This window comes from Xyrauchen texanus, chromosome 23 (genome assembly GCF_025860055.1).
Source record: "Xyrauchen texanus isolate HMW12.3.18 chromosome 23, RBS_HiC_50CHRs, whole genome shotgun sequence".
Taxonomy (NCBI): Eukaryota; Metazoa; Chordata; class Actinopteri; order Cypriniformes; family Catostomidae; genus Xyrauchen; species Xyrauchen texanus.
In genome coordinates, this window is record NC_068298.1 from 11,383,561 (window position 1) to 11,444,508 (window position 60,948).

Consider the following 60,948-nt stretch of genomic DNA (forward strand, 5'->3'; position numbering starts at 1 on the left):
CTGCAGAAATATTTCTGTACACTTCCCCAGATCTGTGCCTCAATACAATCCTGTCTCGGAGGCCTACAGACAATTCCTTGGACTTCATGGCTTGGTTTGTGCTCTGACATGCACATTTAACTGTGGGACCTTATATAGACAGGTGAGTGCCTTTCCAAATCATGTCCAATCAACTGAATTTACCACAGCTGGACTCCAATCAAGTTGTAGAAACATCTCAAGATGATCAGTGGAAACAGGATGCACCTGAGCTCAATTTTGAGTGTCATGGCAAAGGCTGTGAATACTTATGTACATGTGATTGTTTATTTTTTTATTTTTAATACATTTGCAAAGATTTCAAACAAACGTCTTTCACGTTGTCATTATGGGGTATTGTATGTAGAATTTTTTAGGAAAACAATGAATTTAATACATTTTGGAATAAGGCTTTAATATAACAAAATGTGGAAAAAGTGAAGTGCTGTGAATACTTTCTGGATGCACTGTATGTGTTACCTTTATCAGTAAAGGCAATCCAGCGATATTACTGCAAATTACCAGGTAGCATGTGTGAAAGGGGCTATTAATTAATCAGAAAGATCAATCATATTTTTTTCAAATTGTGGTACGTCACATAAATGTACCTGCCGGTGACATACAACTGAGCTAAGTTTACTTAAGGTGCACTTTATAAGATTAACCAATCATGACATGGTTGATTGGTTCTAACATAAACTCTCCAATCAAATGTCACAGATCAATCATTAGTTTTTAGAAAAGAGTTGTGAGTGGGGGAAGGTTCGGGGAGAATAAACCATACTGCTGCTTAACAAAAGGCCTGTAATTTGATTCAGCCCCCGTCAAGCCTCCTCTTCAAGGATCAATGCGGTAAGCAGAGTAAAAAGGGTGTCTGTTGTTTCCCTTCCTGTCCCTAAGGCAGGGTCAGAGACCCCCCCCCCCCACCCCACCCCCCCAGGCTTCATACGATCACACTCTCCCAGTCACATACACAATGGAGGCAGAGGAGGAGCTTTTCATATTGCATTGCCAGCTTGCACATGTCTAATTTATAGCCATAAAACACACACATAACCATATAGGCATTGTCAAATTCTTGACAGACATCCTCGACACAAAAGTAAAGGAATTAGGGTGTAATAATTTCTTCATGCAATCTCTATAATGATCTTTATTTAGTCATTTTTGTGAATCTGCAAAAGTTGATCATGTTACCAATGCAGCTGTCATGAACATTGTAAAAATTCCAATGACCTACAATACAGCATTTGTTCACCTTTGCATTCACTGTATTTTTGCAAAATGGGTGGAAAATTACAGTATTGCTTGACAGCTGTGTTCATTCCTATATGGATTCATATAATTCTCTCAGCCACGTGAATGTGAACCAAGCAGAAGCCCTGCTTGCAAAAGAGAAAGACTCTTCAGTCTTAGGCTACTCAACATGCTCTTTCCTGAGCATTGTCAGTTATTTCCCCATCCGGTGGCTACACATAATCAAATGTGGGTCATGAGGAACACAATCTTCTCTTGATTGACAAAGAGTAAATACAGCCTTTGAGGAAAAGGTTTTAATGATCCTCTGAGATCTCAGACCCAACACAATGTGCTATTCATCTCTAATGAGGAGTAAGTGTGTCACAGTGCATTGGCTTGTTGTCTTTGGCCCTCCACAGCGATAAATTTAGCATCCTTTGGGTGCACTGCTGGGATCAAATGAAAAACAGCATAATCCAGGAGAGGCTTCAATTGCCTCCCTGAAATGCAAATCTTTTCTTACATAACAAAAGCTTTCCCCTAATTCATTACAATGACCCGAATCGCTCCCTCTCGTTTGCCCTCCAGTTCTGCCAGTTCTGTGCTCGTTATGGGCGCCTATTGTGTCGCATCATTGTCCCACCTCCCACACCGAGAGTGTGTCCATTTGTAAAACACTGTAATGAGCTGGAGGGTTGGCTATAATGTGCCAACACTGCTGCAATATAAATCACAGCATAAAAAACACTCTATAATAGCACATTGTTCGAGGCCAGTAAAAGCTGGGGTTCAAGACACTATTTTCACACGTTTGGAATGAAAGTGCATTTTTGCCACATTGTGCTCGGCTTGTAAAAATGCTCTTTTCAAGAGTCAGGTGAGTTTACGCACCAGAGTATGCTTTCATGTTTCAAAGGCAGTGTTTCTCTTTCCAGCATAGTACAGGCAGTGCTATATGACTTGCTGATACCAACATGTTGATATGTTGTAAACACACATATATACGCACACATTTTTTCCTCCGCTGTCACTGTTCCTAGAATACGCCCTGATGTTCCAGGAGTCCTTTGCTTCAAGCACCCTTCTCTGCTTCCCTCTTGCTCCATCTCCATTTCACTTGAGATCACTCTGAGCCCCCTGGAATGTGGGATTAATGGCCCTGCACATAGTGCAAGCGCTTTTGGATATGCAAGCATACTCCCCAGCTCCATACAGCACACCCTTATCAATAACAGTCAATCAGGGGCACATTAAGAATTAAGATGATTGAAATCAATGAATACAAACTAATTTTGAAGAAGGACTAGAGAAAGCTTCAGTGGGGGATCCTGGCACATCGCAATGGGATTAGCAAGGCAAGCAAAACAGAAATTGATGCATTTCATCATGATGTGTAACATTTTTACTGGCACATCACTGTGCCAAGTAGGAATTAATAAGCACTCTAGGTGACAACCCTCGTGCAATCTGTGAGCAAGGCTGACATTTACCAACAGCACAGTGAAAGCAAGGCATAATTTGAACATGCTTGCATGATTAAAGAATCTGGTAACACTTTACAATAAGGTTGTATTCCTTAACATTATTTAACTACATTATTTAATATGAACTAACAGTGAACTATACTGTTACAGAATTTGTTAATCTAGGTTAATAATAATTTCAACATCTACTAATGCATTTTTAAAATCAAAGTTGTATACATTAACATTGGTTAATGCATTAACCATTAACAATCAATGAACAAGTGTATTTTCATAAATTAACCAATATTAACAAATGCTGTAATAACATATATTGCTTTGCAATAAACTAATGTTAACAAAAATAAACTTTAAAATGTAAAATGTTAAGAGATAAATGTATCAGAGATATTTGTGTAGGCCTATTTTATGCATGGTTTTGTGTATGATCCCGTTAAATCCTCATATGCATTTATATGATTGCCTTTGATAGCCTATGCAAGATGAGATTCATTTTATTTTAAATTATAATGATACTTCACGTTGAAACGACATGAAAATAAATAGGATATATTTTGTTCAGGAATAACACATTTTGGGCAGCGATACACGATTTTTGGGCATCTTAAATGTACAAAATATGTGGGTAAATCCTCACCAAGTATTTTCGGCGCGCTCCAGTCGTCTGTGTGTGTGGTGACACGCGTCATAAGATGTTGCGGTGCGTGAACGCGCGCTGATTGGTGGAGATTGAGGGTGTGCGCGTATGGGCTGTCTTTCCTATAGACACTGATTCAACAGTAGTGCAGTGCACGCAGTGGGGTAGGCTCAACTGCTAAAAAAAAAAAAAAAAAGAAGAAGAAAGGTAGACTTTGTTTCAACAGAGAACAAATTAATTCTCCTAATTCTCCTAATATGCCATATTTCGTAGTACAGTGATATTGATCTTATTCAGACTAGCGCATTTTAATTTTTGATAGGAATGAATGAAGCTGTGTGGGATGGTTGCAGTCTCGTCAATGGCATGCCCTTAATAATGACATTACACATAACTTGTGTTATATGGAGGGTTTTTTGTGTACATAAATTCTATTTACAATGTTTAATTAGCTGATCGATCAGTGATCCCTCACAGCCTTGTTTTCATTACCGTAAAATATAATAAGACACTACCCTGAATAAGGTCTATTGGCCGGGTGAGAGTGTTGGGCAATTTACCCAAACTACCAACTACTCAAACAGCAAAATTAGATAAATTAAGTTGAATGCTTTAGTGCACAGTGTAGTAAAGTATAGTTCAATACAAAAACTGTACAGTATACTGTACAGTATTGCAACAGTATGTTGCAATACTAAATTAATGTGCATGTTAAATTCATATTTATACATGCAACCTATACAAACCCATGTGTTCAATATGCAAAATCAATATTTGTACATGTTATTTTTCATATTTATACTAATACTTATACAAACCCATTAATTTCCATCATTTTCTTTTGCACATTACTCTATCACCTGTACATACATACTGTATACATACTTATTCTATTCATTACATTTTACATTTATGCATTTGCCAGATGCTTTTATCCAAAGCGACTTACAGAGCCCTTATTACAGGGACAATCCCCCCAGAGCAACCTGGAGTTAAGTGCCTTGCACAAGGACACAATGGTGGCTGTGGGGATCGAACCAGTGACATTCTGATTACCAGATTACCAGTTATGTGCTTTAGACCACTACACCACCACCACTCCATTCATCTGTTCAGTAATTCTGTGTCTACCTGTTGTATTTCTGTGTACTGAAAGCTTTTGTTCAGATGCCAAATTCCTTTTGTGTGTGAGCACACCTGGGCAATAACACGGCGATATCATATGGTAATACTCTGCTACTTTGATATACAACTACCATACATTCTGTATTTACATTAATTATCATAAAAAAATTACAGTTTTGATAATATCAAATATATGGTTCCCATACTATTGTATTTACATGGTGCCTTAAGGCAATTGAAAGAATGCCATGTACAACCATTGTACATCGACATGTGATTAACATATTCACATACAATTGGATTTAAATGGTGCTTCAAAATACCTCAAATCATTGTACTTTGATATATGGTTACCAATTTCATATACTATTGTATTCACATGGTGCTCCCAGGTAATGGTGCATGTCCTAAATACATGGTAATGCCATCATACTCTATTGATGTGTTTTGATGTAAGCTACTAAGAGATACAATTTTGGTTTGAAAATGTCTTTACCTGCAGTAGTCGTTCACAATCTGCAGACGTGTAAACTTAAAGCTGCACTAAGTAAGATTTTTTGGTTAAAAATTATTAAATTGCCATTATTGAGTACATAAACAATACGTGTTCAAAACAACGTTCTTGCTGATTCACCAAGGTAAGCCTGTTAAAATTATTTGTATTTTGAGCTGTCCGTTTCGAATTGGCGCGAAATTGCTGGCTTATGACATACATCCTTGCATCATTACCTAATGTCCGTGAACATAGGAAAGAAGAGCCGGATGTCTCATTCCCATGTAGATGGCGGTAATGCACTTTTAGTGTTTTAGTTTGCAAGTAGCCCTTAAAAAGAAGAAACTACAGTTCAGTTCAGTCACACTCTGGATGGATGTTTATCTGTTATCCATTTGGCAAAGTTATTTACCTGCTTTAATACCTGTATATGTTGTCTGATAGGGTTGTTGAAGCTAATATTGCTTGCCATGCTTGTATTAATCGAACAATACTCATGTGTTAACCGATTTTGATGTGTCTACTCTATCGGAGGGAGTTACTGTGACATGTTTACTAATATTTATGACTTCTGAAATTGCATGTTAGCTGTTTAATATTGCATTTTAAGCATATTATTTTCATGTTTAATAAAGTATAGTTTACTCCCAAAATTATTTAATCTTCATTTTATGTTTTTAGTTAACTGTGTTATTGTGTGCATTCATAGACATACTATTTTAGTATCACGGTTCACTTGCATTATCAACTGAGGCTGTACAATATAATATCAAAATAATAAAGCCTTCCATTGAACTCGTATCAGCCATATCACAAGTATCACCTCTTAAATTGATAAATGAAGAACATTGCAAAGGTTAATGGACACCAGCCAACAATGGTTACCTTTTGATTGCTGCCTGGTTCTGATTGGTTGCTGGATGGAGAGCTTGAAGATAAAGCTGAAGAGTGAACTCACTTGAAGGAGGCCTTTTGTGTCCAGGCTGCTGAGATGGTTTTCTCAAACTTTAATAGTAGCTAAAACACTTGAAAATTATATTAAAATATACTGGTAGTGATCGGAGTCCCCTGTTCTCTATGTAAAAGTGCTTTAAGTGCAGTGTCAGAAAAGTGCTATACGTGTGTGAATACGAGTGTTGTTTATTTTCATCAAAGCAAATAATATTTCAGTTTTAAATGTTTAATCACATAACATTATATCAACATGAAAATAGCATGTTATGATTCCGGCTCTGAATATCTCCAGTCATGATCACACACAGGCAAAGCTCATATCATGAGATTCATCCGCCAGCAGAGCAGTGCCAAAACACGAATCACGTTTAGTGTTTTTCTGCAAATTGCTTGCAATATTACATTTAAATCAGGCATTCTGTCTCCTAGAGATGAACATAGTTTGGTGTCAAATGTGCAAATCAATCCCAGAACAAGACCAAAGGACCTTGTGAAGATGCTGGATGAAACAGGTAGACAAGTATCTAAATACAGAGTAAAACAAGTTCTGGATCGACATAATCTGAAAGGCTGCAAGGAAGAAGCAACTGCTCCAAAACTGCCATAAAAAATGCCTGATTACAGTTTCCAAGTGCACATGGGGACAAAAATGTTGGTCCGATTAAATAATAACTGAACTGTTTGGCCATAATGACCATTGTTATGTTTGGAGGAAAAAGGTTGAGGCTTGCAAGCTGAAGAACACATCCCAACGTGAAGAATGAGGGTGGCAGCATCATGTTGTGGGGGTGCTTTCCTGCAGGAGGGACTGGTGCACTTCACAAAATAGATGGCATCATGAGGAAGGAAAGTAAATGGATATATTGAAGGAACATCTCAAGACATCCGCTTGGAAGTTAAGCTCTGTCACAAATGGACAATGGTAAATGGTCTGCACTTATATAGTGCCTTTTTAAGCCTTAACAGTATTCAAAGCACTTTACACTGCATCTCATTCACTCATTCACACACACAGCAGCAGAGCTGCTATGTAAGGTGCTAGCCTGCCATTGGGAGCAACTAGGGGTTCAGTGTCTTGCCCAAGGACACTTTGTGTGGGCCAGGATTCGAACCACCAACCCTGCGATTAGTGGCCAACCCGCTCTACCAGCTGAGTCACAGCTGCCCCAAGTATACTTCCAAAGTTGCGACAAAATGGCTTAAGGACAACAAAGTCAAGGTATTGGAGTGGCCATCACAAAGCCCTGACCTTAGACCTCATCATAGGCGGAAATCGCGGGGGGTCAGGATATACATCATTAAAATATGTGTATTGTAAATAATATAATGACATATTCTTAAAATAATTGTTTAAGAAATAAAATAATACAAATGCAAACGGGGCAACAACAAAAAAAAACCTTGGTGTCCACTTCAAAAATTGCTCTTGAGAATTGTTATGTTTATTGTCCCCCCCAACATTTTGATGAAATTTTCGCCCCTGGACCTCATAGAAAATTTGAGGGCAGAACTGAAAAAGTATGTACAAGCAAGGAGGCCTACAAACCTGATTCAGTTTCACCAGTTCTGTCTGGAGAAATGCGCCAAAATTCCAGCAACTTATTGTGAGAAGCTTGTGGAAGGCTACCCAAAACATTTGACCCAAGTTTAAAGACAATGCTCCCAAATACTCTTTTGTATGTAATCTTCTGACCCACTGGGAATATGACGAAAAAAAATAAAAGCTGATATAAATCTACTATTCTACTCTCTATTATTATTCTGACATTTCGCATTCTTAAAATAAAGTCGTGATCCTAACTGACCTAAGACAGGGAATGTTTTCTACGATTAAATGTCAGTAATTGTGAAAAGCTGAGTTTTGTATTTGGCTAAGGTGTATGTAAACTTCTGACTTCAACTGTAGCTTCCCTAGTTTTTAAATCAAGTAGCTTTTCGGTAGCTAAATGTCATTCAGGTAATAGATTACTATGTGTAGTGAAGTTAATGCCAGTTGAGTGCCTCTCGAAGCCTTGAAATAATTTTTCTGTTATATTACCTGGAAATCAAAGCTTAGAGAGCTAAATTACCAGATTGTTGTATTTATAGGCTTTCTGTTGTGAATAATTACAACAATAGCATTTGAAGTCCTTAAAGCCTCTAAAACCTTTGACAGTTTTATTCTCTCCTTAGCATGAGAACGTGTCATCAAATATTTGTCTACAACTTCAACATTGTTCATCTGGTTTTTTTTTTTTGCTTTGTTTTTTGCCTATGGGTGGCTGCCCAAGAAACCTTAAAACACTTAAAACCAACTCAGTTCACAGTTTCTCAGTAGTCTCAGATACTTGAGGATAATCTGCATCCCATTTGAGTTGTATATTTCTTTCATGCGATGGATTTGCACGACTTGAAGTGAATCCCAAGTCAGTAAATCACGCTGGATACGTTCTGTGTAATTCTCTTCAAATTTCATAATTAGAATGGGTGGTTAGTGAAATCTGACCACAGTTATGGGACACATTTGCTACATGGACTTCATTGGAGAATTTGCTGGAAACAGTATGAAATAAGACTCAGCAGAAAGTCTGAAACGGATTGCAAAGAGACCAGAGAGACACCAGACAAATCCAAACAGTTTCAAATGGATACCATCTTTAAACACACTATAAAAGTTAACTTCTACTGTAACTATATGTAAACTTTTTGGTGAAGGTCCCCATATTCTAGCCCCTGTGTCTGTATATTTGTGTGTCAAGAGTCAGATGTGCACACATGTATATGTCTCTATGCCTTTACTGCTGCTTTGTCTGAGTATGGCAGCTGCCTAGAGGGGGTGGTTTGAATGATGCAATCCTGCCATCCATTAGCAAATTTGTCCTGTTTTCAGCATGGACTTGGTACATTGTGACAGTGGAACTATATAATTAGTTCTGGTGACTGTTTTCAAATATGTAAAAATCACATTATCAGCAGGGCATTATCCATCAGTCTCCAATATTCAGGCAACAAGCATAATTTTTATTATGCATTCCATGCATTTTTATTTTTTAGAATGGGTTTGAGGGTCTTGATATAAGCTCACTGTATTTCCATAAAAAATTAATCAACAATATGTTGATGTTGTTATGAATTGTTATAAACATTTAATCAACAATATGTAGAGGTTGCAATCTAGTTAATGCTCATAGTGTTGTGCAGCATGGTAATAAATTATTCTTAGGGCTGAAAATTTCATAGAAAAAAAAATGCAGACAGCATTTTAACCAAATTATAAGGGGGGGGGATTACTATGAAATGCCCCTGTAGACAAAAGGGGACACGAGTCCTCTTTCTGACTCGAGTCCTAGAAATGCATGCATGCTAAACGCTCAGTATCATTTTTTTCTTGATTTGTACACAACATCCGAACATTCTCTCATCTATTTACTCATTTAGAGTGTGAATAGACATGCATACTGAATTATGACATGCTAAAGACTCTTATCTTCACTCACATGCTTTTGTTCTTAGAGCAGAGCCAGTCTGAAACCTCATACCACGCACTTATAGAGTAAATACCCACCCACACCAACACATTTTTCAAGCTTAGTTTATGGCAAGTAGGGACAACTTTCGCCAGACACACCCCTAAAATTGGACGTGGTGGTCTGCGTCTCTGATTGGTCGGGAAACACGACTAACAACACCTGCTTAACTCCTTCATCCAAATTGACACCCGGACTCTAGGAAATATATCCAGCATCCCTCCCGTTGCCATTCTCACTCTTTCAGAGAGAATCACCTCGATCAGAAACAACATCAGATCCCGGGCTGACAGATTACTATTTATTATTTATCGAGACAACTGACTGTTACATCAAGTCTAAAAATGTTGATCAAATTTGTACTAGCTTTGCTGCTTGTCTCGGTCATGGGGGAAGTGGTTGGAACGGAAAATGTTGACGTTCACGAGAGTCACCCCGAGAAACCGGCGAATCAAAAAGGACGTCTCTCCTTGCAGAATACAGGTAAGAAAATGGACGTGCAGAACGCGGTTTTCACACTGATTAGGGGCCGTTCAAATACAACGCGTTATTGCGCTTTTTGCGTTCTTGCCGGGCGCAGCGCAAGGAATCGATCAAAACGCAGGTGTCTCGAGGCGCGTTTTTAAAAGTTGAAGTTCTTTTCAATTAGAGGCTTAAAAAAGTAGCGAAACGTGGCACAGCGGTCAAAGACGTCTGTCCATCTCATGTAATAATTAAAAAACGCGTTTTGTGTGAACTGCCCCAATAAGACGCCTTGTGAAGCCCGAACTGAGTCTTGTGTGTATGTGTGTGGAGTGGCACGTGCTACGCATATCAGACCTGTCCGCGCGCTCCGCAAGCTATTTCAGTGCAAAACTTGCCAATTCACATCGTGTTATGCGCTCGCTACGTTTTTCGATTACGAAGAAAGACAATATCAGGTAAAAACGGAACACATGGAGAGAAATTCAATATCTTCGTAAACTATTAATAGCATGGCATAAGGTAGGCAAATATAGGTTATGTAGCCTTTACGGTGGCATTTCAGGTTCGTGTGTGCGTACGTGTGTGTACATCTTATTTGCGAGCGCAGAGTGAATTTCAGTTTAAATACGACGTCCTCCGCGAGTATACTACAGTTAAGTGGACATTTCTCCCCAGCAAAGTGTTTGCATGTTCAATATACAGAGCATCCATATGCATCTTTTGAGCGGAAACATTGTGACAAGCAAGTTAAGCATGTAATATAGATTTTTTTTGAGTGATGCAATGGCTCTACATGTTGCACTAGAGGTATCACGACACAAGAGCAAGGTTATTCACTTACATTACTTATAAGATCTCAATAATAATATGGCAGTGTATCCATCATTTTGATTTATGCTGTTAAGCTTTGTTATGTTACCCTTCACAATTGACGGGTGAGAGTGGGTTTGTATAGTTGCATGGCTCAGTGGGTCACACCACTGTGTAATTCCATACACGATCCAACAAATGCCAACACAAGCACTGCAGGCAGCAGCTCACTTTACCTTAGCGCCTCCACTGAGTTTCTTTATTAGAATCTTTAGGAATATTCTGAATTGGAATGTTTAGTAATATTATATGAAATTGTATTTTTAGAAATACAATTGGAGTTAGAATCCTTAAGAATACTTTATGAACTGGAATTTTTGTTTGAAATTAAAGTATTCTCATCAGTTTAGCATTGCCTTTTCCTGTTGGTGATGTGTTTCAAGCTGGGTTTCCATCCTCTTATTTTATGTGTAAACTTATGCGCTCACTTGAGGTGGATACAGTTTTTATTTGATAGGAACAAATGCGCATAAACTATGATGGAAACACATTTACAGAATAAACCCCTGATAAATGTATTAGGAATACAAGGTGCACATAAAAAAAAAGTTATTTGACTGAATAACTCGATTATAATTGGACTAACCAGTGGACCAATCATTGCATCTGAAATGTTGCACTGGTCATCCTGAAAAACAGTGTACAGAAAATCCACAGCCTTGAGTTTGTTGAGCAAATAAGTCGAATACAAACTTGAACTAACACTTCCGAAAAATATCTTAAAGATCTGCAAGGTAAGGACATAAGGAAGGAGGAGCGCACACACACAGTGCTCACAAAACTGTGTGACCCAGACATGAGACAAATTTCTTTAGAGTGTTTTGTCTGTGTGTTCTAAATCGTGAGTACTTTATTAATAAAAGAGTCACAGTGGCTAAAATTTCTCTGGAAATTATGATTTTGTTCTTTTGAACATAAAACGCAGCTTTATTCGCACATGGTTTGTGCATTATTATTGTTTTTCGCATTAAAGGTTTAGTTCACCCAAAAATGAAAATTCTCTCATGATTTACTTACATTTAAACCATCCAAGATGTGTATGACTTTCCTTCTTCAGCAGAACCTAAGTGAAGATTTTTATAAGCAGATTTCAGCTCAGTTTGTCCATACAATGCATGTAAATGGGTGCCATTAGGCTGCTGGCTGCTTTACGGTCCAAAAGCATATTTTTGCAGCATAAAATTAATCCACATGACTCCAGTCGATCAATCGATGTCTTTGTCGCAAATTGATCTTTGCTTCCACCCAGCACTGTATTTGTGCTTGAAATTAACTAACTCTCGCGTGACGTTCATTCCTCTGTTGTGTACAAAGCGCATGCTTCTGACTTCTCGCATGAACATGCTATTGCGCTTACGTCACTGATGCATCGACTGCTGCCAGGAAGCGATTTAAAGTTAATAAAGTTTTAATTATCAATTAATTTTTTTTACACAAACTTATTGATTTGCTTCAGAAAAACTGATCGACTGGAGCCATGTGGATTCATTTTATGCTGCCTAAATATGCCTTTTGGACCGTCAAACAGCCAGCAGCCTAACGGCACCCATTTACATACATTGTATGGACAAACTGAGCTGAAATCTGCTTATAAAATCTTCACTTCGGTTCTGCTGAAGGAGGAAAGTCATACACATCTGAAATGGCTTAAAGGTAAGTAAATCACGAGAGGATTTTCATTGTTGGGTGAACTAACCCTTTAACTAAATTCGCAACTTTTGGCACACAGAATGTCATGTAGAGATGGACCAACAAGTAGGTTGCATTTAAGTTTGATCAGCAAAGTCCTTATAATTCCACTGACTGATGTAAAACTGAAGTAGCCATCGCATGACCCTAGAAATAAGATATGTTTTAAAATGGTGTCATTTGTAATGCAATAGCTCAGAGAGCTGTTTAATTTTTCACTAGCCGTTTGCTGATATAATGGAGTTTAAATGTCACAGTACATTTTATTAACCATTCGCCACTCATTCGAATAAATGCCGGAAGATATTTTGGACCCACTTATATATTAGGTGTCTTTAAAGCTGAAGTATGTAACTTTTTCAGTTAAAATAATTTATTCTATACCAGCTTAATATGCAGAGACAAATATAAGTCTGTCATCCAGAGGTTCATTTTCTTGAAAACTGTAAGCGCTTTGTCTCTGTGGCACTTTAAAATTCCTGTGTTCCTTTAGAGCAACCCACTTATCTGATTTGAACAACAGTAGATGAGGGGCGAATTAATTTCATCTGTAGTTAGACTGTTAACCTTACCCCTAAACCTACCCCAATCCTTACCCTAAACCCTAACCCCTGCCTCCAACCTCAGTAGCAGTAAATGTGAATCTTGTGAATTTTTGCAGAACAGCATGTAGTGACACAATAAATACATTGTATTGTATGCATTTTAATGTTTGTACAAAGTAGTTAAAGACACCTAAAAATGGGACTTACTATTTCCACCACATTTGAGATGCTTTGGCCCTTTTAAAATAAATGTCCCTACACAAAATATTTTCATTTACTGGTTGCAACTCAAATGTTTTATTAATACAGTTAAAATCTGGACTGTCCTTGGACAAGCAGGCAACCTTTATCTCACCTTTGTCCTGGTATAGGACATGACTAAAAGATACATGTCAAACTCTTTTGTGATGAGTCCTGAAGTGGATATCATTAATTTATATAATGTATCTAATTTCAGTCATAGTTCTCATATGCACTCTCCTAACTAGTGAAACTAAATAGAGAAATGCTCCTCTGCAGTTTAGCAAATTAGTTTTCATTAATACTTGAAATGCCTTATGTATAAGTACAACTGATAAATATGGGTTGCAATTAAAAGATGATACACTTGAAAGTTGCATTCACATATCTCTTCATTTAAAATGAAAATGGCCTACAATGGAACCCTTTATACCTAGAAGCATAAAGTTACAGTTGAATTTGCAGATACATTTGTATTTGTGGGAGAATGACACTCACTCATACTCATGTTTTCAACTCTTTCAGCTCTATGGCACTTGTTATCCGTTAAAAACTCACTTCTAAGCAGCAAGGTAAAAGCAATTTCTTTCTGCCCTACATAAAGTACAGTTAACCTTGCTTTTTCTACATCTAAGGCAGTCACTCCAAGATACCTCCCAGTTTGATGGACTTTAATAGCATACCTTAATTACCACAGTGCTCTCTCTGCTAAATCTGTCCCCTAAATACAGTTCTTCAGGAGAAAAAAAAAGCTGAAAATAGGATTTGGCATTCACGTGTGCATGATGTAAAAGGTTGCATCAGTAGATTTCTAAACCAACTTAATTTCCTTTGCATGCTTCAACAGCAGGAATCATATGTGAGAATAGGCCTGCTGCAGAATTGGCCTATTCTGATTTGGAAAGGATATCCAAAACCAAGTTCTAAATGGGGTCTGTTTGCACTCCAAATGGGGTCTGTTTGGAACCATTGCACTCCAAAATGATGTGCATTCTCTTTCTTTCTCTATCTGTGGTTACAGTTGAGATCCAGCACTGTCTTGTGAGTGCGGGAGATGTGGGCTGTGGCGTGTTCGAGTGTTTTGAGAACAACTCCTGTGAAATCCGGGGCTTGCAGGAGATTTGCATGACCTTCCTGCACAATGCTGGCAAGTTCGACTCGCAGGTAAGCACTGCACCACACATGGTTGCCCCAGTCTCCCACGGGGTTCATGTCCCTTTGATGCAGCCTGAGGATGACCCTTCAGCCTGCTAAGCCAGCTGGCACTGCCTCCTATGCAGCTCCTGTTTCACGAGGTGCAGGTGGATTTGTAGAAGAGGGTTTAAAGCTTGTAATGCAGTCTCAAGATGTGGATCTCTGCAGAGTCAGAGAGGTTCCCTTAAGGGGTTAGTTCTGCCAAAAAATGAAAATTCTGTTATTTACGCATGTCATTCCAGACCTGTATGACTTTATTTCTTATGCAGAACACAAAAGGAAAACAATCATCTCACAGATTTTGTGTCATATAATGAAATTAGAATCATGTTACTATAACATCATTTTTGGTAAAAATAAAATCATTTTATGTGCCTCGTTCTATGTATCCCAGCCGTTTTCTTGTGAAATAAACACTAGAGGTGCAACAATGAGTTTTACTCACTTTCACTCAAATCCCAAGTGAAACTACAGATTAACACTTCATAAACACTTATTTTTTTGCTCTTTTCCCCACACAATACTATTACAGCCAAACACTTTTACTAATAAGCATGATTTCAAAGATGACACATTTAACGCTTGCAATACATAACCAACTACAGTACATTTACAAGCTGTTTAAAATGTAACTAAGTGGCATGGTGGCACAAATGATATAGTGTTGGACTTTAAATGTGGAAGAACTGGGTTCAACAACACTCGATGAGCCGAAAGTTTTACAGAAGCGGCATGAAATTACGTAGTTGCTTCAGCTATTGCGTTTTCATCTCACATTTACTGTCATGACACTATCAGTTTGTTTAGATGTAGGATATAGGGTAGGAAAGTCTTTTTTTTATTATTTAAAACTAGAAAACAATATGGTTAAAGAAGGTTAATGCTCTTTCGTCTTAAATTTGATTTGTATGACACTATCTGTAAGGTTAAGGCTAGGGAGGTAGGTTTTGTTCATAGTGCAATAACCTTAAAAACATGATCTTTTTTGGGAGAATATTTAACTTGCTTTTAGTTCCCCCTAAGTGGACATTTCACCTCGAACTGCAATGATACGTGTAATGAATCATGTAATTTCATTTTGTACAAATTTTGTCACAGTCGCATAGTTTTCATAAGATCGGGCTCAATGAAAGTGAATACTGACTTCGGCTGTCAAGCACCAAAAAGGGCAAAAGCACCACTAAACCACTGTGAAAAACATGTGCACTATATTCAAAGTCTTTTGAAGCCATAGGATTACTTTGAATAGACTAAAATTTGTACTCTCTCGTCGAATTATTGATAAACTCTCAATGGCAGCACATCATTGGTCATAAGAAATGGAGAAAACAATGACGTTTGATGACATTGACCTCCAACCTGCTCCATAATTGGCATATTTAATTTGGGCACTGCCAAAACAATTACTTTTAACTATTAAAAAAACACATACTGTATGACTTATGTTGCGTCAATGGTCTCTATGATCAACTTAAACTTGCGATGCTTGTGGGAAATGCAGCCCTTTGCTAGTTCATGTTATCTTGAAGGGATATTTCACCCAAAAATGAATATTTCCACCATTTACTCACCCTTATCCCATCCCAAATGTGTATGACTTTCTTTCTTCTGCAGAATACAAATTACAATTTTTAGAAGAATATCTCAGCTCTGTCAGGACTCAGAAGGTCCAAAAATTACATAAAGGAGACATAAAAGTAATCCATATTACTCTAGTGCTTAAATCCATTTTTTCTGAAGTAATGTGATAGGTGTGAGTGAGAAACAGATCAATATTTAAGTCCTTTTGTACTATCAATCTCGACCTTTGACCAGCCCCGACCATTAAGTGGCTAAATATGAAAGTCACTTTCACACCAGAATGTGGTAGTGAAAGTGTAGATTTACAGTAAAAAAGGACTCAAATATTGATCTTTTTTTCTCACCCACACCTATTATATTGCTTCAGAAGATATGGATTTAACCATTTAAGTTCTGGTCACCATTCACTTGCATTGTGAGGACCAAAAGAGCTGAAATATTCTTTTAAAAATCAAATAAATTTGGGTGAACTATCCCTTTAACAGTGCAGAAAAACTTTTTGCTAAGGGTTTATGGCTGCAGATCTAACAAGACTCTGTCTTAAATGCTTGCAGGGCAAGTCCTTCATCAAGGATGCACTCAGGTGCATGGCGCATGGTTTAAGGCACAAGTTCAGCTGCATCAGCCGAAAATGCCTGACCATAAAGGAGATGGTCTTCCAGCTTCAACGGGAATGCTACATGAAACACAACCTCTGCTCAGCTGCTAAAGACAACGTCAATGTCATGGTGGAGATGATACACTTCCAAGACTTATTTCCTAAAGGGTAGGCACATACTACTTTAAATGCTATATGTTTCCAGCTTGTGTACTTCAGCATTGTTAGATGTTTTGCAAGTCAGGGGACTAAATAAACAGAGTCTGAGTTGCTTTTTAAATACATGCAAATTGGTAACATCAAGTGGAAATTCAAGTGATCCCATTGTTTTTTTCCGGTTAGCTGCATTTTTTCCGAGCAGTTTATTTACTTTTCCATTCGAAAGTACATTTGGAGGTACGTAAATTTCCCGCAAACACACAATGTTAATGTTTGGTGGCATTTATTTATCCAGCCACAGGGATTAAATAAAGTTCAGGTGTGGACTGATGGCCGTTAAGGGCAGCTATTAAACATGTCTTTGTACAGTCTCATGAAAGGTTGGTGTGTCCACACCGCCACAGTAGAGTGACATAAGCTTTCATTGCATTTGCTTGCACCTCTCTTTTAATTTGGCACAGCACAGGCCTATGATGCAGCACATGTTAGCAATAGGTGCTTTTTGGCCAGTGAAACAGGACAACAGGGAACGAAATTAAAGACTGAAGAAAGTCAGAGCTTTTAAGTAGAGCAGCAGAGGTCCCTGCTTTAGCACACCACATACATAGGCCCTCATGAAATCTGTCTTTAATCAAATGGAAATATAACAGAACTTACAGTTGCTTTACTCATTTATAGAAACGCCTCTGCTCTGATTTAGCAAGTTTGAGTTTTTTTCACTAAAATGATTAGAGAATGTAGACCCGTTGCTATCATTCTCCCCCTGACACAAACATTACTCTCCATTCAAAAACGGTCATTGAGGGGCCCCGTGTAGCTCATCGAGTTTTGACGCTGACAACCACCTCTGGAGTAGCTAATCCGAATCCACGGTGTGCTTAATGACTCCAGCCAGGTATCCTAAGCAACCAAATTGGCCCGGTTGCTAGGGAGGGTAGTGTCACATGGGGTAACCTCCTCATGGTCGTGATTAGTGGTTCTCGCTCTTAATGGGGAGCTTGGTAAATTGTGATCACGGAGAGTAGCATGAGCCTCCATGCAGTGTCTCCGCGGTGTCATGCACAACAAGCCACGTGATAAGATGCGTGAAATGGCGGTCTCAGAAGTGGAGGCAACTGAGACTTGTCCTCTTCCACCCGGATTGAGGTGAGTAACCATGCCACCACAAGGACCTACTAAGTAGTGAGAATTGGGCATTCCATATTTGGTGAAAAGTGGTTGCACCACTTTTAAAACGGTCATTGAATATGACAAGCAGAGAACTGACATTTACAATAAATTATGACGCCTTTTTATTAATTCATCCATGTTTTCTGCATCGCCCAAATCATTGGGCTCTACGCACCAGTACTAGGGACAGGAATTGTGAAGAAATTAATGATTCCGGTTCCTCAACTCCGTTAATGATTTCCATCATTTGGAAATAAGAAATGCAGTTCTTATAAAATGTACTGCCCTCAAAAGACTGTCACCAAACGATCATTTCATATTTTTAACAGAACAGATTCATGAAATGTGTGTTTAACCACACATTGTCATATAGACAGATAACCATCATGTAATTACTCTAAAACCACAAGTCATTCATTTAATTTCTAAATGAATGACTTGTGGTTTTAGTAAGTTTTGGATTGACTAAAAAGAACTGGCTGATAAAAGTAATTTGTTTGGTAGGAAGTGTTAAATGTTTTGCCGTGTAGATTCAAATTAATGACTCATTAGATTTGTTCGTTTAGTAAGCAGACTACAGTGGTTGTGCTGTTTACGTTGTGCTGTAGATTCAGTAGCAGTGTAGTGCTGCCGCTGAGTGGTAGTATGTTAGCACAATGTTGCACATTCAAGAAACCTTTACAGAACCATAAGTCACGAAAAACATTCGGTTCTGGTATTTTTTAATTATTTAAAATGTAACCAGTTCTGAAAAATAATCTGTTCTCGGTTCCCAACATCTACCACAACTGACTGCTCTCATCCCATTTACTTAGGCCGTATGTAGAGCTGGTGAACATCCTGCTGAGCTGTGGAGAGGAGGTGAAGGAAGCCATCACTCGAAGCGTACGTTTGCAGTGTGAGCAGAACTGGGGTGCTCTGTGCGACAGTCTGAGTATCTGTTCATTGATAACCACGGCTCCAGCATCAGGGTCTGCAGGCGGACTTGAACGACGTCCTGCGGCTTCCTCTCATTCAGAGGGAGACCACCCCAAAGGCACTCGACAAGGAGACAAGGACAAACCTGGCAGGGGTGGGTTCAGTTCCCACACGAGAAGTCGGAGCCAAGGTCCCCAACTTGCCAGTTTAGATTCCAATGTTGGCGAGCAGGAAGACTCTAAGATCACTGACATTCGGAGGTGAAATAACAGGATCATCTTTCTTGACCATGTCACCATTACCCCGATCCCCAAATTAACAGACTGAGCATGATGAGAGCAGACCTCCAAGTTCAACCCATCCACTCCTCACATCTCTACACACCTTTAACAGTCATTCCAGCACTACAAGACTGTACATTTTGCAGGGTATATGTGGTGTATCTTTTTTTGATACACCAGATTATATGACAGATCATTACGTTTGTAGATTTAATAGTACACCAGTGCTTATTTTTAGTTTTAATACAGCATCTCTATTTCTCAAATCATATCCTCCTCAAGATTCAATCACTTCTGTTATTTATTTTATGCAATATGCAGTGTTTGAATATAAAACATGTACATATAAATCTGTGTTTATCTATATTTATATAAACATGTCTAAATATAGCCTCCATATTCAGTACTGATATACTATATGGAATATAGTTCCAAGAATGCTTGCTGTTGTATTAGTCACATTATTGCACCAATTATGCATCTCACTGTAGATATGTAAGATATGTTTGTTTGCTTACTCATTGGTTTCAAAGTCGGAAATGTGTGTGTGATTTTTATTTGAAATACTTTATTAGATACAAGCTGTTCAGGATTTAAGTCTAGGTCTAGCACATATGAAGGTTTGTGCTTATTAGAAGAGAAAAAGTAGTTATGTATAAAAAGAATGTCCAGTTACAAGCTTATTGTGCCTTGAGAATATAATGTAGAGGTTTTTCCCCACAATAGACTAAAGAACCGGAGCAGATAAACAAACCAGCTGCCACCAGGGAATCTATGTGTAGTTACATAAGGCATTGTATTCAGATCTGTGCTTAAATACATGTTGAAATATATCCATAAACTGTCATATGTCCCAGTATGATATAGTGCCCTGATAATATCACTTAAGTTTAATGTGTATGCTGCACATTGTTGGGCTTCACCCAAACAGATTAGTTTAACACAGGAACAACTTTAGCTCACAAGTCCACAGACAGCCACTGGTGCTTCCAAGCTAAAAAAAAAATAGCCGTTTTATCCCAGAGCCACTGAGAAGAGCTAGAATCTGGGGCCCTAGCCGACTGGCCTTAGATCCAGGAACCGGGGGTGAGTCTACACAAGAAGCTCAGGGTTTTACTGACAATAATATTGAAATGGTTATGTTTACTATAGCTAGGGATGATTTTTGGGGTGCTTGCCACATGATTGGTTAATTAATGCAATGGTTGGAGCTGACTGTTGGTTTGAGAAAAAGGCAATGACCTGTATAGTTCTGCTATTCATAAGCCGAAAGATCACAGTAGATTCATTGACCAATCATATCATTTTAAGTCACTCAGGTATTTCAGTATGTGGGCAAAATGTGATCAGCTTTGGGTTAAACCCTTGAAAATATATTTAGGAATTGTCACAATAATGGAAGGAAATGTGTGTAAAACTATTTTAATGGAGTAATGGATTCCATCTCCGTACAGATAGCATGTGTTCCAATTGTTTTAATAAATAAATACTAAAGTTAATTTCTTACTCGGATGTGTCATTTTGAATAATTTTTCCACTATGTCTTTGTTATGACAGGCTATTCATAAGAAATGTTAGAACCTAGATTTTATTTTCAGTAAATATGATTTTATTACCCAATTTATATGAAATGTATAAATGTAAGACAATAGAGCTGTTCAGTAGTGACATCAATTTGTAGGCAACCCCAAAAGGCTAATTCGCTATGGGTTCCCTCTGGAATTTCCTATGGGTATATAAAATGGGGTTTTTCAATTTATGAGTAATGAATAGGTCTGTGGTAATTATTACTTGTTGATACTTTGGATTAGAGTTAGGACGTTTTGTTCTACAACATAAATTACACCCTTTCGATGTTGCTAAAACATGGCAGCTTCAAAATGCACATTTGAGGTATCACTGTGTCATAGTTTTAGAACAAAATGTCCAAGTATCTTCAAGCAATGGTTACCACAGACATTATTTTACTCAAATGCAAAACTGCCATTATAAAACCCCATTGGAAAATCCTGAGGGAACCCATGGCTCGGAAATGCAAATTCTCTTCCAGGTTGGACTACAACCTGAACAGCTCTGTAATGGAGATCTTCCCAATTGCACCACTTTTTCAGTTATTGAGTGTTACTAAATACTATAAATTAATAATATTAGTCTTACAAAGTGGCTAAATGCATTTCACATTACATTCTAAAGTTGCTTTCAAATTTGTGTACTGTCACACAGTGCTGGGTAGATTACTTCAGAAATTGTTACTGATTACAATCTACACAAATCAAATTGTAATCTTGTGTAATCTTTTAGATTGCACGTTTTAGATAATCAAATCTGATTACTTTTGGATTACACACTACATAATTTGATGGAAATGTATTAAGTAACAATTAACACTACTTTCATTAAACATTAGTAAACATCAAATCAAAACTGAAACTTGTTATTTGTCAGTTGCTGAGTAAAAAAGGAGTTGGTACAATGTTTCTCAAAATAGAAAACGAGAACATGCTTGTATTTTTTATTTTCTTTTAAAACAAATGTTACTTAGGAAATTAGGAGCAGGGATTAAGAATAGGAACATTTTATTATCCATATTTGAAATTAGTTATGAGAGAATGTCTGTATATGATGCAGATATGTAAAGTTTGTAATAATTATTTAGGAGAAGGTGTGGCCTTACCGTAAAACATGCATGGGCCTATAATGTACATTTGCATGGTGCGAAAGCACAAAGTTGAATGTGACCAGTACATGCGTTTGAAGTACATTATTTTCAATGCAGGGTACAAATACAAACAGTTTGACATTTATTTGTGCATTAATTTAGAAACTAAATTTAAAACAGAAACCAAATGCTTTGTGTGTATATTGTATTAAGCACTTTAAATGCAGTCTTTCAATTCCCGTAGCTATACTGTAAACACACAGTAGATGTTAAATAATATTTTCAATATGCCTTTATAAAATGTAAATGTATAAATAGTACATTATGCACTATTGAATTTGGTTGATGTAATCAAGAAAGTAATCCATACAAATTTTACTATAATCTGTATATAAATATAATGTAATGTAATCCAATCACAAGTATTCAATGTTTGTAATCTGATTATGTAATCCAGATTACATTTAATCTGTTACTACCCAGCACTGCTTTCAGAGTATGTACTAAATGTACTGGCCATTAAAGAAGTATGTTCTTTAGGTATGCAGATGAGTATAAATTCCTGAAAATACGTCACATGGGAACGTGAGCAATGTCCCGTGACCTGAATATATGACATAGCAGCAATTGCGAAAATAATTGACTCTGGTTTTGTTAAAACAAGAACAGTTTAAATCACAAGGTACAACTTTTGTAGTATATATCCAACTCAGTTCTCTGCCTTTGTTCTCAGCTCCTGTGGGATAATAATGTGTCCTGTGGATGCACACTTCAGGATCTTGCCTGATGTAGTAGGTCATCCTGGTAGTGCTCATCTTCTCTTTTATGAATACCGAGGATTTGGACACCCTACTCCATTGGCATACTGTTTATGGCATACTACAGTATATAATATGGAATAATTCCCATTTGCAGCCATACTACATTTGGCATACTATATATAGGAAAGTATGCATATTCAGATGCAAAGTAAGTATTCATTTTTAAGTAACAAGAGTTGATTTATTAACATATAGCTTAATTCATATTGACCTGTAATCAACATAAGATCAGGTTCCTGTCACTCAGCTGGTAAATCATGATGCTAGCAATGCCAATTTCATGGGTTTTATTCCCAGGGAACATAAAAACTAATAAAATGTATACCTTGAATGCACTGTAATCACTTTGGATAAAAGTATCTGCCTAAATGTATAAATGCAAACAACCAAAAAACTGTCTAGACCTTGTCTTCGCAAATAAGGACTTCTGCCTCTTGATTTACACAGTGAAGGTGATGAGTCCACATAATGCTATACACAGATATTAATCACATAAAAACTCAATCCAAACAGCCCTGAATCTGGTTTCTCTATAAGAAAAAAAACAGCATTAATGTTGGTTAGGTCCACACTGGCTGAAGCCAGCTCTGATGATCTGAAGAGTGTTCCTCTTGACGAACTCATAAAGCTGTCAAGGCGTGTGGCATGGGGCTGGCGCCAGGCTGAGCTGCAGCTGCAGCGGGCACCTCCACCAGCCCCTGCAGAAGCACTCAGCTCATCACAGCAGTGGGAAAAACACTCTCTCCTTCTCGCTCGAGTGGAATGAGACCACCGCACCATAAACAAGCTCCCCTACACTCTGGCTTGGTCTCTCCGGTCATAGGGCTGAAAATCTATAAACAAGCTTTATGAGGCCCTGGTGGCTATGGTCGAGCAGCAGGCAAACTGGTTCTCAAGCTAGGGCACTACACCTAATATATGAAATAATCTGAGTGCTGATGGATTTACTGTGCTGAGGTGTGGGTGATCTGGTCAAGCAGTCACAGATGAGTAGTCAGGCTTCCAAAGATCTCCGGAGCCCAGTTTCATAATGAATAAGACATCAAGACTCTGAGCTGTTTCACCATGAAGATACTGCCAAGTTACCACTACTTTCCATTTAAAAATAAAATAGAGAAACATGCATATATATATATATATATATATATATATATATATATATATATATATATATATATATATATAAATTAACTATTTTGTTTTTTAAACAGGCTTTTTTTCTCTCCCTGAAAGTCTTTGGCTCATTTTTTGATGCATTGATGCATCATCATGAAGAAAAACCAACAGCTTGCAGACTCATTCATAGCAACAATGGTAGGAGAATTAAAATTTTTTAAAAAAAAACTATCTATAAGAAGAATATGTTCATCTCTAAATTCTAAATTTGGTTTAACGTGCTTGGATCAGTGTAAAAATCACTATCAGTCTTGGTTCTCGCACTCCCACTAACTATAATGTAAACTATTGCGTTACTGCCCTCTAGCGGAGGAAATATTTTACTGTTATATATACATAAATATAATGAACATATTAGAGGATGCAAAACAGATCTTTCAAATTTTGCATAGATATATTAGTGTGAATGTAAAAATAAACTTTTGAGCAATTTAAACATTTTCTTTATTTACAGTCAATACGGTGAAACAATTTTATTAAACATTTTCCTTGTTTATAGTCATACAGTGTAAATAAAAAAAATACTTTTAATCAACAGAAGAGATGTTTAATTGATTTTTATGAGTCATAAAACATATACAAATCTATGCAAAATAGCTTAAGGTTTAATAGACATTACTTTAGCTTTATGCAAATTACATTTCCGAAGAAGAGTTAATCATTTTAGAGTGTCATCAATTATGAGAGAGCCAGTGCACGGAGGAAATATTTTAGCCAACTAGTATATAATGTATACGCCATTCTGTTCTATGTTCTATTATTTGTATGTTTATTTATACTCTTACCTTGTTTTATATTCTGTGTTTCACTGTAATATTCTTGTTTCTACTATCACCAAAAAAAAATTATAATGATTGTGTACTTGAGAAAACGGCAATAAACTCATTCTGATTCTGATTTAGGCCCTAGCCCTATATATATATAGGCTATACAGTATATGTCTAGTTTAAGTGATGGGTAATTTTGGTTACCTCGCAGTCGACATATTAGTTATGTGTAGTTTATTGTATTGTTATTATAGTTGATTCGTTGATTTGACAAATCCTCGAGCCTTGTTTAGAAGTTACAGTGAGAACAAGTGAAAAATAACATTAAGAGCAAACACTGAGCTACACTATAAATGTATGGAAATAATTATATTAATAATATTTTTTGCACTTTGGTTTCACTCTTCAAACGAGTAATAAGGCATAACATAGGTTAGGCAGTTACATTTGCAGTGTTCAACTTCTCCCTTATTCTTAATTAAAGGCGCGGAGAAATGTTCTTACCTTGTCTACTCTGTTGTGACACAACAATCAGTACCGTTCAGTCAGCCACCAGAGGGCGCTAACCTCTTCAGGAAAAATTACAGATTAAGCAAATGACTCCCATGTGCTTTAGTCTGTGTAGAAATGTAGACAAAGTCTCATTTAACAGGTGAAATCAACTTATTGGTACTGCTAGGGAAGACCCTGGAAATTATCTATATGTATTAACAAAGCGCGAGGATACTCGGAATTAGGCGTATTTTTATATCATGCAGGAATTGTTTGATCCACTCAATTTACCACAAAAACATCTCAAGGTTATGTTATGGGAAAAAATGCATGTGGTCTCCATTTACCAACCATGGCCCTGACTTTCTGCACAGCCAGCGGCATTTCGAGAGCACAACTGCAGGATGGTCCTCTTTAATTATGGTTAATATAGCAACAAACGCTTTTTGAAATGTGAGCATATAACATCGTTTCAGTGTGAGCGAGTAGTCAAAACTATTCCGAGGCATCAACAACAGAACAGGTCATCTGGCTCCCATAGGGAGCAATCATGTTACTCTCTGCCCCCGACTAATCCACTGCCAAATCTCTGAACATGAGTTGACAAAGAAAATTGTTATTCCCTGAGAAATGGATGACAAATGATGTGATGACAAGAGGCACTGGTTTCAAATCACCGTAATGATTTTCACTTTCTCCCCTCGTGCAATGTTTTACAGATTATCTGATTCTGATCTGTAGTATAAACTCAAAATTGGCTACTTTGTAACTGATGTCATCGATAATGCAGACAGAAGTTAGTTTACTCTTGATTTTGGGTGAATTCAACGCCACGTAAATGTACAACAAGAAAAAATAGCTATTTGGTGGGTTTGAAGATGATTTCTTATTGAATTACATTTTTAATTAAACCTGACTTAGGTCTTATTTGAACGGCTAAATAGCCCATTACCACAAAATGAGCACGAGACTAAAATAAATGCAGAGACAACTCAGTAATGCACTCTTCTTTAAAAAAAAACAAATGCCTCTGAAAACACTTCCTTTACTTTTTAGCATAGGTGATTTTGTATAAAATCTCTAGCATCAACACACAATCTTTACCTAAAAGTAGCAAGCTAGAAATTTGCTGTAAATTTGAATATAAAAGCAATATTTTGAAGAAAAGCTAATCTTTTATATGGGCTCTTATGTTGTACAATTGCCATGAATGATATAGTCTATATATTTAGCTTACTGACCTTTTAAGGGATAGTCTATGGGAGGGAAAAATAAATAACTGGTGATCAACTAATGCCAATGTTGCTAAATATCAATTAATGGAAAGTTGGAAACAAATAGGAACGTGACCTTAGCTGTCTTAAAGTGTGATGATCACATGAAAACATTTAGATTTATTGCAACTGAAAATAAGTGTGAGGTGTATTGAATTGGAGGTGTTATGTCTTTTTAACTGGCGTATAAATTTGCTATCCCTGTGAACAATGTGTATATTTATGTTTTTGGACTGTCCCCATTCACTTATATTTTCAGTGACTTTACCAACTGTAGGAGTCTAATTATTATTATCATTATTTTGATGGTAATTAACATTATGCCACAAATGCTGTTGACTGATCTTAACGTTTTTCGCTCTTCTTTTGGGTAGGTATTTCTACTTGACCTAAACCTTTAAATTGTGTTTTGTTGACATAACCTAATGTAGTCAAATATATTCAGACATACACTGGCGGCCAAAGGTTTGGAATAATTTACAGATTTTGCTCTTATGGAAAGAAATTGGTACTTTCATTCACCAAAGTGGCATTCAACTTTTCACAATTAGAATTTTTTTCACTCTTACCTTTTCCTTTTCATCATTTTCTGTTTCAAAAGTGGCTTTTTCTTTGCAATTCTTCCCATAAGACCTGCACCTCTGAGTCTTCTCTTTATGAAACTGGTGTTGAGCAGGTAGAATTCAATGAAGCTGTCAGCTGAGGACATGTGAGGCATCTATTTCTCAAACTAGAGACTCTGATGTACTTATCATCTTGTTTAGTTGTACATCTGGCCTTCCACATCTCTTTCTGTCCATGTTAGAGCCAGTTGTCCTTTGTCTTTGATGACTGTAGTGTATACCTTTGTATGAAATCTTCAGTTTTTTTTTTGTTGTTGTTGTTTTTGTCAATTTCAAGTATTGTATAGCCTTCATTCCTCAAAACAATGATTGACTGATGAGTTTATAGAAAGCAGTTTCTTTTTTTTTTTGTTGCCATTTTTGACCTAATATTGACCTTAAGACATGCCAGTCTATCTATTGCATACTGTGGCAACTCAAAAACAAACACAAAGACAATGTTAAGCTTCATTTAACAAACCAAATAGCTTTCAACTGTGTTTGATATAATGGCAAGTGATTTTCTAGTACCAAATTAGCAATTTAGCATGATTACTCAAGGATAAGGTGTTGGAGTGATGGCTGCTGGAAATGGGGCCTGTATTTGATCAAAAACAACTTTTTTTAAATAGTGATGGTGCTGTTTTTTTTTTTACATCAGTTATGTTCTGACTATACTTTGTGATCAGTTGAATGCCACTTTGGTGAATTCAAGTACCAATTTCCATCAGAAACAGCAAAATCTGTTTTCTTGCCATAACACTTGAATTATCGTTATGTTAACTAATTATAAAACGAATTTTAGTAGGCTACACTTGAAAATTAAACATATAGAGGACGGTGATAAAGAGAAGGAAAATTATAGGCCAATACAGTACATAGATATTGCCTCTTATTGAATGCAGTGAACCAAATAAATCACAACTGCCTCCGTGTTCAAACCGTGTTAAATTGTGAATATTATAAATCCTCAGATCCCCTGGCATGAGCTGAATTCCATCAGGGAGGTGTTAAACTTGGAAGTGATTGACAGGGATGAAAAGTGGCGGAAAGATCCAGGTCCTGTTTTCAGAATGTGTGTGTGTGCTCTCATCACTGAAGCAGGAACGAAGGCAGACTCATTTAGATAACACTCATCTCACCCCTTTGCCCCATCATTTCCTAAACAGGTCGGCCTACAGGAAGTTTTCAAGAACGCTTATCCAATTCTTTATCTGCTCCAGATGCGCTGTTGAAAGACAAAACTTCAGATGCAGATGCTTTGCGATAGATTTGTGACTTTGCCTCTTCTTCTCTAGACCGTGTAGCCTGCCATAATATTTATTTCAGAAATGCATCAAACAAGACGCATTATTTTAAACGGGTTCACGTAACAGGAAACATGGATGCGTGTATTAAAGGTTTTCAGTTCTATCTGGCTGGAAGATTGTGTCACTAACTGCAGTGGCGCTAAGGGAAAGAGATGGCTAATAAATCATCTTGATAAAAAGCAGTTTCCATAAGCTGTGCGGTCAGTTTACATATTTCACAATTATTGAAGCGATGGACAAGGGAGTGTTGATTCGCTCGTAGAGAAAAGTGCTTGCGTCCATTTATCAGAAACGCCAATCCCGAGACGCAGGCACCCAGATTTTGTCCAAAACTATAAACATGAAGCTCCAGAGCAGACATGGACTCCATTTACTATACAACATTAACTGTTCGAGATAAAACAAACGATAATGTCTGTCTCCTCTGCAAAAGCACAACTAATGACTAATAGGCTAAGCTCTTGTCTCCATTCAGAGAAGGGTAGACTACAAGTCCTATCCTTATTTACCCCCTTTTGTTGCCAATTAATTAAAAAAAGAAATTAGGAAAGAAAGAAAGCAGGATGACACTTAACATTAGTGTTCACGAATGGCCACTTTAGCCTCTAACTACACACTGAAAAAGTAAAATTATTTAACTAACAAATTAATCAGAATAATACATTTATTTTGGTGATAGGAGAAACAAGTAAGTGCATACAGAACATTACAGTGAGACACAGAATATAAAACAAGAGTATAAATAGATATACAAAAAATATGACATATGTATACATTATTACACTGAAGGCAGTTTAATTGTTCATGTATTAAATGGCCTGAGGGTAAAAACTGTTCTTGTGTCTGGTTGTCCTGTCACTGAGTGCTCTGTAGCGCCGGCCAGAGGACAACAGTTCAAAGAGGGAGTGATTCTACCTGCACATGCCCTCACTCAGTCTGGAGACATACAGGACTTGGAGGGTGGGTGGGGGGGATATGCCTATATAAGGCACTTACAATGGAAGTGAATTGGGACCACCCATAAACATGAAAATACACGCAGCTTCTAAAGTATATTCACCAGACACATTACGTGTTTCCATGATTTTAGTGTGATTCAATCAGTGATTTTCCAGCGTTATGCGGTTACCAGGTTTAGCGGTGTTGTGCCGAAATCTGACTGCTAGATTTTGATTCGCTGCTACCTCATTGGCCCTTATCTCTAAAGGCCATCCCAACCCCTAACCTCATTGGTCCGTACCCCTAAGCCCACCCCTAAACCTACCACTAAATAATAAGGAGTCAAAATTCGGCACTGCACCAGCGTTGGAGTTACTTCATCATTGCAACGACGTTGTAAAATTGCATATAACTTTACACAGAAAATGTTAGTAAGTGATTTTAACACATTAAAACAATGTTAACACACATATTGTTTACATCTTGGCTACAGGCTTATTTTGAAACTTAAGTGCCTCACTACTCTTTATATGCTATTACCTTTTTTATATAGCCTAGTCCTTTTTTTTTTTTTTTTTTTTTTTAAGAAAAGGGGCAAGTCTAAATAAATGTTTGTGGTAATAAGTATTATGCCACAAATGCTGTGGACTGAGCTTAATTAGCTAACCTGGAATTTTTTTTACATTCATTGAATATACTGTATATATTGTGAAGTCTTGTAATGGAGAGAAAACAAACAAAAAGGACAACACAGCAACACATACGTCACTGGACGTAACACCCTTACCCGTAAATGTCAACCTTATTCCTTTTTGTAGCCTACATATTTGTGTAAATATTGTAAATAATTCACCTAATTCAGAGCCATTCAGGCCCGGTTCCAGATCACAAATATTGAGGGTGCTTCTGAAAATTCTGGGGGTGCTCTGTATAAAGTGGAGATGCATCGTAATTACTAAATTTATTACTTTACTTTAACTACTTCAATTTAAATGCATTTAAATTAAATGCTACTAAAACAACGTAAAGAAAAAGTTTTTATTTTTTTGTTACAAATAAACCTGCAGATTAGGACATACTGATTTGCAAAATCATACACGTTTATAAGTTTTAATGCAGGGATTTTGTGTTTGCTGGAATTCAAGAAATCTGCTTGCCAGTTATTATACTTGCATATTCAACTGAGCAGTGGTGTGCAATTATTTTGGTACAGGGGCCACATCAGCTTTTAATCTATCACGTGTTAGTAAAATGGACCAAAGGCTGAGTGAGTATCATTATTAATTGTTTATTTGAACATACTTCACTGCAATGGTAATTTAGTATTCAATCATGAGACTGGTTCAATAGTAAAATAAACAATTTAGAAATTATAGATTCTAAAAGCTTATTTTAATGTTTGTCCCAAAGTGAATAAATATGTTTTATTCTGTAAAACAATTCTAACAGACTGTAAAAATGCTACAGAAGTAAAACAATAATTGATTAACGAATATTAACTGTAAAATATACAGTAATTTTTTTATATTCTAAAAGACAACACAGTTGTTTTTACAATAATTTTTGTAAAAATAAAAAATTGTAGATGTTAAATTATGATTTTTACTGTATATGTTTATTTGTCATTGTTTCAGGAAGAGCCATTGGTGCACTTAATGTCATTATGTGCTCCTCTGTAATTGTTACGGTGATTAAAATATCTTATAAAGTAAAAAGCAGATTTGTACAGTTTCAGAAGGTTAATATCAAGTTTGACTTATTTAGCCTACTGTAAATTGAACAGATTATTACTTATTTTTTTACAGTGCCATTAGGTCATGCAAGTGACCACAGTTTTAGACTGTAAAATGTACAAGTTGTTCTGTAAAGTTGTTTACATTTTTACTCTATTTTGTACATAATTATTCTGGCAACCACAGCTGCCAGTTTATGTTTTATGTATTTATTTATTTATTTATTTTTTTTTACAGCGCATTATCAACCAAACGCTAATAATGTGGATCTTGTCAATGTTTTTTTTTTGTTGTTGTTGTTGTTGTTTTTACGGCATTCAACTGAATAAAAAACATGTTACAAATAACACAAAGAACAAACATATTCCTATCTCGCCCTCCGTGTGCGAATGATGCGAAGATCTATTGGGAAGGTTTGCTCTCAGACTTGGCACTAAACATCACACGCAGCCTCACGAATGGACACGGAGTGCATCACACTTTTCTTTGAGGGTAATATTGCACTATTGAGCGCTAAGGGGTTTTTCTTTCTCGAAGAGGACAGAGAGCGCGCGCACTCGCATGCATGATTGTCAGACTGCATAAATTAAGTATGACATAAGGCGAAATAATTCCAATTTGTGTAAGTATAAATCTCTGATTGGGGTGTTGCATCTATTATCTGGCAACCCCGGGCATATTAAAAGCTTCAGGATACGCTACAGCCAGATAAATGATGATCAAATAAAAAACGGTCATGATAACTCGACCTGCGAGAAGCTCTGGTCTGCAATTGAGGGAAGGGTGACCAGACGTCCCGAAAAATTCGGGACAGTCCCGAAATCCAAGCAGTTGTCCCGAATCCCGAATCCTGCCCTAATTGTCCCGAAAATTAGAACAAAGTCTCAAGAGCAGACTCTCGAGTAGTTATATAGTGTGATAGAATATTAAAAATTGCTCATTGCCGTCCTGCAGCCAGCTGCTGTCGGCTGCTCATTGCAACCATAGACAGTAAAAGAACGTAGAGAGCTGCAGTAGGCTACGTAGACTACGTAGGCGGCAAGGCGCGAATTTCATGCTCAAAAAAAGTCACAAGGAGTGATTTGATTGGATGTTGCTGATGTTAAAGCGCAGTGTTTGTTTTATTTGTTTCATGATGACACTTGAGTTCAATGGTTTTTTTATTATTTGTATCTCCGTGTTTACATGACAGACAGTCATTTCATTCAGAATTCTCAATAAATAATTTTGCCCCCCCCCCAATTGGTACTTTACTTTTATTCACCAAATTGGCATTCAACTGTTCACAATCAGGACATTAATACCGTGAAGAATTACTATTACAATTTGATAGATTTTTTCAGAACTTTTTAAACTACTTAAAAGTGTTCTCATCAAAAACTCCTCCAGGTGCAGCAATGACAACTTTGCAGATCCTTGTTATTCTAGCTGTCAGTTTGTCCAGATACTCAGGTGACATTTCACCCCACACTTCCTGTAGCACTTGACATAGATGTGGCTGTCTTGTCGGGCACTTCTCATGCACCTTACAGTCTAGCTGATCCCACAAAAGCTCAATGGGGTGACGATCCATAACACTCTTTTCCAGTTATCTGTTGTACAATGTCTGTGTTTCTTTGCCCACTCTAACTTTTTATTTTTCTGTTTCAAAAGTGGCATTTTCTTTGCAATTCTTCCCATAAGGCCTGCACTCCTGAGTCTTCTCTTTACTGTTGTACATGATACTGGTGTTGAGCGGGTAGAATTCAATGAAGCTGTCAGCTGAGGGCATGTGAGACACTATTTCTCAAACTAGAGTCTCTGATGTACTTATTCTCTTGTTTAGTTGTACATCTGGCCTTCCACATCTCTTTATGTCCTTGTTAGAGCCAGTTGTCCTTTGTCTTTGATGACTGTAGTGTACACCTTTTTATGAAACCTTTTTTGGCAATTTCAAGCATTGGATAGCCTTCATTCCTCAAAACAACAATTGGCTGATGGGTTTCTAGAGAAAGCATGCTTCTTTCTTTTTTGTTTTCAACTGTGTTTGACATGCAATTTCTTTCCATACGAGCAAAATCTGTACATTATTCTAAACTTTTGTCCGCCAGTGTATATATAAGAGAAAAAACATTTTTATGGTTATCAACATTATTCCACAAATTCTGTCAATTTAATTTAATTTGAATAAAACCCGGAATATTCCTTACCTGGAAGGTAAAAGTTGCACACACTTTTTACACTGGCTGTCACTAAAGTAAAAATATTAAGGCTAATTTAATATGCACGTGTTATTTTAGCCACACTGCAACTTTAGAAGATGTCTATATTTTAGATGAATTTCCATGTGTTCCTCTTCTGGTGCGGCTGTTCTGCGTGGGTGTTTCTGGTTTGTTGTCATCTGTTATCACGTCTTGATAACAAACCCAGTGGCACCAGAATCTTTCAGTGGTTGACAGTTGGGTTTGTCGTTGCAAGTTTCGGGTTCCAGCATTGGCACTGTCCGGTCCCTTGGAGTAAACTCTTCTTTGGCCTGTAGCTTCCCCTTGGATTAAGCAATTAAGAGGAAATCAAACAAACTGAGTGCACAAATTTGTGCTCCGTTGTATAGCCAAAAGGGCCATTTACAGCCTCTTATAATGAAGAGTGGTGATTCAAATTAAACTTAAGAGCTGACAGAGGGAGAAAGCCTCAAATTGGATCGCTAATGCAAGCATGAAAACGAATGCAACATAAACACTAATTAGAAATATTGCTTTGCTTTTGTATTATATATCAGTGTATTAGGACATTTAAAAATATTTTGACGCGTTTCTGATATCAACAAAGTTATTTATATGTGTTCATAAAGTTGCTATAATTGGTGGATGTTTTTATGCATCTACTTGTAAGGAGGTCTTAAGAGTAATTTGTCATTGGAACATGTCTGGCCAATGAAAAGCTCTGAAACGTTTAAGCGGAGCTAACCCCGCCTTTCTTCCTCACGGTAGCATGCCGTCACTCCGACCTAGACCCCGAAAGTACGTATCGAGGGGTCTATTAGAAAGATGAAAGTGGTTATATATCTCCAAACACTACAGATTATCCCCATTCATTAAACGACTAGACACCCTGATGAATGCCAACTGGATTGTTAGAGAGTGAGAAACTAAAGAGGATTCTCATTAGTCCATGCAATGTTTTCCAGTCAGATGACTTCCACTCCTTTCTCAGTGAGGGACATATTGAACCTGGAGCAGAATCAAGAGGACATGGTCTCTCTGGACATGTCTCAGCGGCTGGACAGTGCCCTAATTCCGACCTCATCCTGCATGCTGTCCACTTTCAAACAAGAGCAGTTCATGGACATGCCATCCGGATCCTCTCTATTCGGCGAAGACCTTCAGGATGACAAAGCCAACAAAATCAGCCCAATGAACTTCGGTACTGCTGCCTTTTATGGTAAACATTTCTTAGAAATGGACTATGTTAAAGACACAAAGACGGATGACACGTTTGAGGAAAAGGAGAAAAAAGGTGATATAACGAGTCTTCGCAAATATAGCTACACTAAAAATAATTTGATTTTTTTTTTCTCCCCCAGGTGACCTAAAATGTGCTTCCAGTGGTAATATCTACATATACTGGGTTTTATTCAAGTCAAAATTTGTATTTAATCTAACTTAAATGAGGTTACACCAACTGAAGTCATTTTTATGGATATAATAGAAAAGTAGAAATAGACCCTTTGAGTTAGCAACCGCATATTACACTTTTTTCAGTGTTGTTGGAAATGTATCAAACTAGACGTCAGTACGTGTTACAAGTACAAATTAGAATTCTTACAACTTTAATTCAGAGTACAAATTTGTTTTAAAAGAACGACTAAACTTTTGCGTCTTTTCAATAGAATTCTCCGCAATTTCTAACCGAAGAGACTTCTTATTTAGGCCTATGTTATCAAATGTTATGCAAATTGTAAATGCGTCATTTTAGACATGAAACAAGAGAGAATAAAATAAAGACAAGTAAGTAAAAAAAAAATTATTGTCTTTGTTCTAAGGAAAACTAGCTAAAATATATTTTAACAAAAGTTTATGAGTTCTCAGTTGATCAAGATATGACAAGTAGCCTATTATATAGGCCTATAGACTGTTTTCGACATAAAAATATCTATTTTTTATTAGCACAAAGTAGGGCCTACCCTATGCCTTACACTGAAACACTGTTTATGTGCTTCACGTCTAAATGAACTGGTTTTAATCAAGTGAAAATTAGTATTTAACCACTGAATCAACCTGAATGCATTAGCAACTAAATTAACATTTTAAGGGCTATCGGGTACATGGTACCACATTTAACAGTGGAGCCAATCTATTTAGTCCCACTAAGTATTCTAATTTAACCTGTTTTTCATTTAGACATCAACTGTTCTCAAGAAGAGCCGAGGGGAGATCTAAAGCTGGATGATCCTGATCGCCCCAAACAGAGAAAGAGGAGGAAGCCTCGCGTTCTTTTCTCTCAAGCACAGGTGTACGAGCTGGAGCGACGCTTCAAACAGCAGAAATACCTTTCTGCACCAGAGAGAGATCATCTAGCCAGCGTTCTTAAACTCACCTCCACGCAGGTGAAAATCTGGTTCCAGAACAGACGCTATAAGTGCAAGAGGCAGCGTCAGGATCAGACCCTGGAGATGGTGGGCATCGCGCCTCCGAAACGCATCTCGGTGCCGGTTTTGGTTCGTGATGGGAAACCCTGTCTGGGAGACACATCAACTTATAACACCTCTTACAATGTGGGGATCAGTCATTTCACCTATAACACTTACCCTGCCTTTAGTAATTTCCCAAGTCCGGGCAACACGAACTACTCATGCAACTACCCATCGAGCATGTCTGCCATCCAGTCCTCACAGTCAAACAATAATTACATGAACTTTGGAGTTGGGGACGTAAATAATGTCCAGGCATCATTTCAGTCCAGCAGTGGGGTATCCTCGTTACATGGTATTAGAGCTTGGTGAAAAAGACACTAAAAGACGAACTCTATACAGCATGAATGGTTTCAACTGACATTTTTTTAATCGATGACTGTGATTTGCTGAAAATCACAGATTCAAGGCTGGGTTTAGATTTGTTTGAGAAATGGTAGCCTAGATCAGATATAAACTAGTTCATTTTCACGCTTCTTTAGTAACTTTTATATGCACTGTTTTTATTAAAAACTGCCTGAATAATTTGCTTGCACTCGAGTTAAATTATGAGAGATTAACAGCACGTGAAATATGCAACATGCAGTTTATTTATGATTTTTCACTAGATGTGTTTTCAGCCCTTTATATAGCCTAAAACTCGGGAAAAGCTAGCAAGCTTTTCTTTCTTTCTTTTCTTTTTTTTTTTTCTTTCTTTCTTTCTTTCAAGATCAATATTTTCTTTCAATTCAAGATCAATCTAATTGTTTAACCCATCTGACAAGGCAATAGTCTGAAATTAAATGTAGCAAGGAAAAATATGTTAAACATTACTGCCATGAAAGCAATTGTTTTATTTGTGTAAATAACCAGATTGTTTGTAGATAGCGCACAAATAATACAGCAAAATATTTTGTTATTCAGTTGCCTTTGTAGGTTTGATATGTAAACTTTTCGAAAAAAAAAATAAAAATAAAGGCTTTGCGGAACTGTTTGCAAACATTATTTGTTTTGCAGCATCAGTGAAAAAATCTAATATAATAATACAAATAAAAAAAATGTGCATTCGTAAAAACTAGTTTTGTAATAATAATAATAACTATCATTAATGTATTAATATTATTCACTACAGCCAAATAAATCTAATGCTTTAAATTGCCCAAAATAGAGACAAAATATTTTAAACAAACAACAAATATTTTGAGAAAACAAAAAACTTTAATTGGAGGATTTTAAACAACAACAATACGAGTTTTTTTTCTAGTCGTGGTTTATAAACGGTGCCTACGCATGCTTTACCAAAGGTTAAATTGAGTTTATTTGTTTTGCTTATCAAAGACTTATCCACTAAAATCAATATGATGTATTTATACAATATCTATAATATTTCTGAATTAACAATATTTAATAACCGATAACTTCCGTGATGTTTTTATGTGGAGGATTACTTAGAAAGGCAAATATTTGCGCTGCAATCGTCAATAATTAAATATTTTAACTAATAACATTTTAAAGTTGAAAATATTTCAGGTAAAGTGATCTGTCACCTTGTTGTTGTATCATGTGAATTGATTTGACGGGTTTTCAGAGTAAAACACTCTGACCTTTAAATTAACTTGTTTTGGGTGGGACGTTTGTCATCATTGTGATGACTGATTATACAATTACGTGCAGTTTATCGTCAGCTGAAGATAAAGGCCTAAATTAAAATGTTACTCCACATCCACTTATCCTGTTTTTTGTTTATAATACATCCTCATAAGCACTTTATAGATTAAATTACTTTTGTATGTTTTTATTTTTCCACAAGTGTTTGTTTCACCCTTGATTGACAACACCAAAGTGCTGTGCTTAGTATGTAGAATGGCACCATTTGCTTGACAGAGAGGTAAGGGTGCATGGTTGTGCATGAAAAGACATTTATGGAGGAGGGAAGGAGATCTATATTTGCTACCACTTAAAAAGAGTAATAGTTTGTCCTTGGGCATCTCTCTGGCCTCTCCACACATATCAGTAAACACAATTCCCCCTCTCAATAACAAAATCTACCACTGAGCTAACATCTGCTTATAGATAAAATATATAAACTGCATTAACACAGTAGTTAGTTACAGTGAAGATGACTATAAATTCACATCAAATGTGAGGACCCTGAGAGGTAGAGAGAAAGGTCACACAGTTGCAATAGTGGTCCACTCTTCAGAGGCGTTGAAAAGAACAAGTCAGATAACAAGGACGCACATCTCTAAAAATAACAGACCTTGTCCTCCAGCCACAATGGAAGGAGAATGACAGAGAGATGGAGAGAGCGAGGGAGAGAAAGAGACCAGGGATGGAATAATCAGCCTATCCTGGTCTTATCGGAGGAAAGACAGGGTTGCATGCCTTTTTATCAGTAGTGCTCTGATTATGCCCATAGCTTTTCTGAGCTTTTTCCTCTGTGATACTCCAGTTCTGTCCTGCCCAGTAAAACAGCTGCTAGTTCATCACCGCACAGGATGTGAGTTTAACTAACCTAAATTGCCTGTCATAGGTGTCCATGTGACAGCATCCAGTGTCTAGCCTGGGATCAGCTAGAGGCAAGAAACTGAGAAACTGACAGACTACTTTAGCACCAACACCATGGGGTTATATTTTCAGACCTTAATTCAACTTCTTTTTTCTTTTTCTTTTTTTGGCTAAATAAATCTTCCATTGTGTTACCTCTAGATGATTTTTTAAAATGATTATTATTATTAAAAATTAAGACTTAAAATTAAGTCTTCATTTAATGTCTATTTCTTAACTTTTAAATGTAAATAATTTATTTTACTTTCACTACTTATTTACAAAAACATCTACTAACAACAGCATTTTGATATAGAAGACCGATGTTTTATCATTGGAAACTATAATTGGATCCTCCCTATATTACACATTTAAAATGTAAAACTTAAAATGGTGGTCAAACAGAGACTATTTTCAGGCTTTAGAGGAGCAATAAACATATATTTACGCTTAGGAATGTTTAAAAATGTAGAGATTTTATTGGTAGTATACTACTACAGTATTTGTTAAACTCTTCTGCTGGAATAAAATAGACTTGCATTTTGATTATTCACAATTTTAACTCATTTTAGTTATGCACTAAATTTATCATAAATATTAGAAATGTTAAAATATAAAATAAATATTTAAGTAATGACACAATGACAGCACACATAAGTTACAGCTTCTCTTCTGCAACAGTATCTCAAAACAGAAACTTGTCATATGCTTTTTCATTCTTTGTAGAAGAATTAACAATCTCACAAAAAGGAGAAATGTTTTAAGGTGCAATTCTCTTCTATTTTCAACAATGTTAACATTTACCCATCATTAATGGCATACAACATTTTTTCAAAATTATAGTCAATGCTCAAAAGAAAGGGAAGAGTCTTTTCTTCAGAATATACAAGACTGTAGCCAAGAAGAGAGCAAGAGCAAGAAAAATAAGAAGCTTATCAGTAAGTTCCCGTCGATTATATTTAACGATGAGTTTTCTACCCAGCTGTATGGTGCCTGACATGGCTTTAAACTCTTCATGGGTTTCCAGCACTGTCCTTGAAGATGTTGCTACAGGGAAACAAATAATAATACCTTGCTTTTACAACACTTATTTCCAGTACTCAAATTGTATAGATAAAGCAGCATTCCAAGAGTGATGATATTTAGTATAAGTGCATTTGTATCACTCTGCTTGTCTGCGTGTTTACGCATTTCAAAATAGTTTTCATCAATTCACTGTTCATTATGTTTTCGTTCACTGAACATTTCTGCAGATTACATCTTTATGCCAGGAGGTGGCAGCAAATTAGTGTTTTAAATTTATGAGTGAGTCATTGAATCATTGACTTAGTTAAACAACACCAGTTGTTCACGACCAAAACAATGGAAGTGAAGAAGAACTATTAGTTCACTTAAAAGATTTGTCCAAAAGCATTGAATTGTTTACAAATTAAACTGACTTTAAATAACTAAAATATAAGATCCATGTGTTATTTCATAGTTTTGACTATTTTATCATTATTCTAAAATATAAAAAATAGTTATTACAAAGAGTCGGTTTTTCTAAACATTGACTGGTAGTATACAGTGTCATGCTTTAATGTAAATAACAAAAGTAAATTGACCAAGTGTACTGGCGCACAGCGGTCTCTCTGCACTCTGTCTTTAGATAAGATCTGAACTCACCAAGTGAGTTCATTGTCTCTTCACTCTGCTGAACCTGCTGAGACACCATCCGGCTGATGCTCATTAGACTCTCTGTTATGTCACTGGAGGTCTGAACCCGGCTCTCTTTCGTCATGTTTCTAATAAAATAGACAGGGAATTCAGTAATTTACCAGTAGCAATAGAAAATAATCTTAATTTAGCATCAGTGAAGAAATGTTGCACACAAACTCACCTGTGCCTTACAGACATGTTCTCTGAATTTAATAAATCTTCCTTCTCCAACTTATCAATGGAGAGTTTGCATGCAAGATTTGCCTTCCTCCATGCTGTTTGATCACTGCAAAAGGAACATTTTTCATTTGAGATGCAATGCACGCTTTCCCAGGCATGTATATAGAAGATTAGCATGCATACTGAAGAGAACAATTTAAGTGCATTACTTTAGGTTTGTAAATAGCGGCATTACCTAAGCATCTGTTTCCGATGCCCTTCAACTTTATTGAGAAGGGTCAACTTGTCTGACTCTTTGTCCTGTTCTTTTCCCATTTGTTCCAGATCCTGTTTGGAAAAATCCATCTCAAGATGGTCATAGAGATGATTACAAGCCATAGAATAGATTTACTATTAACTCATAATTTCTCACCTGGATTCGTTGTCTAAGATTGTTGAATTTCTCTTTCACTTTACAATTTAAATCTGTGAGTTTGCTTTGTGGTCCAGTGCAGTCATTCACATCCTGCAATGTTTTAAAACATATACATGTATGGATCAATTTGTAAAAGAACCCTAAATATTGTTAAACAAAAATAAGAAATAAAAAAAAGTGGAAAAATATTATATTGTTTTTTCTTTTCTTTTTTTATTTATTTTTTTTACATAACATATGGTCTACTTGGAAAATTCAATTTGTAGTCACATACCACAACAATAATATGCTAATATGCTAACAATAACACATAAATCTTATTCATTTATTTGCATTTTATGGCCACAAGCATCCATTGTGAATCATTCATTTTACCAGCTTAATTTACATTTTATCAAAAATATATATTCTCCTAAACCAGCAATACTGACAACTGGTATAATGTTTAGGTTCGCAAACAGGAACGCAGAGGCATTTTTTGAATCATTCATACCTGAATGAGAGCTTTTATTTCTAAATCATACTTGATTATTTCTTGTTCACATATTCGTAAGTGGACATCTACAGAGGCTGCCATCTCTGCATAGAATACCGACGACTTCCGGGTGCAATCTGAGTGCAAAATTCCAAAATAAAAGTCCAACAGACAGAGTACAACAGAAGAGCTGATGTTGGACCATTGTATATCCTCAACGACATACAAAGCATGTTTATTTGCTAGCTTGTTTTCTTAGTTATTTATCTTCAGAGGACTGTTTATGGATGGTTAAAAAGAAAAGTCCGGGGTCTATTTTACACACAGATAGTAGGTCCTACTGAGCTAATACAGGAGAATAAATAAACCAGCTTTACAATTCTTTTTGAAAACCAAAAGGTCATCTTTGACAAACAATTCTGACGAAGTCAGTTTTTGTCGCTAAAAGAATAATCAAGAATCAATTAACTAAACTGGAATTGTAAACCAAAATGAACGGAATTTAATAAACGACTTGCCTTGTTGTTTAGTGACCCCTGCTGTTGAGCGTTTTATTTAGATCAATCATGTAGAGATGTTTAAAGGAATAGTTCACCCAAATTCACTCATAATTTACTCACCCTCAGGCCATCCCAGATGTGTGACTTTCTTTCTTCTGCAGAACGCAAACAAAGATTTTAAGAAGAATGTCTCAGCTCTATTGGTCCACGCAAGTGAATGGTGACCAAAACTTTGAAGCTCTAAAAAGTGTCTAAAGTCAGCATAAAACTAGTACAAATCCAGTGGTTAAATCCATGTCCTCATAAGCAATATAGTAGGTCTGGATGAGAAACAGATCAATATTTAAGTCCTTTTTTTCATCATTCACTCAGCGTCATGTTGTTCAAAACCTGTAGGCCAATGACTTTCATCTGTGCAACATGTCAGGATGTTAGAAGTATGATCATTATAATTTATATTGAATACATCCTATTTCTATACAATGAAAGTGAATGGTGACTGAGACTATGCTACAACATTCTACCTAACATCTCCTTTTGTGTTCCATGGAAAAAAGTGAGCCATAAAAGTTTGGAATGACATGAGAGTGAGTAAATGATGACTGAATTACAATTTTTGTGTGAACTATCTCTCTAGTGTTCACACTTAATTTCTCAGGTGTTAATGGTTTGAAGGGAGGTGCATGCTGCCATATTTTACTTAAATGCTTAAGTGCAGTTTCAAAATGCTTGAACTTCTTAAAATATTAATGAGAACATGTATGCCTGGGAAGGTAAAAAATTGGATATATTCTATGGAAGGGATCGGGCATTTTGTATTGAAAGTGAGGAGTGGCAGCAGTTGTCCAGCTTCAGAGTTAATCTTTGTACTGTTCAGATCATTGAATATTTCCTGCACTACAGGTGTGGTGGGCAGTTTAGAAACACTACCGAGTAGAAAGAGTAGTACAGAGATGATTAAACATCTCTATACAAAAGGTACGTTTTCATTTTTTTTAACAGTTTTATGGAGCAATGCATTACAATAACATATTATTTTCAACCCCTGAAATTTAGAAATGACTTGCTAAATATTATTTTATTTTTTTAAATCGATCAAATTAGGATTGATTGGCAAAACCAGTTTTTACATAAAGGGAGCTGTTAATAAAAGACAAGATTGTGTACAAGAGATTTTGAGGCACTTGAAATAACATGCATTTAACTTTGAAAATTTTACATTTATTTGTTTTAATTGTTTTAATGGTTAATCTAATATTTGTGTACAATATAATTATTGGTTTTTGACTGCAGTTCACCATCTTTTAATGTGATTTTAAAAGAAAAGGTTCATCCTGACCCTTATTCTTTGCTACCCTAAATATATCTGTGAATATTCAGTGTAATATTGTTTTCAATTGCTGATTGGATGGCAGTGACCAACTATTTTGTTCTTGAGACAATCTTGACGCCATGTATTTCATATTTCTGTTTAAATACCTATTGGTGCACTTATTCATATTCATATTTACCCTTGGACTGGACTGAAGGACTAAGACAAAAACACCACACACTCAACATGAGAAATAATCACAGTAATTAATGTAGATCAATTGTTGCAATAATTTACCTGTTCAGTGAGTGGCGTTTTATTTATCTTCTAATGCATAACCATGCTTGAATTTCCTTTAAGTTTCCTTGAATGACTGGTGGCTTTCTTGCCACGTTTACAGATTGTTTTCCCCTCAAGATTTTGGGAAGTAATTGGCAACATTTAGGAAGTTGTTATTCATTTTAGCAGTAATAAATAATAATTGTGTTTTGGCAAACAGTGTAGGTACAGGATGCGCCACTTTGACCCAGTTTCACCACTTTAGCACTACTTGTTTTGTTGATCTATACATACTTCTTTGCTGAGGGTGGAGTCAAAATTTTCTTTGATGGATGATTTTTCATATTGAGGAACCTGTCTAAGGGGATTAGCAACAGCATTCGGAAGAAGGATCTGCATCCGTGGACCAGAAAATGCTGTTTGTCACGTACTTCAAATATGACTTTTTGTACGGATAGTAGTAACTATATTATAGTGTAACCCCAGAATGTATATTCTTAATGCCAGTGTCTTTGAGATTAATTTACCTTATTGCCAACATTGCTCTTTCAAACAGATACTCAAGTGGAGATTAATTCTTGTTGCTTTTATCCAAACCGACATACACTGCACAGTGTTTGCCATACATTGCTATACGTTGTGCCTTCAGTTGCTACAGCAAAAGTAAATTAAATACACATAAAATGTTGATTTAAGGATGAGTATATTGACTTTGCAGTTCAGGCCCGTCATTTATAAATCGAGCTAACATGATCAAATTCACCCTTACGTTTGTAACTAATGCAAGCACTGTTCAGAGTTTTTTGCATTATTTTTGAACAGTTATAGTTGCAATTGTAATGAACAACCAAACTCTGTTGAACATTTTTAACAAATAATGCACAGTTTCAGCAAGGTCTAAATTGCCTGTTCAAAAATGCATTAATAACCTTGTGGCAATTTTTTGTTAGTCTATACTTTCTTCCAAATGTCCACAAAATGTACATAGCATCACATGGGCAACCTATTTGGGACCTCTTTAAAGGAGCACTCTTAACTTTTGTGTTTGTATCACATTAGCCTTACAGTGACACCTAGTGCTGTGGATGCAGCATCATTAAAAATCAACAGTTTTCAGTTACAGATGCCATTGCAGAAATTCACAATCAACCATGATTAATTTAATCCAAGAGTGAAAGTGTCCAATAACCAGACGGTTACTGAGATTAAGCCAGTAGTATTCAACTGGCCATGTGATTCTATAATGGCAGCCCCAATGAGGGCACCCCTGCCCCATGTAGAATAAAACAGCTTTTATAAGGTTACTGATATGACTACAGTCCTCAGCTGATGTGAGTGGTCATGATTTTGTACATATGTTTCAAAATTACAGTTCATTTCTTTAGGAGTAACATTTTTTTTAATGAAGAAAAAAATTACTGAGTGCATCTTTAATGCACAATGAGCAATACAAAACCATGCATAAATAAAGACCCCTTAAAAATGTCATAATACGTCATTTAACAAATTAAATGATTAAGTAATCCAATATTGATAAGGGCTTTGAATATGTAAAACAGTAATGACAAGTTATAGGCTTACTTATTTTTCACATTATCTCTGCGTTTATGTACACTTTGAGCGCATTCTTTCTTTTTATCATACTATGCGGTCGGGTTTGAGGAGTAACTGAATACATGTAACGGGATTTCATTTTTAAAATACAAAATATATGTAACTGTATTCCACTACAGTTATAATTTACATAATTGGTATTTAGAATACAGTTACATTAAGAGATTACTTAACATTTTATTGTCATTTGTTTCATTTAATATTTTGTCCTTTCAGATGGAACACATTTATACATAGAAATTATGTGATGCAAAGTGCATTTGAAAAGCGGTGAAACTCTTTCTTATGAAGTGTTACATTCATACGAGCAGACAGAGAAGTAAGTTTGAAGCAGAAGAAATAGAAATAAACCTTGTGTAAATTGTCAGCTTTATGCTAAGTTAAAATGCTTTTTCTAGCCATTTAAATGCACGTTACCAGGCACGATCATATTTCACGTTGGATCATAATAGTTTTTTTCTAGTAAGACCTTTGAAATTAGGGCAAAAATTGTATTCTTGATAATAAGTTTTGTATTGTTTTCCTGTAAAAATATACAAATAAGTTCTTAAAACAAGATTAGATTAATCTTATTTTAGAAACAACACTGCATAAGATATTTAGGTTTTTCAGAGAATGTATTTTATGTGTATTTTGTCTTACTGTACTGGCAGAGATTTTATAGTCAAAACAAGTGAACAAAATCTTCCAGTGCTGAAGATGTAATCCAAAGTATTTAGAATATGTTACTGACCTTGAGTAATCCGTTACCAATTTAATTTTACAGCATGTATTCTGTAATCTGTAGTGGAATACATTTCAAAAGTAACCCTCCCAACCCTGTATGCAGTATCCCTGCACACAATCTTGAGTTTCAACTATACAAAGTAACTCAAAGGCACGTATTAACCAAAATGTCTTATTTGTCTACAGAGATGAAGCAAACATCAGGAATACTAAAAAATGTCATTGCAAATCATATGTCTGGCTTTTAAAGACTTTTCTGCAATCTTCAGTTCATGATGAGCATCACCGCATTCACTCTGAACCTCTCTGTCTCAACTAATGGGACAGATGCACCTGGTCCTATCACCTGGAAAGTGGCCTTGATTACTCTTGTAACAGTCCCACTCTCCCTCATCACAATCATAAGCAACATCCTTGTCATCATCTCTTTCCAGGTCAACCCACTCCTCAGGACAGTAAGTAACTACTTCCTCTTGAGCTTGGCCGTGGCTGATGTCATTCTGGGCGCCATCTCAATGAACCTCTACACTACTTACATCCTAATGGGCAGATGGACTTTAGGTAACCTAGCCTGTGACATCTGGTTGGCTGTGGACTATGTGGCCAGCAATGCCTCTGTTATGAACCTGCTGGCCATTAGTATTGACCGCTACCTCTCTGTCATGCGACCTCTGACCTATCGGGCCACTAGAACCCCCAGAAGAGCAGCAGTGCTGATTGGCCTAGCATGGGGCGTCTCGTTTGTTCTTTGGGCGCCGGCAATTTTGTTCTGGCAGTATATAGTAGGCGAAAGAACTGTTCCAGAAGGCCAGTGCTCGATACAGTTCTTATCTGAGCCTGTGATCACATTCGGAACAGCCATCGCTGCATTTTACCTGCCAGTGAGTGTGATGGTTGTGTTGTACTGCCGGGTCTATGGTGAGACCAAGAGACGCTCTCAGCAGCTTGCTGGAATGATGGCATCACAGGGCAGAGACACTGGAAACACGCATCAGGTGGGGTTTTAATGAACACTTTTAAGTCATGTGCCATTTGTGCCAAAAACAAACAAGCAATATTTAGGTTTCTAATATGATTTCTGTCTCCCAGAGTTCTTGTCGTAGCAATTCCAGCAGTGTTGATGATGTCCAACCACAGACAGAGCAGAACTCACAGAGGCAGAAGAAACTGAGGACAGTCTGTCCCACCATCACCCACCAAAAAGCAGCATGGTGGAAGAAACGAAGGGAGAGAGACAAGACACCCAACTCACAAACTATATACAGCCCTCCAGAGATGGAGACAGACCACATTTCTCAAAGAACAGGTGAGGGTGACAAGTACATTCCACTTGTTCGAATGGACCTTCATGTTCACCCTGATGGCACCAAGAGGAACTCTCAATTAGGCAGCCAACCTTCACTTAACCCGTCGATCAGTCCTTTAACCACACAACCCCCTCCACGGAAAGCCCGAACCGTGTGTCTGATCAGGGAGAAGAAAGCGGCCAGGACCCTCAGTGCCATTCTCCTGGCTTTCATTGTAACATGGACACCCTATAACATCATGGTCCTGGTGTCCACTTTCTGTGAGCACTGTGTTCCTGAGGGGCTGTGGCAGCTGGGATATTGGCTCTGTTATGTGAACAGCACAGTCAACCCTGTATGCTATGCACTCTGCAACAAGCACTTCAGGGTTACCTTCAGGGCACTGCTGCTCTGTAGGTGGAAAGAGCAAAAGAAGGGGATCAGATGGACCCCAACAGGAAGTGGCTTAGTACAGTAAGTGGCTGAACTAGGGAATGTTTATTAAAACAGTTGGATTCTCTTATCATGAATTATGCTGGCCAATCATGAGTTCAGGACGAATTACTCATATTTTTTAAAGATGCCAAAGAACATGTGGAGTCTTCGAAATCCAATGTGGCTCCTTGTCAAATCAGGTACCGGCAGGGCATGTAGCAATTTAGAATTTTGAAGTTTGAATTGCTCAGCATATCCTTACTTTGCACGTCAAAGTATTTTTGAGTAACAGTAAGACTGTTTTACTACTATATAGAATAATCTGTATTAGTGTAGTTGACATGTAATTTCAAGCATGAAAGCAATTTCAAGTGATAGCAGTGTGACATGCTTACTTAATCTAAACATTTTTCTAATTCTTTTATAATTCCACATGCTATTTTATGACCTTGTATTAACTGAGAGACTACATAGAATAATTGTATGTTCAAAAATGTATTTATCACACCTCAGGAGTAATTTAAGTGGACTGCAAAAAGCTAAAAGCACATTATAATAGTGAAAAGTTCATATCACCTAAAATATACATTTTAAAGGAATATTCTGGGTTCAATAAAAGTTAAGCTCAATCAACAGCATTTGTGGCATAATGTTGATTACCACAAAAATGTATTTAGACTCCCCTCCTTTTCTTTAAAAAATTCAAAAATCAGCCCCCTAGAGCAACATTGATGTTTCACAGGATGTGTAAAAATGTTGGTCTTACATCTGTTTTGGAGACTTTTGAACCCATCTGATAGGGACTGTACATTTATTTTTATCAGTCCATAAGATTGTTTGTAGCATAGATTTTGTTTTTATATTTAAGTCCCTCATTTCATCTGTTACATTTAAGGCCAACACATCTAAAACACATCTTAGTCTCAGATCACACCCTGGTTTGTGTTGCCACATATGGATTAAAGGAAATCATGTAGTTGCCACATTAATGTATCCCTTTACCCAACAAATGTTAAAGGCTGAAATCAATGTTTATATGGAGGCCAACTGGTCCTCAGTATCGTCTGTGGGCATGGCTTGGGAGGTACTTAAGGCGGTTCTTAGGGGTTGGATCATACAGTATGCCACATTCACCAAAAAAGTCAAAGAACGAGAACTCGTGGAGTTGGAAAGGAAAATTAAAAGTGCAGAGGCAGAGCTGATGTGCCGAATGTCAGAGAAATGACCCAATTGATATACAGATAAAATACTATTTTGTTGCAGAAGGTGGTGTTTTGGCTATTCAGGGCAAGACCTTGAGTCGGGGGACAAGGCAGGAAAACTTCTGGCTAAATATATAAAACAGAGAGAGCCTTTTTCTACCATTCCCTCAGTGAAATCTGCTGGTGATGAAACAGTTACCTCGGCCATTGATATTAATAATGCTTTTAAAGAATTTTATCTCTATAGTTCCACGTTTTCATCTTCTGATGAAGATATTAGAAAATTGCAAAACCATTAGAACTTCCTAAACTGATGGCTGAGGAAAAATATTATCTTGATTCTGAGATAACCTTGGAGGAGCTTGGCAAAGAAATTAAGGCCTTGCCGACAGGCAAGGCTCCAGGGTCAGATGGTTTTGCCGCTGAATTTTTTAGATCTTATTCTACAGAATTGGCTCCACTTTTGCTAGAAGTATATACAGAATCATTACAGTAAAGAATGGAAAGCTTACACCAACCATGACACAAGCCCGGATCAGTCTGATTCTTAATAAGAACAGAGTTACCGTTCAATCTCCCTGATCCAGCTAGATGTTCAAATATTGTCAAAATTTTGGCTGACCGATTAAGTAAGGTTATGACATCTCTTATACATATAGATCAGGTGGGGTTTATTCTGGGCTGCAGCTCTTCTGATAAAATTAGGCGTTTCATCAATATCATGTGGTCAGTGGGGAATGATTAGTCTCCGGTTGCTGCCATCTCACTTGATGCCAAAAAGGCATTTGATATGGTAGAATGGGATTATCTTTTTAAGATTTTGGAAATGTATGAGTTTGGGAATTCTTTTATTGGTTAGATTAAGGTACTTTATAGACACCCGGTAGCAAATGGATTAATTTCAGATTATTTTACTCTGGATTAGGGCACCTGCCAGGGTTGCCCTCTTTCCCCATTATTGTTCTATCTTGCCCTGAAACCATTAACAGCCGCGATAAGAAAGGAGGAGGATTTTCCAGGGGTGATGGCAGGAGGTGTGGTGCATAAGCTTTTGCTTTACGCAGATTATATTTTATTATTCGTCTCCAACCCCATTAGATATGTGCCTTGCCTCCACAGGATTATTAATGCCTTCTCTAAGTTCTCAGGATACAGATTCAATTGGTCTAAATCCGAAGCTTTGACTCTGACAGCGTACTGCCCAGTAACAGCTTTTTAGCAAAGTGCCTTCCAGTGGCCCAAACAGGGCATTAAGTGTTTGGGTATTTTATTCCCAGAAAATTTGGGTGATATATATATAGATAATTTTGACCCTTTAATAAAAAGGCTTCATTACATTTATCTATGATTGGGAAGGTTAATGTTATTAAAATGATTTGTATTCCAAAATTCAACTACGTTACAGTCTCTCCCTGTAGATGACCGCTTTCTTATTTCAAGCAATTTAATAGTAAAGCAAAGTCCTTCTTTTGGAATGGTAAACGTCCCAGATTACATTTCAGTAAGCTGCATAGGCTGATTGACAAAGGTGGGCTAGACCTACCCAACATTTTGTTTTATTATTATGCGTTAGGTCTCAGATATTTGGCTCATTGGTCGCTTCCACCTGAGAGAGGCCCTCCCTGGTTTTGTATTGAACAGTAATTCCTTGCCCCTATTTCGCTATTGCAAAGCCTTTCTATCAAACTAATCGGATAAGTTAAGTTGCACCCAGTTATCTCGCATTTACATGCGGTATGGACAAAAGTGTCCAGTGTTTAATTCTGACATTTATTTAATTGTTGACTCGAGCATATGGTGGAAGCCAAAGTTATGTATTAATAGGTCCCTTTTCTGCTGGTCAAGAGTGGATTGTGAGGGGGGTCACTACACTCTGTGATCTATATGAGAGTGGAGTATTGAGATCCTTTGAAAATATGGTTCAACATATTGGGATTCCCAGATCTCAGTTCTTTAGGTACAACTGCGCCACTAGGAAGAGTTTTAAGTTCATCTAATTTGATTCCGTATTTTCTGTCATGTTTATTTAATCTGTGACTGGAATCAATAAAAACTGTTAATAACACAAAAAGCCAAAATCAAGGTTACAGTGAGACACAATGGAATAGGGCTGATTTTTGGAGGGTTTAATGGCAGAATTTTGAAGCTTTTAACTTTATAAAAGCACTTAGCCTACATCAATTCTTCTGTTAAAACTAAGATACAAAAAATTATTATTTGAGCTGTAAAGTTGTTTAAATGGTAATTTTACAGTTTCTTGACCACGAAGTTGTAAAATTGGATAAAGCTTAACACAAAAAAGGTTAAAAAATGATTTTATCACACTAAAGTCATGTTTACACAAATATAGTTTATGTCATGTGGCTATACTTTTGAAAAAGTGAGTATTTTAATGTTCAAAAATTTGCCCCCATTCAGTTCCATTGTAAGTGCCTCACTTTAATGCAGATTTTTGATTTTTAAAGAAAAGGAGGGGCAAATCAAAATGTAATTTTGTTGTATTAAATATTATGCCACAAATGCTGTCAATTAAGCTTAACTTGTATTAAACCCGAAATATTCCTTTAACCTGAATTTTGATTGTATTGTATTTATTTACTCATTATCACAATGCAGTGCAAGCATACTCTAATATTTGGATGTGTTACTAGGACTTTGTGGATCTCAGAGCTATAATACTGTATATAAACAGGAATCTATATTTTATTTACTGGGCTGGGCAGCTGTAACAACAACAACAAATAATTATACACAAAATTAACATTTATCTGTTGCATGTATGTTTATTATGGAAAGGCCAATATGAAAAATGTAAATAAAATAAAAAAGACTGCAAAATACATCATTTACATTCAATACCAAATACGAACCAATATGAAATACCAAAACCGATACAGTACTCACAATAATTAAATGTGGTTAGTGAACAATAATAGATATTGAATATATCATATACAAAATTGTTCTACAAAATATAACTCGCCTTGTGAGAGTGTTTTTTGTATGATTAAAACAAATGAGCGAATCCAGAAAATGTAGCAAAAACAGAATAAGAAAAATACAGCACCATCTTCTGGTTTTTTAATCTGGACCTTGGCACAATTACTTCCTGAAAGAACATCTCACAAGTAATAATTATATACGACAAAGATAAACAGAGATACACTTCTTATACAAATTCATATTTACTGTAAATCCATAACATCCTTGGATTAAGCCATATGTAAACAAATGTGTCTTAAGTGAGCAAAAACAATAATATATATATATATATATATATATATATATATATATATATACAGTGAGGAAAATAAGTATTTGAACACCCTGCTATTTTGCAAGTTCTCCCACTTAGAAATCATGGAGGGGTCTGAAATTGTCATCGTGAGGTGCATGTCCACTGTGAGAGACATAATCTAAAAAAAAATTCAGAAATCACAATGTATGATTTTTTTAACTATTTATTTGTATGATACAGCTGCAAATAAGTATTTGAACACCTGAGAAAATCAATGTTAATATTTGGTACAGTAGCCTTTGTTTGCAATTAAACGCTTCCTGTAGTTTTTCACCAGGTTTGCACACACTGCAGGAGGGATTTTGGCCCACTCCTCCACACAGATCTTCTCTAGATCAGTAAGGTTTCTGGGCTGTCGCTGAGAAACACGGAGTTTGAGCTCCCTCCAAAGATTCTCTATTGGGTTTAGGTCTGGAGACTGGCTAGGCCACGTCAGAACCTTGATATGCTTCTTACAGAGCCACTCCTTGGTTATCCTGGCTGTGTGCTTCGGGTCATTGTCATGTTGGAAGCCCCAGCCTCGACCCATCTTCAATCCTCTAACTGAGGGAAGGAGGTTGTTCCCCAAAATCTCGCAATACATGGCCCCGGTCATCCTCTCCTTAATACAGTGCAGTCGCCCTGTCCCATGTGCAGAAAAACACCCCCAAAGCATGATGCTACCACCCCCATGCTTCACAGTAAGGATGGTGTTCTTGGGATGGTACTCATCATTCTTCTTTCTCCAAACACGGTTAGTGGAATTATGACCAAAAGGTCTCATCTGACCACATGACTTTCTCCCATGACTCCTCTGGATCATCCAAATGGTCATTGGCAAACTTAAGACGGGCCTTGACATGTGCTGGTTTAAGCAGGGGAACCTTCCGTGCCATGCATGATTTCAAACCGTGACGTCTTAGTGTATTACCAACAGTAAACTTGGAAACGGTGGTCCCAGCTCTTTTCAGGTCATTGACCAGCTCCTCCCGTGTAGTTCTGGGCTGATTTTTCACCTTTCTTAGGATCATTGAGACCCCACGAGGTGAGATCTTGCACGGAGCCCCAGTCCGAGGGAGATTGACAGTCATGTTTAGCTTCTTCCATTTTCTAATGATTGCTCCAACAGTGGACATTTTTTCACCAAGCTGCTTGGCGATTTCCCTGTAGCCCTTTCCAGCCTTGTGGAGGTGTACAATTTTGTCTCTAGTGTCTTTGGACAGCTCTTTGGTCTTGGCCATGTTAGTAGTTGGATTCTTACTGATTGTATGGGGTGGACAGGTGTCTTTATGCAGCTAACGACCTCAAACAGGTGCATCTAATTTAGGATAATAAATGGAGTGGAGGTGGACATTTTAAAGGCAGACTAACAGGTCTTTGAGGGTCAGAATTCTAGCTGATAGACAGGTGTTCAAATACTTATTTGCAGCTGTATCATACAAATAAATAGTTAAAGAATCATACATTGTGATTTCTGGATTTTTTTTTAGATTATGTCTCTCACAGTGGACATGCACCTACGATGACAATTTCAGACCCCTCCATGATTTCTAAGTGGGAGAACTTGCAAAATAGCAGGGTGTTCAAATACTTATTTTCCTCACTGTATATATATATATATATATATGCATAACCAGATGCTGAATCATCATTAAGAAATGTGGAAATGCTGCAAATGATACATGAAGTGTATAGAAGTTCATACTTTCACCTTTGTGTGCTCCGTTCATTCAAGACCCTGTATATGATGTGTAGATATGTGTAACAGTCACAATGATATTATAAACCCAAAACAGTGGGTATGTTAGGGCCAGTGATTTCTTTGTCTTTCCATTTCCAACAATTGTATCAACCATGCTGTAAATCTCACGAAAGTCTAAATGTGTTTCTGTGTTTACGGGAGAGGTGGTTCTTCAAGCTACGCTGTTGTCATGGTTGCTCGTCACTCCATTGAACTGTTCTGGCTCTGATAAATGGAGGCCTTTTCCTTCAGAAGAGCCAGACACAGGTGACAACTCCAGCTTCCTGTAGACATGATCAAACCACATATGAATCATCAGTGCCAACTACATACTGTAACTTAAGCTACTACTACACAGGATGTCTTATGTTTTTGGTCATGGTAGATAAAAAAAAAAAAAGGTTTTTATCTGAAACTCTCTCCGTGTTGAAGGACCATTACATTGCTGGAAGTATTAAACAAATAGAACATTCTGTATCCTTCTACCTGACTCCACCTTAATTCATTTAAAAAAATATGCAGATAAATGTTTCATGAAGAGCAGGCTTTTAAAAAAAATGTGTAGGGCCGTCATAAATTCATACCATCTGGTCAGAGACATTGCTTTGGGTGATTGCAAAAAACATGCTGAAGATACTGTATTAAATGCACTCTAGTGTAGATGTGCTTTTTTTGATACAGGATGTGGATAATTTTTTTTCATTTTCAATTTGGAATTCCCAATGCGCTCTTAAGTCCTTGTGGTGGCATAGTGACTCGCCTCAATCCAGATGGCAGAGGACGAATCTCAGTTGCCTCTGCGTCTGAGACCATCAATCCGCGCATCTTATCAAGTGCAACTCACCACTCGCCCCACCGAGAGAGAGAACCACACATTATAGCAACCACGAGGAGATTACCCCATTACCCCCATATTCCCTAGCAACCGGGCCAATTTGGTTGCTTAGGAGACCTGGCTGGAGTCACTCAGCACACCCTGGATTTGAACTCGCAACTCCAGGTGTGTTAGTCAGAGTCTTTACTCGCTGAGCTGCTCAGGCCCTGCAGGATGTGGATCAATAAAGAATTCATTATTTACTGTCACAGAGATTATTTTATTAGAACTGTCTGTTTGTACCTTCTGGAGGGTCAGACATGGGAGGGCTGAGGCAGTACATGTGGTATCCTCTGTCACAGTCATCACAGAACAGAAGCTGGTCCTAGAATAGAGGATTTAAATACATTAATAAGTCAGCTACAATAATATTGCACATAGAGAGGTTTTTGTGTTGTAATGGATGCGATAGGCCACATGATATTCACAGTCTCATGTAATCCAAAACAACAGCTTTAAACTTTCCCAGTTAGATCCAGCTTAAAAAGAAACAAAAATAAGAAAAAATGAAAAGGCCATACATGCGCATGACTTTACAGAAGATGTTGGATATGCCTGGAATCTACATGCAGTGACAGATAATTCGCTTTGGGCAAATACATCTGCTGATTGAATAAAAGTAGGTCATGTGAAGCACGTAAATGCAACTGCTTGACTAAGTCCATGTAAACACTTGTCCACATGTTGTCAGTTTCCTACAGCCACAGTCACACGGACTTTGAGCATGCAAAATTGCTTCAGAACCTGCAACAAATTATATGATATCACACTTGATGGTTTATATTTTGATAAATATTCAATTTATTGATCTGTGACATTTAAATCTTCTCTTTGTAGCGTCATACAATTGCAGTGCGCATTGTGAAATTTCAATAAGTCAACAGATTTCAAAACTTTGAAAGTAGCATAAAAGTAGTCCATCCGACTCCAGTGGTTAAATTTACAGATTTACAATAAAAAAGGACTTAAATATTGATCTGTTTCTCACCCACCTCTCATATCCCTTCTGAAGACATGGATTTTTGGAGCTTCAAAGTTTTGAACACTGTTGACTTTCATCCAAAAAAGCTGAGATTAGATTATTCTAAAAATCTTTGTTTGCGTTCAGCAAAAGAAAGTCACATCGGGGATGGCATGAGGTTGAGCAAATGATGAGAGAATTCTAATAGTAATAATAGATGTAAGCAGGGCCATAGTCGAAGTACAGGAGTATATGTGTGATTCAGAACTCACATCATTCTCAGATGTGCCACAAACATTGCAGCACTTGCACTCAATGCACTGCCAGCGGTAAGTCTTCACAGCTGCCATCATCACGGCAGTAAACTGCAGGCACGATGGATGTCCTGAGGAGGAATGCAAGAAGAAGGGCATGTTTGAGTCATCTGCATTCAAATGCAGAGATTTTAAATATGACTGATGTCTCTGTGTCATACCTGAACGTCCACAATCAGAGCAGGACACAAGCCCCTCAGACTGGCCTGTTTTCTGATTCATGTTTGAGTCACCCAGGCAGAAGTCACAATAGTCATTGGGTAATGCCATGCCATTTGGCCCTTTCTTAGGGGCTGCACAAAGACAGAAGATCAGATCCTTTGTAAGTTGTTGTCCTGCTGTCCTTTCATTCATGTAGCAATTTGATCTAAAATCAGAGCTGTAATCTAAATGCTTGTGAGAGAAAGTGTCCAATATTTACCTGGTTGCAATGTCATGTCAGCCCAAAAATTTTAATTATCTTAGAATTTACTCTTTCTCTTACCCTCATGCCATCCCTGATGTGTATAACTTACTTTCTTCTGCAGAATACAAATTCAGATTTTTAGAAGAATATCTCACCTCTGCAGGTCCATACAATGCAAGTAAATGTGTGCCAAAATGTTGACACTCCAAAAAGCACATAAAGGCATCATAAATGTAATCCATATGACTGCAGTGTTTTAATTGATTTATTTTTGAAGTGTTACAATAGGTGTGGGTGAGAAACAGATCAATATTTAGGTCATTTTTTGCTTGCAATTTTTCTTCCTGCCCAGTAGTGCATGAAGATTGTGAATCATCAAAAACACAAGAATGTGTAAGTGATCTATTTCTCACCCACACCTACTATATTGCTTCTGAAGATATTGATTTAACCACTGGAGTCTAATTAATACATTTTATGCTGACTTCTGTGAGTTGGAGCTTCAAAGTTTTGGCACCCATTCACTTGCAGTCAAACAAGCTGAGAACTTCATTTGTGTTCAGCAGATGAAAGAAAGTCATAAACATCTTGGATGGCATAAGGGAGAGTAAATGATGAGAGAATCTTACTTTTTGGGCAAACTATTCCTTTAAATGTCATAAATACAACAAAGTATGTTGTGACTTGAATTAACCTGAATAGTAATGTACAATAGTATCACCGTTTTGCACTTTCCAGTCATTCTTTATACAGTTTTAGATGGTCACACAGCATGAGGACATTCTCATGAGTCCTACACTTTTGATTGATTGAATAATATTGAAACTCACTCTTGGTTTCTTCTCGTGGTGCAGGTGTGTGAATCTCAGGTTCCTCTTTGCTGTCCTCTCCTTCCTCATCAGCCAGGTGAGAGTGAGTGTAGTGGTAACTCAAACCTGGTCTGTTCTTATAGCGTTTCCCACAAACTAATAAACAAGACAATTATTTTAAGTAAAAACAGCCCGTTTTGTGTCAGAGAGAGGTTACAAAAAGGTAATGTAGAACTAAATTATGACCGTTTTACATAAGTGGACTTTATGGAAAAAATACATTGCCACAAAGGTGGAGAACAAGGCCCGAACTTACTGTCACAAGCATATGGTTTGTCCCGGTCTTCTTGAGCAGCTGCAGCGGCTTCCAATTTCTTCTTTCCATTCCCAACTCCTCGACTCTGACAGAAAATGGCATCTTTCACAACACTGTCTCTCTCGACCAGTGAAAGGATAATCTCATCAGGGTAAAACTCAAATACTGTATGGTATCTGGTTTAATACTTTGCTAAATATATTGTTACACTATTTGAATTCAGGGGTATGATTCATGTTTGGGGTTGTGAGAGGTGCCGGGTTCAGATCCCAGACGAGCCCCAATTATGTTTTTTTAAATCAGATTATTATTATATGCACATGTATCTAGTGTTGGTAATAGCAGACGCTGGCATGTTACCTTCGACTTTCCTTTTCCTCGTCTTTTTGGAGTCTCTTCCTCAAAATCTTCATCATCCAGATCATCCAAGTAGTCTTCTGGCTCAAGGATTCTCTGAGAATGACACAAAACTATCAGCTTATACGTTCATCTAGGAGTACCCATCTATTATGAACAGAGTCCAAAATATAAAATACAAAAGTAGATGCAATATTGCAAAAATAAAAACTCTACTTCTGTGTACCTTTCTGACGCGTGTAGAGCCACTGTGGCTGCTGGCCGAACTGGTACCAGTGATCTCAGCCAGACTGGTTTCTTCCTCTGGTGGTCTGAGCTCTATAGGGGCTCTTTTATCCAGGGGCTCTCCTTTCAGTAATGCTTCCAGACTACTACCGTCCAATGGGCCCAAGACATCTTTCTTCACTCCCAAGTCAAGCTCAGCTTAGGAAAAACACTTTTTTTTTTTACTCATTTGATTGATTAGTTCAGATCAAGTCTAAAGCTAAAGATAAAGCAGTGTTTCTCATTAATTACCAAGGTGGGTCAAATTTGTCCTGCCAGTTTCATAATGAGACAAAAATATTTGTACACTTCTCATAATAACATAAAAGTTATCTAATGTTGTGTTTTGTGCCGTTGCTTCAGCAAAGCATCTCTCACTCCCAGTCAATCAGCCTCAACTGGACTGGACGCACTGGAACCAATTATATAACGTTAACGCTATTACCAGTGGCTTTGACAACATAATTATTTTCAGCATCTGAGGAGCAATTTCAACACAGGTTTTGCTACATTTTTTTGATGGCTCACAGGGCTAGACATTAATGCTTGTCGTGGATTTTTGAAGAGGCAAGTGAAAGAGAATTTTACTTGCCCGACCGGACAAGCAGACTGATTAAAACATCAATAACAAAAAAATAACCAGCTATATTTGTGATAGCCTAGGCCTGTGTCACTTAATAGAAAGTTAATATTCATATTCTGCTGTTGAAAATAATCTAGAGCAAGTAATATTATAATTCTCAAGCAATCTAGTAACAGCTGCGCCCTGTGTTGATTGACAGGTGGTGTATGTGTGTGTGCTGAACATGCAAGCTTGTGTGTGAAAATGCTTGCGCTAATGCGTGCCTGAATGCTCAAATAAATGTGTAAATTCTGCCAAAATGCCCGTCTTTGTGAGGTATTCATGTAAACACAGACAGTTATGTCTAAAGTGATTGTAAACAGCAGAGAGAAAAAAATATTTGTATTAAAATGTTGGACTTGTAACTATATATGTAAGCTAATAGACCTGTTTCCGTCTAGTGTAGAGTGTCATTGTAATAATCAAACAACCATAACAAGAAAACACTCACTGCTCATGACTGGGTTATTAATGTATTATAATCATACAGTAAATACAAGTAGCAGTTTTATGTTGCATTTCATTCTGAATGTTTACTTGAATACTTGATAGCTGCTGTTTAAAACTTTTACGCTGTTAAAAACAAAACATTTTCTAATTTGTATTTTTTATCTATTTCTATTAATTGTTGTTTTTTTATTGTTATTACTGACTGTTACTAGTCTTGAATAATTAAGAACTTTAAAGCATTCTTCCATAATTAACAAATGATTTAGTGTTATTTGTTGTGATATTAAAACTGGTATTGAGAATTGTCAAATTTCACAACAGACTTCTACTATTTTGCTATTGTGATAATGTATAGCCTAGGCTGGGCATCGGTCATAATTTTAGAAAAATATACAACATTAACTTTGAAATGTTACTTGAGCATGTAACTTACATGTCCTTTTTTTTCTCTCAGGGCAAGTAACGTTTTTACTCAGAGAAGTGAATGACCAATTTACTTGTCCGGAGGCCAAGCACATGACAATGCTTAATGTCGAGCACTGGCTCAAATGTATGCTTTAGTCGATTTTGTGTTTTGACCATTTTTGAACTGTGTTAAACTCTGTCTTGTTTATGCTTTGTGGGTGTGACATTTTTGCTGTGTCATCACCATTCATATCTATACAAGCAATGTGTTTATGATTAAATTACATTAGAGCACAAAAATGCTTACAAGAGCACAGAGTTCTTGATAGATCTAGCCTTTGCATCAATCTGGTGCACTTTGAGAGCATTTAATTTTAAAATGTACAACATTTTCTTACAGGGGACCATGCCCCCGGACCCCCCTAGAGGGTCCGAGGTCCACCCACCACAGTTTTACAAACTCCTGTGGGAATCACTGGATAAAGAGTCATTATGACATGATATCTGTTCCAAATGTAATAAAATAACTCTATAATAGAGTACCAGCTTTGACAGGAGGAAAAACCAAAGCGGGATCCTCTGGTGGATGAGCTCTTCTTTTCTTCCTCCAACGGCGTGCTGGATATGTGTACAGTTGTCCTGGTGCAGTCCCTAAAAGGCAATCATAAATTGGGTATGTTATTAAAAAGCAGTAGACATAAAGAATGGAGTAAGTGCATAAGATCAGAACAGAACCTGCACTCCTGTGTCTCTTCTCCATCCAGATATAGCAGTTGCTTTGAGCCACTCCAGTCTGGGAGTCAAGGAAGGGCATGAGGATGCTTCTCTCTGCGCAAAGCCGGGCATTATAACTGTGACACTGTTCCAAAGCATCTTTATAGTACTGCTCTCCAAGCCTGTTGTCCAGAAACACAATCAAACAGCAAGAGAGAGTAACATTTAATACAAAGTTCTGATATGGACATGTGATTTAGATTACAGACAGACCAGAAAATGTTAGACTTAGTGCACTTATCCACAAGTTATTTGCTAAATACTTGTCTTCTCTTAGAATCTTGGGAACATGACTGATAAGCCTTTTATGTCAGATTTGGTGCGCCACAACGTGCTGATATGCAAACAATGGGCATCAATGTTCTATAATGAGTTGCACCAATATTTATTAGTTACAAAACACAACTAAAGCATAGACATCCGTCTGCCTTAACAACAGGATAAGGAAAGGGGGAATAGTGGAGTAAGAAAACTATCTAATGATTTTTAAAGAAGTCACGTTATAGCGCGCTTTGATCTCATGGAAAACAATGAATGAACGCGGTTCAGATCAATACCGCAATTTTCATTATGAGCAAACCAAACAAAATCATTATACTTAGGGCCAACCATCGACAACAAAATCGTCCCAATTCATAAATAATTTTAAAGTACTAGAGGGACATTCATTCAGTTGGTTAAAAAACTACAAGTACTCACACTTTAACGATGTTCTCCACGGCAGTCGCCATTGTTTTTCTGTGGCGAGCTGTTGTTTTCTGTACTGCACATGCGCATTGGTTTTCCGTAGAGACAGCGTTAACATCTGTCTCTTTAAAAATGAAAGATTTGTCCCTTAATAGCACATATGGAATTTAATTAGACTGAGATTTTTGAATATTTTACAAATATAGTACCAAAAAATTATTGGTGTTGGGCGTGGTTAATTTTGCATGACATCATCACGCATCGCGAATTTCCGTAAAGTAGGATGGTTATGGAAGTGGACTCACATTTTGAGATTTTTAATAAGGACTTAAAATCCAGTCTGGACACTCTTGCTACCTCCAGCAACTCTAAAGCCATAAACTTTATGATGTTTTTACACTTTTATAATAAGAATGTTTTCATGTCCATACCCCT

At 37.0% G+C, this 60,948-nt stretch overlaps 5 protein-coding genes across 8 annotated transcripts; 3 read left to right on the top strand and 2 right to left on the bottom strand.

Moving 5' to 3' along the window:
* Positions 1-9,676: 9,676 nt before the first annotated feature.
* stc2a (stanniocalcin 2a) lies at positions 9,677-20,619 on the top strand. Its single transcript, XM_052089122.1, has 4 exons — positions 9,677-9,939; positions 14,287-14,429; positions 16,595-16,806; positions 18,783-20,619. Exons 1-4 carry the CDS (start codon positions 9,801-9,803, stop codon positions 19,147-19,149), a joined length of 861 nt encoding a protein of 286 aa, XP_051945082.1. The 5' UTR covers positions 9,677-9,800; the 3' UTR covers positions 19,150-20,619.
* Positions 20,620-33,938: 13,319 nt separating this feature from the next.
* Positions 33,939-40,604, top strand: nkx2.5 (NK2 homeobox 5). 4 transcript variants are annotated; one of them, XM_052089303.1, is made up of 3 exons: positions 33,939-34,434; positions 35,319-35,903; positions 40,337-40,604. In XM_052089303.1, exons 1-3 carry the CDS (start codon positions 34,095-34,097, stop codon positions 40,390-40,392), a joined length of 981 nt encoding a protein of 326 aa, XP_051945263.1. In that variant the 5' UTR covers positions 33,939-34,094; the 3' UTR covers positions 40,393-40,604. The 4 variants fall into 4 exon arrangements, with proteins under 4 accessions (XP_051945263.1, XP_051945265.1, XP_051945266.1 ...); XM_052089305.1 differs by having other exon boundaries at positions 33,939-34,359; XM_052089306.1 differs by having other exon boundaries at positions 33,939-34,341.
* bnip1a (BCL2 interacting protein 1a) lies at positions 38,982-41,004 on the bottom strand. Its single transcript, XM_052089307.1, has 6 exons — positions 40,921-41,004; positions 40,425-40,517; positions 40,248-40,339; positions 40,014-40,118; positions 39,800-39,918; positions 38,982-39,181 (listed from the first exon to the last, which is right to left on the bottom strand). The coding sequence occupies exons 1-6, from the start codon at positions 41,002-41,004 to the stop codon at positions 38,985-38,987; spliced, it is 690 nt and encodes a 229-aa protein (XP_051945267.1). The 3' UTR covers positions 38,982-38,984.
* A 1,309-nt stretch (positions 41,005-42,313) lies between these two features.
* On the top strand, positions 42,314-47,097 carry chrm1a (cholinergic receptor, muscarinic 1a). The gene is made up of 3 exons (XM_052154787.1): positions 42,314-42,380; positions 45,520-46,328; positions 46,423-47,097. Exons 2-3 carry the CDS (start codon positions 45,606-45,608, stop codon positions 47,095-47,097), a joined length of 1,398 nt encoding a protein of 465 aa, XP_052010747.1. The 5' UTR covers positions 42,314-42,380; positions 45,520-45,605.
* A 6,020-nt stretch (positions 47,098-53,117) lies between these two features.
* On the bottom strand, positions 53,118-60,742 carry dpf2l (D4, zinc and double PHD fingers family 2, like). The gene is made up of 11 exons (XM_052088925.1): positions 60,526-60,742; positions 59,788-59,948; positions 59,596-59,703; positions 57,538-57,734; positions 57,315-57,407; positions 56,955-57,039; positions 56,660-56,794; positions 55,585-55,716; positions 55,382-55,494; positions 54,392-54,473; positions 53,118-53,558 (listed from the first exon to the last, which is right to left on the bottom strand). Exons 1-11 carry the CDS (start codon positions 60,555-60,557, stop codon positions 53,476-53,478), a joined length of 1,221 nt encoding a protein of 406 aa, XP_051944885.1. The 5' UTR covers positions 60,558-60,742; the 3' UTR covers positions 53,118-53,475.
* Between the last annotated feature and the right edge of the window lie 206 nt (positions 60,743-60,948).

What these genes read in the sequence shown, in the direction of transcription:
- stc2a (XM_052089122.1), top strand. Translation starts at nt 9,801, where the DNA reads ATGTTGATCAAATTTGTACTAGCTTTGCTGCTTGTCTCGGTCATGGGG. An exon ending in TCTCTCCTTGCAGAATACAG is followed by an intron (nt 9,940 to 14,286) that starts GTAAGAAAATGG and finishes CTGTGGTTACAG; the next exon opens with TTGAGATCCAGCACTGTCTT. An exon ending in CAAGACTTATTTCCTAAAGG is followed by an intron (nt 16,807 to 18,782) that starts GTAGGCACATAC and finishes CCATTTACTTAG; the next exon opens with GCCGTATGTAGAGCTGGTGA.
- nkx2.5 (XM_052089303.1), top strand. Translation starts at nt 34,095, where the DNA reads ATGTTTTCCAGTCAGATGACTTCCACTCCTTTCTCAGTGAGGGACATA. An exon ending in TGAGGAAAAGGAGAAAAAAG is followed by an intron (nt 34,435 to 35,318) that starts GTGATATAACGA and finishes TTTTTCATTTAG; the next exon opens with ACATCAACTGTTCTCAAGAA. An exon ending in TGGGGTATCCTCGTTACATG is followed by an intron (nt 35,904 to 40,336) that starts GTATTAGAGCTT and finishes CATTTGTTCCAG; the next exon opens with ATCCTGTTTGGAAAAATCCA.
- bnip1a (XM_052089307.1), bottom strand. Translation starts at nt 41,004, where the DNA reads ATGGCAGCCTCTGTAGATGTCCACTTACGAATATGTGAACAAGAAATA. An exon ending in ATCTTAGACAACGAATCCAG is followed by an intron (nt 40,340 to 40,424) that starts GTGAGAAATTAT and finishes TTTTCCAAACAG; the next exon opens with GATCTGGAACAAATGGGAAA. An exon ending in AGAGACAATGAACTCACTTG is followed by an intron (nt 39,182 to 39,799) that starts GTGAGTTCAGAT and finishes GTTTCCCTGTAG; the next exon opens with CAACATCTTCAAGGACAGTG.
- chrm1a (XM_052154787.1), top strand. Translation starts at nt 45,606, where the DNA reads ATGATGAGCATCACCGCATTCACTCTGAACCTCTCTGTCTCAACTAAT. An exon ending in ACACTGGAAACACGCATCAG is followed by an intron (nt 46,329 to 46,422) that starts GTGGGGTTTTAA and finishes TCTGTCTCCCAG; the next exon opens with AGTTCTTGTCGTAGCAATTC.
- dpf2l (XM_052088925.1), bottom strand. Translation starts at nt 60,557, where the DNA reads ATGGCGACTGCCGTGGAGAACATCGTTAAAGT. An exon ending in GTGGAGAACATCGTTAAAGT is followed by an intron (nt 59,949 to 60,525) that starts GTGAGTACTTGT and finishes TCTGGACAACAG; the next exon opens with GCTTGGAGAGCAGTACTATA. An exon ending in GAAGAGACACAGGAGTGCAG is followed by an intron (nt 59,704 to 59,787) that starts GTTCTGTTCTGA and finishes ATTGCCTTTTAG; the next exon opens with GGACTGCACCAGGACAACTG.